The sequence below is a fragment of the Physeter macrocephalus genome, chromosome 19 (genome assembly GCF_002837175.3).
Source record: "Physeter macrocephalus isolate SW-GA chromosome 19, ASM283717v5, whole genome shotgun sequence".
NCBI classification, from domain to species: Eukaryota; Metazoa; Chordata; class Mammalia; order Artiodactyla; family Physeteridae; genus Physeter; species Physeter macrocephalus.
The window spans coordinates 48,151,734-48,223,537 of record NC_041232.1 but is presented as its reverse complement, the minus strand read 5'-3'; the positions used below and the strand labels follow the sequence as shown (position 1 = coordinate 48,223,537).

The window sequence follows — 71,804 nt, the reverse complement described above, 5'->3', positions numbered from 1 at the left end:
TTCCTTTGCACCAGATTTAGGATTTTTTGCTCAGGGCTTGGAGAGGATGCTGACTTCTGGGTGTTTTGTGCCTATTTTCACAAGCTCTCACTGACACTTGTGGGCAGGACAATTTCCTTGGGGTAGGTTTCTGGTTTGCTCCCACCTTCCCTGTGGGGCACCAACAGTCCCACCTGAGCCATTTCCCTACTCAGTATTCACAATTCAGCTCCTGTCAACGCCCCTGCATAAATACAAATTCAACTTGTCCACTCCTCACTAAGTAAGCCAGGTACGCTCCGTGGAGAGAATTGTACTGATGTATTCGGAATTCACTAAGTTGATGACATTATATCTTAAATTATTCAAAATACATCAACATAGTTGATATAAAAGAGATAAGGCTGTTTAAAAACATTTAAAGATGTTGGAGAGCCCGGGGCTAGAGTTTTGCTCAAACACGGCAAGTGGGGAGGAGCAAGATGTAGAATGCAGATTTCTATGAAAAATGTAGGGGAGAAGTGACTGTGCTGAAAAGCCTTGGTAGCCACGGGTTGCCATGGTAACGCCGGAAAACCGGATCTGAATTAGGAGGAAATTCCTATAGGCTGGACTTTAGGAAAGGGAGAGGAGATCTTGTGTGTGAAGGGGGATGGGAGAGGAGGAGGAAGGGAAGGGCTGGGCTGAGAGGAGAGGGAGGGAGGGAAGTGGCTCAGGACAGAGAGCAGGAAAGGAAGGGAGGGGCTGGGGACCACATCCAGGTAGGGAGCCATCTCTCCAGGGTTTTCTCTTCTACTTTTTACAAAATGTCTATAACTGAAAGTAGAAAAGACTGGTGCTGGCCTGGCAGGTGAGGTCGTTTCCTGCCTCTCGGACCCAGTGACTCCCTCACTCAGCCAGCCGTGTCTGCAGGCCTGTTGCTCAGCGCTGGGACTCGCAGAGCCTCCCCAAGTCACTTGCAGCCTGGAGCTGCGCTGGTGTCAGCTAAGCGCTGGCTGACAGTTCTGGAAGGCTCTCATTCAGAAGCTGCCTGGAGGGAACAGGTCAGGCTCTCTTATTTGTTTTGAGCTAAAGCTCAAAGATAAACCAAACTGGAAGTAAAGTGCTGTGTAAGAAGCACTTCCAATCCTCTAAGAGCAAAAACAGCAGAAGGCAAGTTACCACCTATAAATAAGTTCCGGGCTGCAGGGACACTGAAGTTCTAGAGTGGGAGGAAAGGAAAGAAGTCCAGAGAGTCTCCCAACAGTGCTATTAACAGGCCAGGTCTAAAGTGGTGCAAACTTTACGAAAGATAAAAACAAAAACACTCAGGTCAAGCCCCAGCTCTGCTACGTATTAGCTGTGTGACCTTGGGTGAGTTACTTAACTTCTTAGTGCTTCGGTTTTCTCATCTGCAAAAAAAGACATCATAGTAGCTCCTATCTCACGGGGTTGATGAGAGAATTGAAAAGAATAGAGTGTTTAAAACTGTTAGCACTTGAATAATAAGCACTCAATACCCAGTAATCCATGATTGGGTGTGTGATTACTATAACCCATCTGAGGAGCCATGGTCAGGCCCTTGGCCATCAGGCAGGGTGTCACAACCTTTGGAGGACACCAGGCATCACTGCCTTTCATTCTTCCACCGTGGTCTGAGGTCTTGATGTTGAGTATGTGGCACCCAGGACTCAGCTGCACAGAGTTTTGTTACATCTGGAGTTAGATGATTATACCATTAAGGACAATTAATTTTTACTTGTTTCCTTAAGAAAAGTTCAATTTGGTTAAGAAAATATAAACTTAAAGACTTGGAAAATTGTCTATAAATTTCCACAAGTGGAAGAGGTAAAATAGTAAAACGGTCAATTTGTTCAGGAAAACGAGCCCTAGAACAGGAGCTCTCTAACTCACCTCTCTTCTTCTTGAACTTGAGCCAGGAGATGGTCAGACGTGTTCTGACGCCTCAGACTAGAGCCCCTTGAGGACCTGGTGGGATCAGGTTTGCTCATTTCCTTAGTCCCCAGCCCACCACCAGGCACATGGTGGCTGTTCAGTAAACACTCGATAAATGGAAGGAATGATAAAATGGAGAGCTCACCTCCAGAGGCTGCATCTCTCTTCCCAAAGGTAACCACTTCCTGCTACTCCATCAGCAGCATGTGAATGGCCACGTTAGTGCACAGCTAAGTTGTCCTGTGAGAAAAGGGAATTTCATGATAGAAACTCCACAGAGTTAAGGTAGGTTAACATGAACTCTGATATCACCCAGTTGTCTCAGTCCAGGTTTTAAGCATGAAACAGCTTTCCCAGGCACCCTCAGATCTCCATCCTCTCTGAAGGCTAGGCCTGGCCTCCTTCAAACTCCAGCTCTCAACATTATTTTTTTTTTTTTTTTGGCTATGCCTTGCAGCTTGTGGGATCTTAGTTCCTCGATCAGGGATTGAACCTGGGCCCTTGGCAGTGAAAGCATGGAGTCCTAACCACTGGACTGCCAGGAAATTCCTCAACATTCTTTATTCGAGTTGTTATCATCAAAAACAAACATTTATTGAAGACTGACTGTCACGTGCAAGGCTGAATTCCAAGAATTCAGGTAGCTGGGTCATAGCGCAGCACCTGATGGAGTTTATAATGTTGTATTTGTTAGCTTTTGCTGCATAACAAACCATCTCAAAATGTACTGGCATGTAAAAACAAACACGTTTGTTCACAATTCCTTGGGTTGGCTTGAATGCCTTTTCTGTCCAGGATGGCTTAACTGGGGCTGGATGATTTAGGATGGCCTCATTCACACATCTGGCAGGCTGGTTGGTCTAGGATAGCTTGGCTTTGGTTGATCAGCTGGGAAGATCCATCTCTGCTCCTTGTGTTTTCTAATCCTTTGCTGGCTAGCCCAGGCTCCTCACATGGTGGTGAGGATTATCCAATGTTCCAATGGCCAAAACAAGTCATATTTACATTCAAACTCAGACTCAAAAGAGTGAAGACGAAGACTCTGCCTCTTGAAGGTAGAAGTGGCCAGGGCAAGTCATGCTGCAAAAGGACACACATCTAGGCAGGGGAGAAACTATTGTGGTTGTTTTGCAAACTATCTACCATAGGTCTTATTGGGACAACAAGGGTGATACATAAAAACATAAATAAGAGCATAAAATAGCACAGGATACCTGCCAGGAAAACTGCACAGAGGAACACAGATCTGAGTTGGGAAGGAGAGATGGAACTGAGATTGGATGGAGGTCGGGGGATATTCCAGCTGGAGGGAGTAGCATGGATGTGGAAATGCATTTGACATGTTCAGGGGGCAGTGAATGTATGGCTGTGGGCATAGCAGGAAGCTCACTTAGGGGAAAGGGGAAACTAAGCACACCAGAATAGTCGAGACAGGGTCTCAAATCCGGCCTGGGTCTTGATGTAAGGCATTTGGGCTTAATTCTTTAGGCAGCAGGGAGCAGTGCAGGGTTTTGGTCCAGGGAGAAATGATACTTTACTCTGGAAATAGTGTGCAGATGGAAAGGAAGGTCTCTGATTTTGTCTATGTCATCTTGCATAGATGTACATCATGCCATGTGATCAAGCACAAGAGGGACTTTTTAGTGGTGGGTGGAGTGTAGTTCTTTGTTGTCAGGTTTTCTTTGTTGTTGTTATTGTTTTTTACTCTATGTGTACCTGGGTTACCCCACCATCAAAATGAAAACAATACTATACTTACCTTCTAGGCTTGTTTTAAGGGTCGAATTCGTGAATGTATGTAAAGTGTTCAGCACAGTGCTTGGGTTTTGGTAATAATACAGAGTACAAAGATTTTAGAAAGGGAGTCACAATAAGCAGGAGAAAAGCTTGTGTGTATTGCTGCTACTCCCCTCAGAAGGTCCCAGAGACCCTCTGTCTGCATAGGGGAGACCCAGTCATCTGCCTCTCTGGATAAGCTTTCAGCTCTCTTCTGGGTGGAGGGGCAGGCTGGGGCAAGGGAAGGGAGAACTGGGGGAGCAGAAGTGACTGAGAACATGGGGTAGGGGGACACAAATAATCTCACAGAACACCAACATCAGAAAAGGCCACTCTGAGACCATGACAAAGTGAGACAACACAGGGCCACTTCATACCTTTGTCCAGGCAAGGGCAAACCAAAGTCACCGTGCCACCACAAACTTCCAAACAACACCCCCGTCAGCTAAAATGAGTGACTGCGGTGTCTTTACCAAGCATAGCTTTATCCCTGCTCTAGTTAGCCCTCCCCAGAGAGAAGGTATTTGTTGAGATAAACATAGAATTGTCTCACTTTCTGTCCTTACTTTTTTGTGCAATCCACTGCTTTCTTGGATCCTTCTCAATCACCCCTAAAGCCCAAATTCTATAATAGGTTCTTGCTTAACACCCTCTTACAGAGACTCTCCACAGTTCCCCACAGTGTATGTTCTCCCTCAGTGTGATGCTGGTCATCCACAGGTATGTTCCTGCGGGCCGTTGGTTGAAGGGTACTGACATCCTGTTCATCGTTATGGGCACTTTCAATCCTAACTGCACTTTTTCGGGATAGAGGGGGTGCATTAGTTACAGTTCTCCAGAGACAGAACCAATAGGAGATATATATATATGTAAAAATATAAATACATATAAAACAAAGGCTTTTTTAAGATTGATACATAGGTAGGTACGTAGGTAGAAAGACAGATAGTAAAAATTTATTATAAGGAATTAGCTCGTGAGATTATGGAGGCTAAGTCCCACAGTCTGCCGTCAATAGCTGGAGACCCAGGGGAGCCGGTGGTGGAAGCTCCAGTCCCAAAGCAAGCAGTTTCCACACCCAAGAAGAGCCAACGTTTCAGTTTGAGTCCAAAGGCGGGAGGCCGATGTCCCTGCTCAAGGGAATCAGGCAGGGTGTGTTTTTTTTCCTTTAGTCTTGAGAGGGTCAGCCTTTTTGTTCTATTCAGGCCTTCGACTGATTGGACGATGCCCACCCATACTGGGGAGGGCAATCTGCTTCACTTAGCCTGCTGATTCCAATGTGAATCTCATCCAAAAACACCCTCACAGACACACTCAGAATAATGTTTGACCAAATATCTGGGCATCCCGTGGCCCAGTCAAGTTGACACATAAAATTAACCATCACACTGGGGCTTAATGTTGGCTAAAAACCTAAAGAAAGGCCTGGGTGCAGCCAGCATGCTGAAGTGTAGACCAGTGAACAAGTAGATGCTGAAACAGGAAGAACCCGGTGTGACCCCTGCAGCCATGTCTGTTGCCTTTGTCCCCGGGTGCTGTGTTCCTATTTTTGAAAGTTTGTCATAGAGGAAGTTCTGTGCAGGCACAGTGTGAGGTGCAAAGTGCGTGCTGGTTTAGAGACTGTCTGCTTAGCCAAATAGTTGTAGGGCCCTGGAGACAGAGGGCGTCTCTGAGGCCAGGACCCAGAGGTGCCTTTCTTAGGGGCCCTTGGCATGGTCCACACAATGGAGGGAGGCTAAACGAAGGCACCTGGGAAATCTGCACAGGAAATGGGACATGACCCAGGAGGGTCAAGGTTGTCCAGCAGGTAGATGCCACGTTCAGGGCCGGCGTCATGAATGTGTGGCCTGTGCAGTAACACAGTAGAGTCGCTCCGTGCTTGATTTAATGCTCTGTTCCTCTGGGTTAGAACCTGGCAACTGAGGACCTGCTACTTTCCTGTTTTGCAGTTAAAGTATCTTACTAAATTTAAAAGTAGAAATGTCAACCCCTCTGCCCCCTAAATCGTAACACCTTGTGTGTGGCTCTCATCCTTGCTAGAGGAAGATGGGGAGGCGTGTTAAGGGTGGGGTGGAGCCAGGAAGTGGTCAGTGGACACAGACGGTGGAGGAAGCCTAGCTCCGGGAAGTTCTAGAGGAGAAGTGTGTGGGTTGCTCTGACTTGCTAGGAATTCCATCACAATTTTCCACATCCCCTCCTTGTCTGCTTTATGCCCAGCACAAGGCTTCAGGATGCAGGAAACAGCAGCATTCAAGCATTAGTGGAGAATTTTAAAGTACCTGGACTTAAGCTAGTGTACCATTCACTTGGTCAATTTTAATATAATATTTTTCCATTTGGCTTCATTACCGCATTGTAACAGTATTGTTTTCTACTAGCTTGACTGCACATGAATCATAGATTTTGTTTTAGCACAGTTTTCATGTGAAACTGAATTCTGAGAGCCAACTAACCAACCTGCAAATCTACTTTTGGAACACAACTTGTTTGTAAGCTGAGACTATGCATATTTAAAATTAGTAGAATACTGTATTGCAAAATCCCAAAGACAGTTACAAAGCAAGAATGCCCTAAATACATCCCTCGGAGAATTACAGAGGTAACCAGTCTCCATAAGGGCCTCAGTAATTGGCAATGGTGACAACAGGGGATATTTTGGGTTCAGAGTGGCTTTGTGCAGTTTTCAGAGTTCCTCCTTCATGTAAGGCCATGAAATTGTATTTGACTTCATGCCACTTGGTGAGGTCACTGGAACCAGCTTTTGGTGTCTATTTTGACAGTGAGGAAACCCGAGGTCCCTGAGAGAGAGACTCCCTGGCTGGTCCACAGGCCGAGGGTGTGCCTGAGCTGAAGGAGCCGTCAGATCCCCGCCCCTTAAGGATTTCAGGAAGCCAAGGATGCCTCCTTGCTCGAGCAGCCCTCTTGTCCTCCCTGATCTCTGAGTATTTTTTTTGCTTTTGACCGGTGCGTCTGGGCTAAGGTTTTTTGAGAGTAATCGCTACACATTTTTTGCTTCCTATATTTTCCCTCTTCCCAGCTTCTCGTCTGAGCTGGGGCTGGCCCTGTCCTCATTCCCTTTGGGAAGGATGCAGTGGGCAGGCAAGTAGAGTAACCTCTAAGTCAGACTAACTCTGTCTTCCAAAGGTCTATGTTCTCAGGTCAGACCCAGATCGTCTAGAATAAACACAAAATGAGAAGGCTTTTCCCCAGGGTAGACAGTGTCTCCTGGGGCTGGAGGAAGTTGATCTATTTAGTAGCTGAACCTGCTAGGACATAAACAGGAAATGGCTTTACTTTACCTTCTTTCTCTGTCTTTAAACATATTTAGTTGAATTTCCCTTCCTGACTTCTTGACATCTCAAGCTTACTTTTACTTGGAGGGTGATAAACATCTAAGGCCACTTAATTTAAAATGCCAACCCCTCTCCCCCATCTAATCCTTAATCTCTCTGCTCAGGGCCGACATCCCAGCATCACAGGGAGAAAGGAGAGTGGGCCATCTCTTCACTCTCCCCCCTCCACCTCTCAGTCTGCTCCAGAGCAAGCAAAGGCCACTTCCCTCTCTGGTCACTGACAATTCTTCTCTTTCAATAGACTCTCCCATTTGAATGTCTGTCCTTCTCTTTCATCTGGACATGGCGCTGAAGGTGTATGGCCAGTTTACCTCTCTAGGCGGTTCTATGGGGATGCCCTTGAGGATGTGAATGTGTGGAAGGGAAGGCAGGAGAGATACACACACAGCAGCACTCTGTGGAGGCCTGAAACCAGAGGGAGCTGTGCTGAAATGCTTGGCATCCTCTGGAGATGAGGCTGTGCCCTAAATATATCCTTAGGAGAATTACAGAGGGAACTAGTCTGTGTAGGGCTTGAATCTGTCCTCCAGAGGAAAAGCTGGCAACTGGAGGCCACAAGCCAGACTTAGGTGTAGAGAGAGATGTCTTGTTTAGCATGGTGCTGTGAACAACTTGAATGTCACTCCAGTTTGTCACCAACCCCGAGCTCTTTAGAGCTTGGCCCAGTGGGACCTGGCTCACGTCCACTCACAGCCTGGATCCTGGAGGCCTAGAGCACGTGACCCCGCTTGGGAAACAGGACCACAGGCTGCCACGGCCCCGAGGCCCACTCCCCGAGGCACCCCCGGAACAGATGCTGCAAAGGAACCCAGGTCCTGAAGAGGCCATTTGGGGACAGAGGACAAGAACTGGTTCTCCCCCACTACACATACCCTGCTGCTGCGTAACGTGGGACAAGGACATTCAACATGGATAGCTCATGTTCTCCACCAGCCAGGAAGCTCTGGGACCAGGAGCCGGCAACTAATTTATCACTAAAAAAATCAAATGACTTTTCTTTGCAGACTTGAGTCCGTGAGAGAAAAAAATTAGAAGGTAACAATTTATCAGTTTATCTTATTCCTCATACCATCCCTCACCCATCCTTTCAAACATCTATTTTTTGTGGTCATCTTCACCATTAATCACAGTCATTGCTTTTAATGAACGGATGTGTTGATCCATTCGTTCTTTCCTCCATTCATTAAAACCAGGCGCCCACCACCTGCCTGTGATAAGGACTCAGGATAAAAACAAGCGGACCATCAAAAAATAAAAATAAAAAAGTCAGAAAGCATCCCTGCCCTGGATGAGTCCACAGCTGGAAAGAGGAAAAGGTATGATCCTCAGAAACACGCTCGCCTCGGTCACAAGCAGACACATCCTAAATCATGGCCATTCTGCTTCTTAATCTAAAAGTTCCTTATTTAATAGCACCTCAGTGTGATGGGGATGAACTGGTCCAATGGCCACTATTCCCTACCCCGAACTTCCCATCAAAGGGAGATGGTGGGTGGCAAGGACTGAACCAGAACTGGTGCCACTCTGCCTGGGCAACAGAGAGAGCCACTGTTAACGGCTGGTTGTGTAGTTTGTGAGAGTGTATATATATATGTGTGCGTGTATGTGTGTGTGTGTGTGATGTATGTGTAGGTGTGTAAGACGGAATATGTGCACGTTATGTGTAATTGTGTACATAAGTGTGCATGAACCTGTATGTATTATGTGTGTAGAGGTGTATATGTATTTTGTGCATGTATGTGTGTGTGTGTGTCAGGTGTATGTGTGTGTGTGTAAGATACGATGCCAAACCTTGGGATGAGGTGGGCCATGGAGCGTTAAATGCTTCTCAGTGCCACAGCACAAAAATGCAACCTGGGGCGGGGCCGCAGGGTTGGGTCAGGGTTAGGAAGGGCTGGGGTTGGCCAAGACTGGAGCTGCCAATAGGAGCAACTTTTTCCCTCCTCCTGCGGGGTTAGCCCAGTGGCCTCTGAGAACACGATTACTTCTCTCTGTGCAGCTCGTGTCTCTGAGGCTCCGAGGCCTGGCTTGCAGCTCTCCTGGAGGCCTAGCCTAGCCGAGCCTAGTGCTCTGCATTCCAGAGAGCGCTGTTGGGAACCTGGGGTGGGAACCCTGGCTGAGGCGGGCTGCCTGTTCCAGAGGCGACAGAGCAGCTCCTGTGTGTGGGGCCACGAACCCAGGGCAGGAAGGGGTCAGAGGGCAAGGCAGGCCTCAAAAGGCGGCCTCCTGATCGGGCTGCTGGAACCTCCAACTTCCCTCCTCCTTCACTGGGACAGTGAAGTAAATAACACTCACACAAAAACACGTGCCCATAATGCGATGGGGGGAAGGGGGCTCTCCAAAATTCAGGGCTGTGAAACGCAGGGTGAAGTTAAGAGAAAATAACCAGGGAATCAGGGTGGCCTGTGAAGCCACCTGACATCGGTCGACCTGGCTCAGGTCTCTGCAGGTGCGGTCCTGGGCTGGGGAGGGGCCAGGCAGGGGCTGGGGCTGGGGACAGTGTGGCCTGGGAGGGGCAGAGGGCCTCAGCTCTGCACAGCGGCTCCTGTGGCATCGCCGTGATGACAGTGTGGGGGTGACGGGGGGGCCTGGAGCCACCCCAATGCCTCTGTGTAGGAGAGACAGCAAGATCCTACTTCCTGTTTGCTCCCTGAACTATAAAGTCACCCTGTGAGAGGTGAGAAAGAGGAGCGCTCATCTCTCCAGACACCATTTTCCCTCCATGAGACTCAGCAGATGGGGCACTGGGTCTCTGAGGGGCCTGTCACACGCTGGCAGGGAGCGAGTCGCCGGGTATCGTGGGGCAATCCTAGGCTCATAACTTGGTCACCTTGGCAGGTGAGGTAACCTGTGGGAAGGCCCGTGTGAGTTATTAGTGGCGTCTCCTGCGTGTCTCCTTCCAAGTGAGGGGCTGTGTGCTCGCCTTGACAGCCTGCGGGGACACCATGGAACCTGGGAGCCCAAAGCATAGCAGGTCTGGGGGCAGGTGAAGGAGAAAGACCAGCAGCCCCATCACAGGACTGAGCTGAGGATGGATGGGACACTGCACGTGACACGCTGGGCACAGGGCCTGACATGCGGGAGGTCCTCAGGACATAGAACACCAGGGGACTTGCAGGTTGGGTTCTCAGGCTGAACCCCCACCTTCCCTAAACTTCACCAACCGGCTGAGCAGAGGGGAATGGAGTTGCTTATACTGGTGGCATAAAACCACAAGCTGACTTCTCCCTACACGGAGAAGCAGGGAAGAGTTTAAGATTGCCATGATTCCAAATTCCAGGGGTGATTTAAAACACGTTTCGAAACAACTTTTATGGTATTTACTCATTTCCCAGTAATTTTGCAATCAAAGCCATTAATCAGTCCCAACACAGGATTTGCAATAATAGAACACTGAGTTTTATGGTCATTACAGGACGGTTGCATTAAAGAAATGCTGTATTTGAGATGCAACTGCCTTGAGTGAAATCAAAGGGTTTCTCACCCAGGCTCCCATTTGAGTCAGTGGCTCTCCTTTGTTATGAGATGTCTAGGTGTCTGCACCCAAATGTGGTTTGACATTGTCAACGTGCCATTACCTCTGGATGAGGATTTCAAATACTTTTTGAAATCTATCAGCAGGAAATCAATGGCACATGAGTTAGGAAAACTCATGAAGGATTCAATAAAGGAAGAATTTAAAGAGGCACGGTTGGGTGTCAGGAAACCAGAAGGGAGAGTGCAGCTCCGGGGGCTGCTACAGAAGGAGAAAGCTTCACAGAGAAGTCTTCCTTGAGAGGACCTGGGTCCTTCAGTTGAGAGTTGTGACCTTGCCCTGAGGGAGCTAGGGGAATAAATACCCTACGTCCCTCTCCCCCACCCATCTCCTGCTCTGGTTCCCAGTTGGCTAAACCCACCTGGGCAGCAGAGGGCTAGAGAGCCCTTGATCTGTCCTTGATCTGTCCTTGATCTGCCCTTGATCTGGGTCAGCCGCCCAGGGAAGAAAGCAGGAGGAAGAAAAGCAGAAGAGAGACCTGGAAGATCATCTGTCAGAGGAAGGTGTGTTTTTCAATTTTAGATACACATATTGGGGATGTAACACATAAAGGGGTTAACACTTAAAGAAAAACTAAAAAATAACCTGAGTGGCTGGTAAGCTGAAGAGTTGCAAAAATGCAACATGGGACTTTTAAGGCTAAAGTGTTATTTTAACTCAAACTAAATTTCAATCTAATGGGAACAAAAATATAATCACATAAAATTCACATGAACATAATGTCAGTTAATCAACACTGTGATCTGGTACCCACTGGGCCTGGGGGTGTGTGTGAGCTAAGTGGCTCTGACACTCAGGATCCAGGGGTCCGAGGCACCTGCTGTGTGTTACTCAGTCTTAGGCTGACAGCTGGTCTCCAGGGATTAGGTAGGAAGGGAATAACTATGCAGATACGTTGCTGTGCTGAATTTCTCTGAGGCAAGAAGTGAAGATGTGGTGCCTATCCCAACACCCTCACTAGGGCTGGGCTCTGTGGCTAGGAAAGTTTCTGAGAGTCACTGTCATTCTTGACTCCTGATTGCCAAGACCTGCTGTGACCTAATGTCCAGCCAGCCCAAGTTATGACAACAAGAAAAGAATTAGGAAGGCAACAAAGAAAAGGGAAGAGTAAACAAATCCAAAGCCAGGAGCCCTGGGCCAAGGCAGAACCACAAGCAAATACAAAAAGCCACTTGAGACTCTACCCAGGGAGAAACAGGATCAGAAGAATGGGGAACTGGAAAACAGCGAGACCGGACGGCACTTAGAGACTTCCTGGGTTTTGGTAGTAAACGTGTTTATTTTAACAATTGCTAATAGCTTGGGTTTGGGCCATCAGAATCAATGCTCACTGCCCTTGGAAATACTGACAAACTCTCCAATGATGGAAATGACTATCAACCTCACTATTTATTTTTGAAATGAAGGCATATTTTATTAATGAGTTTGATTAATGAGTTCTAAAGGTTTTAAAAAATAGAATGTGATGAAGCAGATAAAAAGGTGGTTTTTAGAAATTTACACTTGAGTAATTAATTCTGCTTGGGGGTGGGAGTGGATAGTATTCACTTGAGGATATATTTGAATTAGACCCCGGTGGATTTCCAGGCCAAGCGCACAACGTGAGGCCTGGGGCACAGAACAGCACATGGGTGTGGGGCTCAGGGAGTGAGTGGTGAGGCCAAGTTCAGAGGAGGCAGGACAGGGCCAGGGCTGGAAAGACAGCCCTCTTAAAATATGAGCGTGAGACTTGCTCTTTCCACCTCATGGGAGAGTGTAATGAAATGTAGGCAGAAATGCTTCCGATATTGAGACACTAACTTGTCATCCATGCTTCTAGAGTTTTCATTAAGAAAAAAACCTCAAGCCCGCCATTTGCCAATAGGAAAACCGAGTAACGTTTAGGAGATATGCAGAACTGACATAGAACATATGCAGTCATTTATGAGACAAAGTTGTATATGAAAAGATGTTCTGCCTCGTATTTGCTTCCTAGCAGAACCACTGCTGAATGAGCAGACATCATGAAGTTAGAAATTCTTATGCCATATGCTAGGATGACTAGCCCTAAATCAGTCAACCTTCCATCAGGTGTTTGAGGCAATATAAGACAAGTAACTTACAATCCAGTTAGAGAGAAACATATAGAAGAATCAACAAGAAAATAACACAAGGCAGAATTTCACAAAGAGCTTAACTGGGTAGTCCTGGCTGTCAGGGTGACAGGAATTCAAAGACAGGCCCGGGTGGGTTGTTGACAGATTCTCAGGGAAGTCAAAAGAGATGCCAGCTAAGCCTGGAAGGATGGAAAGAATCTGAACAGTGCAAAAGAGGTCAGGGTCTGGAAGAGTTAGTACTAATTCTCAGAAGCCATTGGTTTCTGAAATGTTTGGGTCAAATGAGAAAGAAGCTCTTGGTGACTTCAGCCCCATAAAGTACCACTATAGCATCATTCAGATGCCAGCTTCATTCCTCCTGGGACCTGTCAGGGATGATAAACAATAATGATGCCGTTTGCTGCTGGTGAGGATGCCAATGCCAACAATAGCAATGGGGAGTGCCTGATGTTGACATTTTCTGGATTATTATCTTTTTTTAATCACAACCAAAAAGTATCCAAACAGCCACAGATAACTCAACAAAACATTTATGGAATAAATAATACCCAAAGTCTTCTAGAAAATTGAAGAGGAGGGAATACCTCTAAACCCAATCTATGAGGCCAGTGTTACCCTAACACCAAAACCAAACAAAGAAATGACAAGAAAAGAAACTACACACGAATTATGAACACAGAGGCAAAAATTCTTAACAAAATTTTAGCAAATCAAATCCAACGATCTACTAAAAGGATAACACATCCTAACCAAGTGGGATTTAACCCAGGAATTCAAGATTGGTTTAACGTTCAAAAAGTACTCAATCTAATTCTTCATATTAACAGACTAAAAAGAAAAACTATATAATGACCTCAGTAGATGCAGAACAAGCATTTAACAAAATCCTACTTCTGTTCCTGATTAAAAACTCTCAGCGAACTAGGAATGGAAGACAACTCCCTCAACTGACAAATGGCAGCTATGAAAACCCCACAGCTAACATCAAACCTAATGATCAGAGGTGAACGCTTTCCCCCTGTGATCAGGAAAAAGACAAGGGCGTCTGTTCTCATCCCTTCTGTTCAACATTGCACAGGAGATTCTGGCCAGTGCAATAAGCGAGAAAGAAGGATCAAAGCTTTGAGTGGCTCAGACCTGACACTGGAAGAGGGACCGGGTCCTCCAGGAATGCCTCTGATGTCCTCCAGCACACGACCAGACACCTGATAAGTTGTTGACTCAAAGCAGCTTGGCCACTATGTAGCTGTGAGACCTTAAAACAACCCCTCCCTCCCCTCCCTCTGCCTTTGGATATTATTTCATTTTATTTTTAATTGTCTTAGAGCTTCAGGTTCCTAAGTGATGGGATGGGCATAATAGCCACCCACTGCAGATTTGTTGTGAAGACTAAATGGAATAAGCATATGCGTCAACTGCAAAGGGCCATATTCCAGCATCTGGTTTTGCTGCATTCGTGCTGAGTAGCAAAGGGGAACTATGTGATCTGCTAAGAATGCAGGCTGGTAGGTGTGAGGGTTTGGGATTTGAGGAGCAAAGTGTAGAGTAGGAAGGGCTGGGGCTAGAGGTGTGGGCCCAGACAGGAGCAGGCTCTGGGGCAGCCAGCTGGAGCTTTGCCTCTTCTTCTCCTGGGAGGTGTGTGGGGGTGGGGGGCACGGCGGCCAGTGGGAGGAAGGGATGGGGACCCCGGAGCCCTGGATCAGATCTGTTAGCAGGTCTCCTCCTTACTGCTCGGCTCCCTTTGCTGACCTTTAGAAGCTCCCTCCGCCCCTAGAGGCTCCTCCTAATTCGGAGGAAAGTGATCTGATGAAAATAACCCACAGTGGGGCACCAAGGGTGGTGACTCAACCCTTGACCTCTTCTGGGAGCATCTGCTTCTTAAAAGAGCCCCAGAACGAAGGCAGTGCCTAAAGTGACTCACCAGGAGCGTGGGGAGGGCGAGGGCTGGGCTCCTGCCCATGAGATATTTTAGGTCGTATTCTTCTGCACTGAGTCCCCTCCTCTCAGACTGAGTTGACTGTCTGCCTGCCCTGTAGCAGGGGGCAGGGGAAGAGACCTCAGAAGAGGATGAGGCAACTTAGCCAGAGGAAGCACCATGAAGGGCAAAGGTGAGGATGCGGAGAGGAAGGATACATGTGTCTGTTTCACCGTCCATAACTGGTCGGGTGAGAAGGACTCAGTGATACAAAAGCCAGCCGGGCTGCCCAGCCACAGGGGAGTGGCCAGGAGGGCCAGGGGCTAAGGAGGGTGACACTGGCGTGTTTACGGCATGTGTGCATTTGTCAGAGCGCAGCTGCGCATCTGGGCAGGTGGGAGGAAGCAGATTTCCATAGCTCTTAGAATGAGCACCCGATCAGGTCTTTGTGTGAAGGAGACAAACCTTTAATCGAGGAATCATGAACCATTGTGCTCCAGATCTGGGAACAAACACTTGCCCTGTTAGACAGCTGCTTCCAACAGCGGGGAGCCGCAGGGCCTTGATCCGTCCACCATTCAGCTCGGCCAGTCCTCCTGCATACCTTGCATGGTTTTGAGAAGCTGTGTCACTTCTGAACATGTGATAGCTGTGGCGTGGATCTAAGGTGTGGATCCTGGGAGCTTTAACTGTAGAAAACAATGAGGAATAAAAGAGTGTTTTAATCCTCTTCGGTTGTGATCTTTTTTAAAAACCCCCGGAAGGATGACAACTGATAATTGCTTCAGCTCTTGTCATCATCAGTAACCATAGTTCTAGTGGTCCAATATGCAAACCCCTTCCTGAGCTTGGGGGCCCCTACCCTCTACAGAAACTGAAAATGCCAGGTCCTCATTCTCCACGTCTCTCTTGCAGCTCAGGCCTGAGTACAGCCACAGGCTCCATCCACCCAAAGACCGAGCTCAGGCTTTGATGCAGTGGAGCGCCAAAGGCAGGAGGCTGACTGAGGTGATGGCAGCCACCTGCCTTGCCCGGCCATGGAGGAGGTTGGTGTGTGTTGCCAAGCAGTGAGGTGACTCGCCCACAGTGGCCCAAGCATTGCCCCGTCCTTGGCTCATTTTGGACTCGGACCGTTTGTTCTGGTAGCTCAGCCGTGCTGCCTGGAACAAAATAACCACTCTGGGCCCAAGAACTCTTCTTGCAAATGTCTCTTGCTCATTTGCCACCCGCCCTTCCTAAACCCTTCGGCGGTCAGCGTCCTTGCTCCAGTTGAACCTCCGCACTTGAAGCCGGGCGTCGATGGCCCACATGTATACTTCTGTTGTTTAGCGTCCACCCAGAGCTGGTCCTGGGCCTGGCACAGGGAGAGACCAGAAAGTACATGACAAATGAAGCACTTCTTATGAGAATCACAAAATGAGCCAACAGTGTTAAAGATGAAAGTGGTCTTAGAGATCAGCTCTGCTTCAGAAATGAAGACTTCATGGTCCAGAACGATTTCACGCCTCACGTGAGGTTTCCCTTTAGCATGATTTCTGCCACACTCCACTGCTTCCTACTAGGGGCATCTATTTGGCAAACACAGTAACTCATTATAAAGTTCAATGAAAAGTTCCTTGATCATTTGGAGTAACTGGAACTCTTATTTGCTGCTGGTGGGAAGGTAAATTGGTACAATCACTTGCCACAACTATTGGCAGGATTTATTAAGCCACAGCCTATGATCCAGCAATTCCATTCTTGGGATGAACGACAGAAATGTGTACATGAGTGCATCAAAAGATATGTACAATGTTCATAGCAGTGTAATCCAACAGAACCCCCAAATCCTGGAAACCACTTAAATGTCCAGCAGAGGAATGGATACATTGTAGTGTACTCTCACAATGGAAAACTATACAGCAATGAAAATGAAGCATGGCTACATGACTCAAAGATGAATCTTTGAGTAGTGGGGAGTAGAGGGGATGGGCAACGGGCATAGAACAGGCAGCTTTAGAGGCACTGATGATGTTCTATTTCTTGAAGGATTACCAGGTGTTTACTCTGCCAAAATTCATCTCACTGTACACTTATGATTTGTGTACTTTTTTATGTGAGTTATGCTTTAATAAAAATGTTTATTTTCTAAAAATCTCTGATAACCCAGGTAAACAAGATTGGTTAACCCATTTAAGAGATGAAGCCAAAAGAATTTATAAGATTAAAAGAAAGAAAAAAGGTCTTTGATTCACCAAACTAAATCAAAGTCCATACATTGAAGCCCATGGCCCTGGTCCCTGAATGCTCACCCAAGGCCTCACTCACGGGCATCTGTGATGATTTTAGACATACTTCTAACACCTTTGGGGATCTGTCACTTTAGTCCACAGCATAATAAAAACAGAAAATCTGCTAAGTATATGGATGTGCTAGGAGACACGTCTAAAGCCAACACTTTAATGGCAGAAATGAAAATCAGAAGGCAAGAACTCCAAGTGCATATTGGTCAGGGCCATTTAGTAGAGGGAAAATGCCTTATATACCAGCTACAATTCATGGGAAGTTCCTTGTCTTAGAGAAGAGTACAAATGTTCAGATGTTCAATTCATACTGACGATTCCCAATCCTTACAAAAAGCTCAGATCCTTAGTGTAGTAGGTGGAGAACCAAATAGATCGTTTCAGAAATTGCTCCACAACAGGATCAGAGAATTCAGAGGTGAACACGGGCTAAGGCAAGAGGCCAGGAGCCATTCTGCACACAGATCCAGGGATGGGCTCAGAGCAGCCATGGCAGAGCTGGGGGGTGTGGGGTGACGGTGTCCAGGAGCCCTGAGAGAAGCGAGATGGAGGCCAGGGCAGCTGGACTTGGTCAGGATCCATTCAACATTCAAGGGTGCCCCAGTAAGAGTTACAAAGAAAAGATCATAAGACCGGTCACAGGGCATCATAGGTAGTTTGAGATTTTATAGAATGTATAGTTTTCTAAAAAATTGTGAGCGCCATCACACATTCCATTTCTTGCTCTTCTAAACAATGGCAGGTGGAAGCCTCATCAGCAAGCCAGGCTTCCTTGGACAAGGCTGGGGTGGAGGCTTCTGTGCCCTACAGGCCTCTGGGCCTCCCCGGTGTTCCACCCATGAGGAAGGTGGCCGATGCTATTACTTTGCCTGGAGTGAGTTTCCCTCCCTCCGCCGGCCATGCGCTTTTCTGGCCCTGCCCAGGGCTGGACACACTCTGGGACCTGGGCTGATTGGTTCACCTGCCTTGGGGCAGGAGCAGCAATGACTTGTGAAGACGTGGCACAAAAGGCACCTGAGAGGAGGCCTCAGCTCCTCAGTCTTTTGAGGATTTCTTTACAAGCTTAGAAAATGAACATCCCCAAGTCTCCATATCATCACTGTTTTATTCTACAACCAACTGTCCCCAGAGCTTTTGGACTGTCTCCACTACTATCTCAAAGTACAAGTACAGCCGACGGAAAAAAAAAATGTCACGTGTGAATGAAAGCAAACAAAACTCAACAGCGTAGGGGCAGAATTAGGAACAATGATACGGGGGGAAAAATTGAAGCAAGCTGACAGTTTAAGAAGGGAGGTGTTGTCGCAGCCTGGGGATTAGCAAATTTGAGGTTTGCAGAGAGTAAAATAGGGAGGGAACCTCAGAGATGGCAGAATTATAGTAATTCCAATTGTTTTCTTTCTCTATAATATGCACAAAGAGTAAATGCTAAAATAATAATTCATTTTAAGTAATGGGTGGGGCCTCGAGAGACAGGAGAAGGACCAGTGCTCAGAGGGGGTTGACAGGGGCAACAAGGATGAGGAAAACACCATCCCGGGAGCACGATCCTGGCTCTCAGAATTAAAGGGAAGTACCCCACTGTTCGGGGAGAACTTTGTCAGCGTTTGGGGGCCACATTTGTAAAGTTAAATTAGTGTTTATAGAATAGGCATGGCTTTACGGAGTAATTCCAGTAAGCACAGGGGCCCTTAAAACTATTTTCTCTCATTCAGACTCCGCAAAGCAATATTAACCATTGAGGTCAAAATTCAGATCGCGTGAGCCTGGAGCCACCAGGTGTGACTGTGCGGGAGGTGCAATGCCTGACTCTGCCCGACTCGAGGGGTCGCCATCACATTGTCGTCGATGTAAAAGGTGCATCTGGAGTTGAGCTGTGCACATCCCGCCCACGGGTACGTGGCAGCCGCAGCAGGCCCGTGGCGCGGCCAGTTTCTTCTGAAAGTTTCCTTATCTGTCCTTTCTCATGATACTACTGAACGTTGCCTTTTCCAAACTTTCCTATGACCCTTCCCCAAGCCTCCGGCCCCCACCCGCCACCGAGCAGAAGATGTTACCTCCCCCTTCCCGGAGAAACCCTGGCTAAAGGATGGAAATCATGTTAACTTCCTGCCACCTCATCTGAATATGGCTCTCCACCTGGACCCGCCTTTGCCTGTCTTCCCTGCCCCGCCCTCCCCGCCAGCTTCAGGGGCAGCAGCAGCCTGCCCTTCACTCATGTTCCTCATCGAGGCCTTCTCAGGACTCACACCGCAGTAGCAGGCGAGTCCCTGGCCTGCACGAGAGGGCCCTCTCCTGGCCATGCCCTTCTGCTCCCAGTGGAGGGAGAGACACACGTCCACCCGGGTTCTCGCCACCCCACCCCTTCCTGAACGTGCTCTGGATACCGGGGACCCCAGGACCTCCTGCCCAAATGGCCCCAGGTGGCCTCTGTGGGCCTCGTCCCTGGGTTCCACGTGTACACCCCCAGGCCCAGGCGTGGTAAAGAGGAGGCTGTTTGTGAGGGTCGGGGAAAAGATGGGCAGGTTTCCACACATGTGCACACGTGTAGCCTCATGATGCCCAGTGGAGCAAGGGGTGAAAGGGAGGGGGCCCGGTGCTGGCATGGCTGTCCCCATGCCACCACGTCTGCGGCAGAACTCCGCGGAATCTGAGAATTCTAAACTGAGCTCTGGTCTTCTGAGTTGTGAAGGTATGTTTGCTGAGGTAGAAGGGTAGAAGGTATTTTTACAGTTCATTAGCTTGATCTGTGCACGTAAATAACAAGACACATGGTATGTACGCCTCCATTTGTATTCTTGCCCTGGACTCTGCAAATGTTAGCATCAGGCCTATTTTCAATTTCTCTCTCTTTCCCGCCTTTAAATATTTCCATGCAACTGTCAGGTGAAAAATTAGCAAACAACTATGTGAACCAGGCCCCCTCCCCACCCCTCTCTGGCCTGAGTTCTCTCCTAGACAAGGATCGTTTAAACAATAAGGCCCTCCACAATCATCACTAGGGCCTGCAAGGCTCAGGAAAACAGTGATGGAGAAGAAACTGCCTCTGCCCAAGTGAGCCTACAATCCGCATGACATAACGTGTCCTGTGATGGAGGAAACAGACCGCCGGGAGCGCCTCCTTGAGGGACAACGCACTCGGTTGAAAGGTGGGAACGTAGATCAGAGAAGGTTCCTGAGAGGTGACGTCCAAAGAACAAATCCAGACAAGATTGTGATCATCTCTGAGGGGCTCCGTCAGCTTCTGGTTGTGGTGGGGCTAATTCGGCCTGCACATCCCTATGGAACAGGCACTGCACGCTCTGCTCCTCTCATGGCGGCTGTGGGTTGGGGATTTTGAGGGTCTCGACTGCAGCTTCAAGGTTACCTCGCATCATCAAGGAGTCCCATAGCAACTGGAGCAGCCATTGTTCGTACAGTGAGCAACGCCCATCGTACTTCACACAAGTTATCAAGAGAAGGGGGCAGCGTGTCTTCCATCCAATAGCATGGTCCCAATACCCACTACTTTTCCTGAAATTGATGAGGATTGAGTAGATGCTTTACATCATCAGGTGAGATGGGGTAGCTTAACAAGCACATTAGAGTTGACCCTTGAACAACATGAGGGTTGGGGGCCCACCCACATAAAACTGAAAATCTGCATATAACTTTACAGTCAGCCCTCCAGATGCACGGTTCCACATCTGTTGATTCAACCAGCCGAGGACTGTATGGTACTGTAGTATGTATTTATTGAAAAAAAATCCTTGCGTAAGTGGACCCACGCTGTTGATTTATCTCCAGCAATAGCTATGGAAGCATGTGAGCCACACCTGAGGCAGCGCGTGTGGAGTCCCCGCCTGTGTCCACGGTGTGCAGTGATGGCGCCACCAAGGTGGACGTGGAACACGTCTCTCCCCAGCCCAAAGCTTCTCCTCGAGTGGATGAGCTCCCGCATTTCTCTCACCCTCGTCGTCGCTAATCATCTGTTGCTGCTCTGCCACTCAATCCTTGACGCCTCTGGCAACTGCCCACGGGGAGTCTCTGTCCAGCGGAAAAGACAAATCTATTGTCTCTCTTCCCCTGCTAGACGGGGGCTTCCTGAGAGCAGGGACTATTCTGTTTTGTTTGTCCTTGTCTCTATCCTCGGGGCTGGGCATACTACAACTGCTTAATTGACAGCAGATGACTAAGAGTGATGAGAGCACAGAACAGGAGTTTTAACCAAACCAGAGGGATGGGGAAGGCTAAAATAATAGCATGTCAGCCAAGATAGGAAAAGTGGGTGGAAATAAATGAGACCCCAGGAGGGTGGTTTGGGGAGAAAAGCAGCTTCCAGGCAGAAGCAGTAGCAACATGGGTAAAGGCCCTGAGGGAGGAGAGAACACAGCTGGTTGGTGGAACTGACAAAAGTGAAAACTGGACTGGAGTGCAGAGAGCTGGGTGAGAGGCAAAGTTGGAGAGGTGGGCAGCTCTCTGAAGGCCTGTAAATCCATGTTGTGGACATTGGACTTCATTCTAGGGAACACTGGAAGCCACTGATGGGTTTCAAGTACAGGGCATGATCTAAACATTGCACATCTGTATTGTTGAAGAGGTCATATGGAATTGTACGTGGGAACTGGGTTGGAGGGACCAGAGGTGAACCAGAAAGATAAAAAGGCAACGTAGGAGTCCTCAAGGGAGATGATGGTGGCTGGAGTGGGGTTATAGTGCGGAGGTGACCGAAGAGGAGGAGTCAAGGATGACACCCAGGTTTCTAGTTTGAACAACTGGTGAATAATGGTGGCATTTGCTGAGATAGGAAGTGCTGGAGGAGTGTGTTTGGAGGAGCAAGGAGGAGGATGAATTCTGTTTTTGCCAAGCTGAGTGTGAGATGCTGAGTGTGATAAGCATCTGAATTTATATCTAGGCAGGGAATTTTATATCTGGCTATGCATCTTTGGAGAAAGATCCAGAGAAGAGATGCAAATCTGAAAGTGATCTGCATTTATATATATATTTTTTAAATTTTTGGCTGCCTCGGGTCCTCATTGCTGTGCACAGGCTTTCTCTAGTCGTGGCGAGCGGGAGCTACTCTTCGTTGCGGTGCGCGGGCTTCTCATTGTGGTGGCTTCTCTTGTTGCGGAGCGTGGGCTCTTGGCACACGGGCTTCAGAAGTTGCAGCAGGTGGGCTCAGTAGTTGCGGCAGGCAGGCCCTAGAGCGCATGGGCTCAGTAGTTGTGGTGTATGGGCTTAGTTGCTCCACAGCATGTGGGATCTTCCCGGACCAGGGGTTGAACCTGTGTCCCCTGCATTGGCAGGTGTATTCTTAACCACTGCACCACCAGGGAAGTCCCTGATCTGCATTTAGATGGTACCTGAGGCCCCGTGAGTTGGTGAAATGTCTGCGGAAAGTATAAACTGAGGAGGGCAGAGGGCCTTTGACCAAGCAACTCTCGATATGTAAGGACTGAGTAGGAAGAGCTGGTTCCAAGCCTGGCTGATCATTAGAATCACCTGGGAAACTTAAAAAATGTATATCTGCTGGGGAGGATGTCTACATAACCTATATATATATATATATTTTTTTTTTTTAATTTTATTCATTATTATTTCTTTTTTAAAATATTTATTTATTTGGTTGTGCTGGGTCTTCGTTGCGGCATGCAAACTCTTAGTTGCAGCATGCATGTGGGATCTAGTTCCCTGACCAGGCATTGAACCCGGGCCCCCTGCATTGGGAGCATGGAGTCTTAACCTCTGTGCCACCAGGGAAGTCCCACATAACCTAGATTTTGAAAAATCTATAGTATGATAAGAAACCATTTGGTAGAGGAAAAAAACTGTCAAAGACAGGATCAGTGGTTAGGAAAAAGGAAAATAAAAGAATGGTGATGTTCCAGATCCCAAGGGAAGGAGTTCGGGAAGAAAGGGATTAGGCAAAATCAGGACTGAATTTTGCGCTGGGAAGCCAGATGGTGAGACACCCACTTGTCAGATTCCTCCGCAACCCAGGCCCCCTGCATTGGGAGCATGGAGTCTTAACCTCTGTGCCACCAGGGAAGTCCCACATAACCTAGATTTTGAAAAATCTATAGTATGATAAGAAACCATTTGGTAGAGGAAAAAAACTGTCAAAGACAGGATCAGTGGTTAGGAAAAAGGAAAATAAAAGAATGGTGATGTTCCAGATCCCAAGGGAAGGAGTTCGGGAAGAAAGGGATTAGGCAAAATCAGGACTGAATTTTGCGCTGGGAAGCCAGATGGTGAGACACCCACTTGTCAGATTCCTCCGCAGTAAGGGGATTGGTGTTTGAACTCAGAAAAATTTACTAAGGGATAATGGAAAGGTGCCCAGCAGAACACCCTGTGTTCAATGCCCTCATACACGCATGCACAGGGTGGGTGCAGGGGAAGGGGAGGGAAAGGAAGGTGCATCAGGTGGCAGGGAGCTTTTCATTGGAAGTAGCATCTGAACTGCAGCATTCCTAGGAGAGGAAATAATGGAAAAAAAACTATGATGAGTTAAGAGAATGATGTACACTCTAGGCAAGAGTTAGTCCCTGGATGCAGGGACTTAAGTGTTGGGAATGGAGTAAGAAAAGGGGGCAGAGCCCAGTTATTAAGGACCTTATATGCCAAGGTAAAAGAGCTGTGAAGAACATAAGAAAGTAAGTGGCACGATTAGATTTGTGATTTAGTTAGCTCATTCTGGCAGCCAATGTGAAGGATGGCCTGGGGTCAGGGAGGATTAGGAAAAGATGGAGGCTCAAACATCCATCAAGAGGCTGTGACACAATATTGTAAATCAACTATACTCCAATATAAAAGAAAAATTAAAGTAAAAAAAAAGAAATTAAACAAAACAAGAGGCTGCAAGAGGTGTCTTGCAAGGATCCAGATGAGGGGTGATGGATTCACCAGGATAGGAAGAGAAGTGAGTGGGTAGCTGACTGGAATGAGAAGAGAGTGGACCCAAGAAGCCAGGATCAACACCTAGTTTCTGGCTAGGTGAGTAGTTGGTGGGAGATGTCAGTGTTTGAGATAAGGAATAAGGAAGACTAGATTTAGGGGAAGATAGGGGTGGAGACTGGAGTACAGGAGGGAACATTTCAACACTGGTAGGTTATTCCTTTCTCCAAAGGAGAAAAGATGTCAGTAACATTATTACTGGTTTCCTATTCTCTCTCACCTGTTAAGTCATTCTGCAGCCTATTTCCTTCAAGTATCCAGATTCATAAATACTACTTTCCTGTATCATAACACAGAAGCTTCAACCAATTACTGCAAGGGGTTTTCATTTTTTAATTACTTCATTTAAAAAATACTTATAATGTACAAACGACCTGCAAGGTACTCGTGAACCTGGAAAAGAAAAGTAAGCAAAATATAACTGGCCTTCCCCTTTTAGAGCTTACTTCTAGCAGAAACCAAATAAGAAATGAACCAGCCAATTATAAACCATATAATTTATGTCATGAAGATTTGAAGAAGTATAGAGTATCATGTGGCAAATAACAAGAGGGAGGGGTGTTCCACTGAAGTTCATAAATAGGCTTTAGCAGATTTGTGAACTGCTGAAATCTGTATTTAAGATTTTGTCTGTGCCTGTATAATTTGGGGGGGAGGGCAGAAGGGGGAGCTGAGATGCTCAAAGGGGTCCGTGACCCCTTCAAGGTTAAGAACCACTCTACCCTTCAAATCCATCTGGGCACCAGGGTACACAAACTTCTGTGCGACAAGTCAGCGACTAAAGGGAATGCGGGCAGTCTGGCGGTCTGTCTAGTCCACAGAGAATGACCTTACCTTTACACTCAGAGACATCAAAAGCGATCAATCTTCTGACTTAACGTGAGAAGAGACAACGTGGTAATTAACTTTTTAAAAATCCAGTTGTTTTAAAAAGATCATGGGATGTTCTAATCCTCAAATGCCTGGGGACGTCCAAGCACGTGCCTGGGTCCGAGCGCGTGAGCTGCAGCACTCCGCCCGCCAGACGCCCTCCCGCCCGGAAGGAAGAGGCCGCTCCGAGCTCCGCCTTTTAGATTTGGCCGAGAGAAGTCAACGAAAGCTTTCGCAGTCCAGGCCGGGTTTTCAAAAGCATTAAGACGGAAGTAACGGCGGGCCGGAAGTTCCAGGGCCTGCACTGGGGCCAAGGTGGGGGGAGGGGGGTAGGAGGAAGACTCGGGGTAGGAATGGCGGCTCAAATTCCAATTGTGGCCACCACTTCCACCCCGGGGATAGCCCGGAACAGCAAGAAGAGGCCGGCCAGTCCTTTCCACAACGGCAGCAGCGCCGGGGGTTATACCGCCAGTAAGAAGAAAAAGGTGACCGCCTCTGGCTTTGCGCAGGTACGCTGTCACTCCCCTAGTCTGCGCGTTGCCGGGGCGGAGAGCGCGTGCGCCGGGCTGCGGGGCCAGGCACTGGGAGGCGGGGCGCCTCGCGTGGGCGGGGCCCTGCAGTCGTACCTCTTGGGTAAACGCAGGTGTCTGGTGCAAATGAAACATTTTTTCCCCTTAGTTTGCATACGTGGAGTTTGGTTAAAGAATGACCCGCGTTGCATTGTCCATGAGGAGAACTGGGGAGGTGGGGAGGTTGTTATTGCCTTACTAGTAGGGACGCCCCTTCCCGTCGGGGTCGCGATTAGAGCGAGGCTCGGGACTTTTCTTTATGTGAGTTTCAGTCAACCAGAAGTTCTCCTGTCTCACCTTCGTCCATTCTGCAGACATTTACCGAGTGCCTGTGAGGTGCAGAGCGCCCTAATGAACCGTGTGGAGGAACACAAAGATGTATTGATACAGATGATTTCCCTTATCCTCAGAAAAGTGCTTTTTTGACCCTCAGTTTCCCTGTCCCAAAGTGGGTTTGGTCTTACCTCATGTGGTTGTTATGAGGATTCAATGAGATCATGGTCCTAAGCTCTGAGCACAGCAGCGCCTGGCACAGACTTCACAGCATCTGGGCGATCGGGGCTCCGCAATTCCAGCAAGGAATTTTCAGCAGAAGAGTAGCTTGGTTGATGAGTGTTTTTCTTGGCTGCTGCATTTTATTTAAAGCAATGAGACAGCAAAGATGGAGTGTGTTATTTTGTGCTCTCCAACACATGGCGTGGCATCCTCAACCCAGAACGACATTCTAGAGATATTAACTGTCTATGGCTTCCTCCGTCGATAATTGGTAGTGCATTTTTTTCCTTTTAAAATACTTTATTGATGTATGATTTGCATACAGTAAAATGCCCAAATCTTAAGAGTACTGATCAATGACTTTACGTATGTATCCACCGATGTGGCCACCATCCAGATTAAGATAGAGAGCATTTCCAAGAGCCCCAGAATACTTCCTGGTGACCCTTTCCAGTTAGTACTCTCTTCCCTCCCTGCCAGAGGTAACCAGTACTCTGACATCTCTCACCATAGATTGACTTTGCGTTTTTGAGCAGAATATAAATGGAATCATACAGAGCATATTCTCTTGTGTCTGTTTGGATTTCTCTGTGAAAGAATGTTTGTGAGAGTTATTCACTCATTCATGTTATTACCTGTATCAGTACATAGAGTATATTGTGTAGATATACCACAACTAATGGACATTTGAGTTGTTTACAGTTTTTGCTCTTATGCATAAGCTGTTCTCAACATTCCTAAAAATCTGGGTAGATACATGCTTTCATTTCTCTTGGGTAAATGGATAGTAGTGGAATTGCTGGATCATAAGGTAGACACACATTGAACTTAGAAATTGTTAAACAGTATTTCCCAAAGTAGTTGCACTATTGTGCATTCTGAGCAGCAGAGTATGAGAGTTCCAGTTGCTCTACATCCTCAACAATACTTGGCATCAAGTCTTTAATTTTAGCCATTCTGATGGTTGTGTCATGGTATTTCTTTGTTTTAATTTTTGTGTCTCAGATTACTAATGATGTCATCACTATTTAATTTGCTTTTGGCCATTCCGATATCTTCTGTGAAGTGCCTGATTTTTTTCTCATTGTGTTGTTGTTTTTTGTTTTTTTTTTTAAATTGTTAATGTATAGGAGTTCTTTATATATTATTGGTTGGAGTCCTTTGCCAGATATATGCATTGCGAGTACTTTCTCCCAGTATGTGCATGGTGCATGTTGATATCCAGCTGTGCTGAGACCAAGGAATGTAGTCAGTACATACGGGGAGGAATGATTGTTTTGACCCTAAAGGTAGCATTGATCATCAGCTCCTCCACAGCAGGCTTCAGAGAGTGGACGAATGCCTTCAGGATGCTGGGAATTCCCAGTTAACCAGCTTGGTGGAAATCACAACTCTGGTGGTCTTAGAGCTCTCAGTGAGGGGACAGGCTGCCTAGGTACTCCCTGTGGGTCTTCTCCATCTCATCAGCCTCAGCGAGTCCTCAGGCTAGAAAGAGAAGGGCATTCCCTGGAATAGTGAATTCTTTTCTTTGTTCTCCTCTTCCCAGCTGGCATTTAACTGATGAGGTATATAGCCAGTTACCTGACTCCCACCCTCAGCATCTCATGAAGAAGGAAAAAAACTTGACTTCTATCTCCAGAAAGGAGTCTTAGTTGTTGTTTTTTTTTCCTGCTCTAACATAGCATTCCATCCTAGTCCCCTTGTCCACAGCAAATGCAGGCATTTGCGCAATGCTGCCCTGAGGGCTGTCTGGAATCTTCCTGAATTGACCCTTATCTGTGTCCCCTCCTCAGCCTTTCTGTCCCATTTCAGTTGAGCTCAGTCAGCAATAATTTATTTCTGTTATGTCTCCAGCATTATGCTTAAGACATTTCAAGGGATTACAGCTTGTCCCTGCCATCCCAAAATCCTCCCAGGAGGAGAGAATGACCTACACATATTGTATTAGTTTTCTATTGCTGTCATAACAAATGACCACAAATTTAGTAGCTTAAATAACACCTATTTATTAGTTCCTGGTTCTGTAGGTCAGAAGTCCTGGCACAACAAGACTGGTTTGGTTCCCTGCTCAGGGTGTCACCAAGCTGAAATCAAAGAGTTGGCTGGGCTAGTTTGTTGCCTGGATGCTCTGGGGGAAAATCTTTTTTTGAGGCTTATTCAGGTGGTTGGCAGAAATCAGTTCTTTGCAGTGGTAGGGCTGGGGTCCCTGTCTCCTTGCTGTCGATTTGCAACTGTCCACATTCCTAGCCACGTGGCCTCCTCCATCTTTATTTATTTCTTCATTATTATTGGGGTATAGTTGTTTTACAATGTTGTGTTAGTGTCTGCTGTACAATGAAGTGAATCAGCTATATGTATACATATATCCCCTCCCTCTTGGACCTCCCTCCCACCCTCTCCCCTTCCCACGCATCTAGATCACCACAGAGCACCCGGCTGAGCTCCCTGAGCTATACAGTAGGTTCCCAGTAGGTGTCTATTTTACACCTGGTAGTGTATATATGTCAATCCCAATCTCCCAATTCATCCTACCCCTTTCCCCCCACCCCCTGTCCACACTTCCATTCTCTACATCTGCATCTCTATTCCTGCCCCACAAATAGGCTCCTCTGTACCCTTTTTCTAGATTCCACATATATGCCTTAATATACGATCTTTGTTTTTCTCTTTCTGACTTACTTCACTCCGTATGACAGACTCTAGGTCCATCCACATCTCTACAAATGACCCAATTTCATTCCTTTTTATGGCTGAGTAATATTCCATTGTATATATGTACCACATCTTCTTCATTCATGAAGCCAGCTATGGAGAATCTCTTTTGTGTCTAATCTCTCTCACACCTCAAATGTCTCTTTGACTTCTCTTGTCTCTGACTCTGACTCTTTTGAGAGCTTGTGTGATTAGGGCAGGCCCACCAGGATAGTCTCTTGTTTAAGATCAGCTGACTTGAGACCTTAATTATATGTCAAATATAAGATATATATTGCAAATCCCTTAAATATATCTCAGATCCCTTCACAGTGGTACGTACATTAGTGGTGCGTTTGGTTACAAATGGGGAGAAGGTGTGTGTACACCAGAGGCCGGGAATCTTAAGGGCCATCTCTGAATTCTACCTATCACATATCTGAAACAATTAGGAAAATCTCGTCATTTCTAACCATGTCCCAAAGCCGATTATAAGTCTTCTCTGGGATTGGTGCCTTAGTGGTGGGACACAGGAAGATGAGGATTCAGCATAGGTGATGGTCATCAGAGAAGGAGAGGTGGGGAGGGAGAAGAGGTACTAGAGGTGGCCTTTGAGGGGTGGTTGGTTTCGATGGGGAAGGCCTTCCAGAGTCGGCGCTGTGTACATGTATCAGATTGCTCAAGGTTTCATCAGTGAGAAATGAGTGGGTTTTTTTAATATAAATGATTGTAGTTCTTGAGTTAAAAGGGACTTTAGAGATCTTTCAGTATCTAAATTTCAGTAGTTTCTGCTATTTTGTGTCTTACAAAAAAGCAGTGTCTGTAAAACTTTCATGGGATTTAAAAATTTACAAAGGACATTTACATAGACATTAGAGTGCTTTTTGAAATTGGTGAAAATAACTCGATGGATTCTTAAGGTGGGTTTTACTTTCCAGAATGTGCATGCTATTTCTAAAGTAAAATTGAGTGACTAGATGAAATTTAAAGGGCTTTCTGCTTGGAAGTCCTCAGGGGTTGAAGGGAATATTTTTGATCTAAAAGTATTCTGAGCAAAGCATTTATAGATGTCTCCTTTATGTCAGCCCTAGAAAATGGTATTAAATAGTTTAATAGGACTAAAACAAGTTTTATTATTCCATCAAGATGAATCTTTAGTTCAGCAGAAATTATTGGTGTTTATGCTTGCTAAGTTGTACAGATTGTCACAGAATTACAGTTCTGTGTTTGGATTTATATTTTCAGTGTAACTAAATATAGTTATTGATTAATTACATCATAGTCTGGAAAGTGCCATCTCCCATCCATTCTGGTCATGATATTTTGAAAATGATTAGTGTTAACTTGGGTTGGAGAACAGATACACTGTGCTGCGCTAAAGTGAAAGAAGTCATGATAAATAATAATAATATTTATTGGGCATTTAGTGTGTACCAAATGTTGTTCTAGGCACTTTCTAAGTACTATCTCATTTAATTCTCTGTGAATTGTCATTCTACAGGTAAAAAGACAGGAGCATAGAGAGGTTAAGTAACTTTTCCATGGTCACACAGCTAACAAGTCATAGGGTCAGTATTGGGACCCAGACAGACCGTCCAGAGTCCACATTTTTTTTTTCTTGACTGCCTCTCTTAATATCACTCTTACTACTCTCTACCTTAGAAGATGTAATTGGATCTCTAATGTAACCAAATCCAAGGTGCAAAGAAAAGCTTTGGGGGGGAATTTTATTAGCTCAATACAGGGCATTTTAGACTTTCCAAGTGCCTATTCAAGTTAATAAAATCTACAGAGAAACCTAATTGACCTATAGATATTACCTAATAGGCTGATTTGTGATGGTGAAGCAGTTAGCAAAGCATCTAAATAAGTTGAGAGGCAGCAGTTGCTTCTTTCTTCTTCTTTTTTTTTTTTTTGCGGTACGCGGGCCTCCCTCTGTTGTGGCCTCTCCCGTCGCGGAGCACAGGCTCCGGACGCGCAGGCTCAGCGGCCGTGGCTCACGGGCCCAGCCGCTCCGCGGCATGTGGGATCTTCCCCGACCGGGGCGCGAACCCGCGTCCCCTGCATCGGCAGGCGGACTCTCAACCACTGCGCCACCAGGGAAGCCCCTAAAAGTTGCTTCTTTAGAAGGTTAGTGCAGAGTGCAGGTGATGGTAGAATCTTCTGTAATTGGAGGCATCCAGAGAACACTGGACTGATTTGATTTATTCATCTAAAAAATAATCATTCTACCCCACCTTTTAAAAAAATCATGATAATGTTAGTTTTCTTTCTTCTATGTTTAAAGTGGACATAAAACGTCAGCCAGTCTTCTTCCCCCACAATTACTATAATTTGTGTTTTCTACGTGTTGATATAGTTTTTCATAACGTATATTTGGTGTATAACATTGCATGCCCTGCTTGTCCCTTAGCACTGTTTTCTTTTTGTTTGTTTGTTTGTTTGTTTTTGGCTGCACCACACAACATATGGGATGTGGGATCTTAGTTCCACGACCAGGCATCAAACCCGCAGCCCCTGCACTGGAAGCGCAGTCTTAACCACTGGACCGCCAGGGAAGTCCCACTTAGCACTGTTTCTTGACCCTTTCTCTATGTTGATAGTCTTCTCAAGGAATTAAGTGCTCTTATTTAATTGACTTGATTGAATGTTAGGTTGCATCTCAGTTTTTTGGTGTTTCAAGTAACCCTACAGTAACCCTGCAGTTTTAGACTAGGGTCAGGTATTTGAATCTAGACTACTATTAGATAGATGTAACTGGGCATTGGATTCATGAATGATAAGACAGAGGACATTTGTCTCCCTTCTGTGTAACCGCAGGCAGAAGGCCCCCTTTCAGTCTGAGTCAGGGCCCTGCAGGCTGCCAAGGAGACACTAAGTGGTGCATTTGGGCTCTGGTCAGGCGAGCTGAGGCCTTGCTGACTCTGGAGCAGTCCTTTGATGGCGGGCTGTGTTCCTCTTCCTTGGGACTTAATCAGCTCTTTTCATGCTGCAAAGAGGGGACAGCCCGTAGGGCTGGGCGTCATTCCTCTCCTCTGATCTCAGGGCTTTTGTGTCTTGGGGTGGGACAGTTCAGCTCCTAAAGTCTCTTAGTGTTAATAATGGTTTAGTAACGTGGAAACTATACATCATTTCAGATTGTACTTCATTGCAGCCCAGCCTCACAGACTTGATCCTCCCCTTGACGGTACATCTGTCCCTCTCATCCCATCACTAACAGAGCCAGGCGTCCAGCTTGGCTGAAGCCCAGGGGAAGGGAAGAATGAGGGCGCAGTACCATGGAGGGTGGGTTTAAAGAGGAAAGAAAAGCAGAAAACCCCGCTCAGGGCCCAGAGTCGGGTGTTCTTTGGCATCTGGTCAGAGGGAAGCAAGCCTTCACTGTTGCAGAGGCAGCAAGCGGCCCCAGATTGACGTGGCCTAGTTGGTGTCAGGATGGCGTCCTTTCCTGTCCCATCCTCAGCGTGACTCCTCAGCGGGGGTTTGGCCTGCTGACGAGGGAGGAGATGAGGATGGGGTGACCAGACGAACAGGAGGGTTCGGTTCTGGAAGTGAGCACTTGAGCACATCACCCTCACCCGCTTCTTGCTGCTGGAGCGGCTGATGCAGACTCCTGACCCTCTCTTCCCATTGCCTCCTGTCCTCTGTCCGCTGGCATGTCCTCTCCGGGGGGGTGGGGGGGGGTGCCGAGACCTGCCAACCCATGTAGGCTGCAAGGCACCTGCTTTCCTCCGCCGCCTCTGGGGTCACACCCCTGCCCAAGTCCAGCGAGGTGTTCCTGCTGCATCCTCCTGGGTCTCCCGGGGCCTGGGAGCAAACAGCCCACCTCAGAGGATGCCCTTGTTCCCTCCCGGGATTTCACTGTGCACCCGGCGCCTTTGAGCCCCCCACTAGGAGTCAGGGAAGAAGCAGACACAGAGAGGGAGGAACGCAGGCTGTTCTGGCCCACAAGAAAAAGCCGAGGTCCCAGCTGAGGACGGTGGCCTGCAACCCGGGCGTGTCCCATGGGTTGTTCTGGAATCACCATAGGAGGCCTTGGGGCCTGGTTCTTCATTTCCCTCTAGTATCTCCTCTTTGCTTCTGAACAGTTCTGTTTGTTTATTTTCTCCCAGATGGAAACAACGTTATATAAACAGTCATTTTCTTTATGAAATACTCAAATGAAGTTGAAACTTACAGTGGATCTGGCCCCGGGAAACCTCTTTCACCTTCCACCTGTTTTTCCCGAGTTGGCCCTGGCTGGCTTGGCTTTTCTGCTCTGACGTGATGCTCACTGCATAGTTAGGGTTGTTTTTCTCTCCCTTAACTTAGGCCGCCCTGTAGGCCCAGCCTCCTGACAGCCCCCACCTACCGGCCTGCTCCTCTCCGGTGTCTTGCTGTGCCCTTGTGAATTGTCGGATTCCTGGGGAAAACAGCCCCTATCCTTCTTCTGATACTGGCAGGTGGCCTGCTCACCTCACCGGCCTTCCAGCCAGTGGGCCGGGGCTTCCCCCTTCAGCACTGTGCCACCACCTCTTGACAGAGCAGGACCCTGTCACTCTTCTCCATCTGCATGCCAGCCATTGCTTCCTCCCCAGGGCCCGTGGCTCATTCACTGTTAGGTTGGCAGCTGGCTGTGTGCGGGGGAGGGTCTCACATGGCCACTGTATTTTTTTAATCCTCTAAATATTTTACTGTGAATTTCCTAAAACCAAAGGCATTCTCATACATACATAACAGCAGTACAGTGGTCAAATTTAGGGAATGAACATTGAAGCGACACTGATACCTCATATACAGACCTTATTCTCGTCCTTTGTCTGGTCCAGGATCCAGCCTAGGCTCACACTTTGCACTTAGTTGTCATGTCTTTTTAGCCTCCTGTCATGTGGGACAGTTCTTCAGTCTTTATCTTTCATGACCATGACACTTCTGAAGAGCACTGCTCATTGTTTCATAGACTCTTCCTCAGTTCGGGCTTGTCTGATATTTCCTCGTGATTAGATTTGGGTGATACATTTTTGGCAGGAGTAGAGAAGGATGCTGTTCCCTTCTCGGTGCTTCATGTCGTGGAACTTGATGTCGATCCATCCCGTTGGGGATGATGTGCCTGTGAGCACTTAGTAAGTTAGTGTCTGCCAGTTTTCTCCACTATGAAGTTATTATTTTTCTGTTTGTATTAAAGTATCAGTGTCTTGAGACTCTGTATATCCTGTTTCTCTTCACACTTTTTCCAACCACTTTTAGTGTCTGTTGATGGTTCCTGCCTGCAACAGTTGTTATAGTGGTGGTTGCCAAATGGTGATTTTCTAATTCCTTCTTTCCTTCTACGATTATTAGTTAGAATCCTGCTGTGAGCAAGCGCTTTCTCTTCTCTCCCATTTCCTTTGCATTCTTACAATCAGTGTTTGTATTCATCCATTCTCATTTTGTTCTTGGGTTACAATCCATTACTAGCCGTCTTCATTCAGTCTTTCATAAATTTGTTTGTTTATTTGTAACAGCTTTATTGAGATATAATTTGTATACCATAAAATTCACGCCTTTAGAATGTACAGTTCAGTGGTTTATAGTAAATTTACTGAGTTGTGCAACCATCACTACTATCTTATTGTCGAATATTTCCATGACAGCCCAAAGCAACCCCCTACTCATTACCAGTCACTCCCCATTCCCCTGTCCTGCCAGCTCCTGACAACCACTGACCTCTATGAATTTGACTACTTTAGGTACCTCAGATAAGTGGAATCATACAAAATGTGGCTTTTTGTGTCTGGCTTCTTTCAGTTAGCATAATGTATTCAAGGTTTATCCATGTGGTAGCATGTATCAGTACGTCATTCCTTCTTACAGTTGAATAATAATCCATTGTATGGGTAAGCCACAGTTTGTTTATGCATTCATTAGTTGATGGACATTTAGGTTGTTTATGCTTTTGAGCTATTATGAATAATGCTTCTATGACTTTATATATGGTTTTTTGCATAGACATATGTTTTCAATTCTCTTGGGTATATACCTAGGAGTTGAATTTTTGGGTCATATGATAATTCTATGTTTAACATTTTGAGGACCCAGCAGACTGGGTTTTCTTTATTACATCTTTATTGGAGTATAATTGCTCTACAATGTTGTGTTAGTTTCTGCTTTATAACAAAGTGAATCAGCTAAATGTATACATATAGCCCCATATCCCCTTCCTCTTGAGCCTCCCTCCCGCCCTCCCTAACCAACCCCTCTAGGTGGTCACAAAGCACCGAGCTGATCTCCCTGTGCCATGCGGCTGCTTCCCACTATCTATCTATTTTACATTTGGTAGTGTATATATGTCAGTGCTACTCTCTCACTCCGTCCCAGCTTACCCTCTCCCCGCCTGCCCCCCGACCCCCGTGTCCTCAAGTCCGTTCTCTACGTCTGCGTCTTTATTCCTGTCCTGCCCCTAGGTTCATCAGAACCAATTTTTTTTAGATTCCATATATATGTGTTAGCATACGGTATCTGCTTTTCTCTTTCTGACTTACTTCACTCTGTATGACAGACTCTAGGTCCATCCACCTCACTACAAATAACTCAATTTCATTTCTTTTTATGGCTGAGTAATATTCCATTGTCTATATGTGCCACATCTTCTTTATCCATTCATCTCTCGATGGACACTTAGGTTGCTTCCATGCCCTGGCTATTGTAAATAGTGCCAGCAGACTGTTTTTCAAAGTGATTGCACCCTTTTACAATCTCACAAGCAATGTATGAGGGTTCTAGTTTCTCCACATCCTCACCAACACATTATTATGTCCTTGAGTGTAGCCATCCTAGTGGGTGTGAAGTGATATCTCATTGTGGTTTTGATTTCTATTTCCCTACTGACTCATGATGTTGAGCAAACTGTCCAGATTTGGCCAGTGGGAACCTCTTCAAACTGACTCCTATGTCCTTTAATTTACGCCCATCACTTTTTGAGTGCTGTCATGGACTTGAACTGTGTTCCTTCAAGGTTTGTATGTTAAAGTCCCAACCCTCAGTATGCCTCAGAATGTTACTGTATTTAGAAATAATGCCGTTAAAGAGGCAATTAAGGTTAAATGAGGTCATAAGGGTGGAGCCCTAATTCAGTATGCCTGGTGTCCTTATAAGAAGAGGGAGGGCTTCCCTGGTGGCGCAGTGGTTGAGAGTCCGCCTGCCGATGCAGGGGACACGAGTTCGTGCCCCGGCCCGGGAGGATCCCACGTGCCGCGGAGCGGCTGGGCCCCTGAGCCATGGCCGCTGAGCCTGCGCATCCGGAGCCGAAGAGGGAAAGACACAAAAGGGGTGGGGTGGGGTGGGGTGGGGAGGGCGTGTATACAGAGGAAAGGCCATGTGAGGACACAGTGAGAAGATGGCCATCCACAAGCCAAAGAGATAGATCTCATAGAGCACAGACTTGTGGTTGCCGGGGTCGGGGGTGGATGGGTTGGGAGTTTGGGGTTAGCAGGTGCAAACTATTATATATAGAATGGATAAACAAGGTCTTACTGTATAGCACAGAGAACTATACTCAATATCCTGTGATAAACTGTAGTGGAAAAGAATATGAAAAAGAATGTATATATATGTATAATTGAGTCACTTTTCTGTACTGCAGAAATTAACACAACATTGTAAATCAACTATACTTCAATAAAATAAAATTTTAAAAAACAATTTTAAAAAAGAGAGAGAGAGAGACAGGTCTCAGGAAAACCCAACCCTGCTGACACCTTGATCTTGAACTTCTAGTCTCCAGAACTGTAAGAAAATAAGTTTCTGTTATTTAAACCACCCAGTCTGTGGTATTTTGTTAGGCAGCTCTAGCAAACTGATACAAGCGTTTTCTTACTTTCTGGCACCACAAGGCTCATCTTGTACTTTCCTGCCCCAGCCCTGGAATCAGCCATTTCTTCAAAGATTACTAGTTCTTGGAGAACAATATTTAGAAACCAGGATTTATACCTGGTGTCCCTATTGTTTATTGTTCCCAGCCGTCTCCGTGGAAGAGCTAGGAAATGTAGGTGTGTGTGTGTGTAAGCGCCCCCCCATGCTTTGACATCACATAGAATTTAAGAAAATCATGAGGCTAATGATAGTCTATTATATTTACCCCATTTTTTTTTCACTCATTCCATTGTTCCCCTTTTCTTTCTGAAGTTCCCAGTCTTCTGTTATTGTTTTTTTATGTTTTCATAACAGTAGGTGATATCTGGACTTTCCAGTGCCATTGGATATGAGTTTCAGGAAACACTGAGCCTGGATCACTTAATGCCTCTGTATCCATTTCTGTGTTTATCTGTCTGTATATATGTTAGAAACCATGAATTCCTATTGCTAACCTGTGATTTCCATCCAGTAGCACAAGGTTCATTCTAGCCACCCCTCATTCTTTATTTGCCTCATCTTAGAACGTGTGTAGTTTCAGAATTATTAACCGGTACCCTTGTGAGAAACAAACCTACCAATTGTTCCTGTTTCTTTTTGCCTCTAACCTTAGGTTATATGGTCAGAATACTATGTTCACATCACTAACGTTATTTCTCCCTTCCTCCCCTTCAGTGTGGTTGTGTTATTCATTCAAACCTCAGTTAAGTTGGTTTCTTTTTGTTTGTATTCCATTTTCTCTATCTGCTGCCCGATCCTTGTTGGTTGGTTTTATTTATTTGTTTGTTTGTATGTGAAACTTTAACATGGTTCAAAAGGTCAAAACTTTACAAATAACTATACTTGGAGAAGTTTACTCCTCTCTCGTCCTTTCCCATCTCCCCTTCCTCCCACCCTGTTCCCTTGTGCCCTGTAGGTAACCAAGCCCAGTCATTTCTGAATTATCCTTCCTGTGTTTCTTTGGGTTTGGCCACTGCATCCCATCCAGAGACAATTCCTTACAGTGAACTCTGGAGCATACACATCTCAAATACTGATGCTGGCGTGGAGTGACGCTGCATTGTCTTATTCCTTAACTCCAATCAGTTAATCAGTCAGTGATTATTTGGGGCTTACTCTGTGCCAGGCACTGGGTTAGATGCGGGGCACGGAAGACTGGGCCAGATGGTGAAGCAGGTTGTTCTGACCCCCTGTGCCTTCTCACACTTGGAGTCTGTCCCTTCCCTCATCTGCTCACCTCTCTCCTTTGTCTCTCCTTCTTCTGGTCTGTTGTTCCCTGCCTGTTTCACAAAGCTGCTGTTATTTCAGTGACTAACCAAGACTTAAATTCTAACTAAGAATCATGTATCCAATTTATGATATTACTCTTACAAATAGTCAACACTAAATAACATTGACAACTGGCCAGAACTACTCAAGCTAACGTTGGTTACTGATTAAATGTGATGGGAAAAATCAAATCTTCCTCATCAAATTGGGTCTCCCAGGACACGTGTATGTGCAGAAATACTATGACCATGAAGGAAAAATCACAAGGGCAATAAAAAGTTGGTTATGTACAAAATGCTAAATCTAATCTTTGTTGCACAAGTAAAACTGACATGGACTAATCCCAATGGAAATTTTAGTGGAGTATAAATAAAAATGGAAACTCTTTATGCTTACAGAAAATGACTCCATGGATTCTGGACCAGAAAATACAAAATACAGGAGGCGGGGGGAGCAAGAGGGGAGGCTGGAGAGGAGGCCAGGAGGCCAGACTTTGTGCCCAATTCCCAGGGCAGTGGGAAGCACTGATGAGTTGTAAATAGGGGAGTTACGTCAAGTTTACATTTAGAAATGTGTCGCTGAGTGTGCTGTAGAGAACGGAGAGGGCAAGATGTGTGCTTCTGAGGCCCTCCCCTGAACCCCAGAGCTGAGGAAGGGCCAGATAAAGGCGAAGGACTGGGGAGGGAGGGGAGGATAGGAAAAGAGAGAGAGATCTGTGGCTACAGATGGTGGGAAAAGGATGAGAAATTGGAGGCGTCTTAGTTCTTAGAGAGTGGATATCTGAGCTAGGCCTTGGATGGGAGAAAAGTTAGGAAAGACCGTGAAAAGGGGGAGGATAAGGTGAGGGGCAGTCCAGATAGAAGAGGGGTTGTGGGCAGAGGAGAGGAAGTGTGCAGGCCCACAGGAGAGACCCTGGAGAGGAGTCTCGGAAGGTGTGTGAGAAGAAACTGTTCGGGGAACTATTGCAGCAGGGTGGGTGGTTCCTATCTCCCCCACCCCCCAGAACTCTCAAACACTGCTGCTGGGAGTGTAAAAAAGTGCAGCCATTTAGGGAAATGATCTGTCAGTTTCTCATAAAGTTTATTCAGCCTATAACCCATTCCACTAGTAGGTATTTACCCAGGAGAAGTAAAGACACATGTCCACATAAAGACTTGTACAGAATGTTCACAGCAGCTTTATTTATAATAGCTGAAGACTGAAAATGACCCCCATTTCATCAACAATAAAATGGACAGACACATTGTGGCACATCCATACAGCAGAATACCGCTCTGCTGAGTGGTATACAAATTCTGTGAAACAAACTACCAATCTATGCAGTGACATGGACAAACCTCAAAAACTTTATGCTGAGCTAAAGAAGCCGAACACAGCAAACAGTACATGCTGTCTGATTCTGCTCATATAAATTTCTAAAACAGGCCAAAGTAATGTGGTGGAAATCAGAACAGTGGCTGCCTGAGGTTGGAAGGTATTGACTAGGAAGGGGCATGAGGGAACTTTCTGAGATGATGGAAATATTCTGCCTCGTTAGGGACCTGGATTATACAAGTGGAAGCATTTGGCAAAACTCATGAAACCTACACTTAAGATCTGCACATTTCACTGTATATAAATTATATATCAATTAAAAAACAGTTTATTGCGGTCTGGGAAGATTGGAAATAGCATTACAAATCAGAAGTGATTTCTTCCTTTGGCTTGTTTTTTCTTCCTGATTCTTGACTTCAAAGGTTTTTTGTTTTAAAGTGCATTAGCCTGCTTGTCAGGGCACTCTCTGCCGCAGCCAGCTGACCGTGGCCCCCAGCCTGCTCTCCCTTTATTCTCCGTGCTCAGAATGCCCACATCCTGTTGTGCCCTTATGCGTACCAGCTCCATCCTGGGTTCTCCAGCCGATGAGAGCCTTAAAGGGGCTGGACCTTTTTTGTCTTAATGTTTCAAGACACAATTTGACAAGATTGGCAGGAGTAGGGGCCATGTGGTGTCACGGAGATGGTGGGGCCTTTGGAATTGCCTCCACCTGGGTTTGAATCCAGAGGTAATCCCTGTGTGGCCTTGAACCCATATACCTGAGCCTCAGTTTTCTTCCGTGTAAACTGGGGATAATAGCACCCACCTTGTAGTAGTGAGACACCTGTGCTTGGCATGCAGGGGAGCCAGGAAGCCTGGCGGCTGGGGTCCTGGCTGCCTCTGCTGTGTCTTCTGCACAGCGGGTGCTGCTTCCAGGCTCTCCCCCGGTGCAGGCCGCCCGCTGGGACTCTGGGCACACCGTCTCCCCTCGCGTGTCCGGTGCTGTCATCTTACGTCTTGTTGAGAGCTGAGTTAGGAAGCTCAGCTAAAGGACACTGACCTCGTACTATTCTTATTATGTTTTAAGGGTATCAGCGTGGAAGGCGTGAGTGAGAATAAAATGGTGCCCTCTGATTTTAGCACAGGACCTCTTGAAAAAGCTGCCAAACCTTTGCCATTTAAGGATCCCAACTTTGTGGTAAGCATCTAAGGTGTTTTAGAAATAAAAAACCAAACAACTATATCTCGGCCCCTGATCTTGCTGGGCCTGCAGCCCAGGCAGCACTGGTGCCCCGTCTCCATCAGCCCAAGTCACCACCTCCTCCACCGTGGGCTGTTGCAGGAGGGGTAGGGGCAGGTGAAGAAGGCCCTTCCTGTTGACCTCCCAGTGTGCCAATTCCCAAGGATTTTGGTGTCCTTTGTGGAATTCATTAAAGGATACCATTTTGAGAGTGGGTCACTTCCACGATGATTGCTCTCCTTCCTTCTTCAGAAGATTTAGATGAGGCTTGAAATAACGAAAAGAGGAGTGCTTGAGGGGTAGGATAAATTACATGATTCAGATTATACCACTGAAGTTTATTTTTCATTAATTAGCTTTGAAAATACAGCGTTAACAGTGCCTGTAACAGATTTTTGTATTCCTTCCATTTTATTTTGTCATCATCATAAGACAACAAAGAAAAAAACATTTCCAGAAGGCTTGCTGTGCCATGATTGAGGCTTCCTTGGGTTTTTCTGGAGCACCAGTAATTTACAAGGTGGAGACTGGCCCTCAGAAAGGAGTTTGGAGATGTGGTCATGAGTTTAAGTCTAACTTTGTAGTAAATTTATTTTAAAGTAGTGGGAAATTCATGAGTGAATTCCATAAAGTTAGACCCAATAAAGGATGTGATTTTCTATGTGCATATAAAAAAAAAATAACCTTTTGTTTCTTCTCCATCACCAACTAACTCCTATGTTTTGACAATCCAAAAGCTGTGTTTTTTTATAAGTAAGATTAAAGTGTATGGTGTAATACTTTTTTAAAAAGCCTTAGGGTACACTGACTGCTGATTGAATGAGGGGTTTATCACAGTTATGAATATGCATAAATGTCAGATACTGAAATGATCATCTCCACTGATTTCTGTTTCTTCCAATCCATGCTTTCGCCTCGAGCACTCTGGCCATGGTGGTGCAGCGGCTGGCAAGAAGAATAGAACCTGGAAGAACCTGAAACAGATTCTGGCTTCTGAAAGGGCACTGCCATGGCAACTGAACGATCCTAACTGTGAGCTGTCTAGAACCTCCGATGTGTTTATAATGTCAGACTAGGAACTTTCTTATAACAAACCCACATTATTGTGTTTGCATTCATGCAGAAACAATTTTTAGCTTGGGAATTTTACAGTGGCATCCATATTGGGAGATTATGTGTATATTTCCTCATAGCTGTATTCTGTGTTGAATCTGTGTATTTGCGTTGTCATGGATGTGTGGTTTTTAGTGTCACTGTTAACATTTCAATCTGCAGCAGTAGTATGCTGCAGTATTTCCAAATCTGTGTTATATGTTCTGCTCAACTTCCATGGAAAGTACAGGTTCGAACTTCCTTCCATCTCTTGCCCCACTGCACGTCTTTCATAGGGGTGACTCAGACGGGTGACAAGTGAACTAGTCAGTTGCCTGGGTGTGGACATTCCGGTGTCCGGATGCTCAGATCCAATTAGTGGGTTGTTTGGCATCTCATCGCATCAGTCCGTGTAACCGGAGACAGTGAAAGTAGCTTGTGGGCAGATGAGCTTTCCGGTGGTTCTGCTGGAGTGGAGGGTCCCTGGGGACAGGACAGAGCTGGATCTGGAGCCTGCACCTGGTCTATGACATCCTGCATTATCTCCCCAGAGAATTCTCTTGAGTACTGAATCACAAAGTAAAAAGTTCAGGAATATTATCAAGCAGTATTTTAGGAAAAAAAAAAAAGGTGGGGGGGAAGGATCTGAATGTTTTAAAGCCAGTTTAGTTATTTTCTTTTGTTTTTTTTCCCCAGACTTCAGTATTGATGCTCCTCCATCCTTTAAACCAGCTAAGAAGTATTCTGATGTTTCAGGTCTTCTTGTGAGTATAATTACATCTCTATGTCTTACAACATTGAACTGAAAAGGAGATTTCACCGTACTGTCTATTTAGAAAGTGTTGGATATTGACACTGGTCCTGCCAGAGCCCGTGTACTCTGAACAGGTAATGGGTTTGTGCGGAAGCATTCACTCAGTTATTTAAGAGCGGCTGCAACCTGGGGCATCCATGCGGGCAGCCTGGAGCGAGGGTTGCTCCCGAAAGCAGGAGACCTGAGTTAGTTTCCCTTCCTCTGCTTGTTAACTATATGAGAGAACATGAAAGAAACAACAATTTCTCTTTTTTATTGCTGAAGTTTAAAAAAAATCCTGCAATTTAGAGATGATTGTATTGGGTTGGCCAAAAAGTTTGTTTGGGTTTTTCCGTAAGATCTTATGGACAAACCTGAACAAATTTTTTGGCCAACCCAGTACTTAAAAAAAAAAAAAATTTAAACTTCTTTAAAGAGGCACTATGGTAAAGACAGTGATATTCAAATTTATTTTTAAGCATCAGAATCCCTTTTCCATATGAAATCTTTTACAGAATCCCCTGGAACCCACCTGCCCACTGTGACCCCGTGTGGATCTGGTCCTCTGCCCTTCCCCCCACTCCCCACCCCAGGGACCCCTACGGTGCTTCTAGGGAACACAGTTTGAAAACCAGCAGTGCAGTTGGACAAGTGGGACTTGGGTAAGTCCCTGAACCTCAGCGACCCCAGAGAACCTCGTTTCCTTGTTTGCAGAATATGGATGAAGTGTGGAACTTTCCGCTTGCCTTCTTCATCCTTTTTCATTATTATTAAATTTGGAAGATGGGCTTCTTTTCATAACTGTAGAAATAATGAGACACCTCACTTTTTGAAGCTCATATACATCATTTAAATGCTTTACCTTTTTATGAAAATGTGTGACTCCAACTTCTGTAACACACTAAATTAATGATATACAGTTTAGATTGGGAAAGATTTTTTATTATATTTTTGAAAATAATGTTAGTTTTCCTCTCTGAGTTAGTCATATGTTTTAGCTTTTCCTCCAGAGAGCACACTCTTCAGAGTACAACAGACTTGTTAACATAGACCTTAAATATAATGATCCTAAAAAACAGGGAGAGTAGAAGCACTATAAAGTGACGTGTGTGTGTGTCTGTGTGTCTGTGTGTGTCTGTGTTGTGTGTTGGGTTCTTTTTGCGTCCATTCATGGGCATGTATCTTTTTTGAAAGGTCCCCTGAGGGGACTTCCATTTGAGAAAAATATTGTAGTCTTATGCTATCTCTTGTCTACTGCCTGAAAATAGTTGCCTCATATATTTGACCCATTTTAATAGTTGTTTATGGAAGGAGGGCTCATCTGGCACAAGTTATTCTGTTATGGCCCAAAGTGGAAATTTCTCCCTGTACCATTTTGTGCTGAACTTGTAGCAGCCATGGTTTATGGCCAGACTTGGAGGGTGGCCCCTTAGAATGTAGCTTTATCCTCACCACTATCAGGCAGCTCATCTGCTAGTGGAGTGGTTTTCACACATTAGGAGGCATGAAAATCATTTTGAGAAGCATTGTTCCAGGCCCCTTTATGCCATTGGCAAAGGACTTGTCATGTTATACATAACTAACCTCTTGCCCCACTGTGTGTAAGAATTAAGACATTCTGTATAAACAAATAACTCTACCAAATCCTTGAAAGACAATCCCATAGAAGAATCAGCGAAAAGAATATGAATAGACAATTACAAGGAGGAAATACAGATGACCAATGAGCAGATGTTCAATCTCAATGATAATTAGGAAAAAGACTCATCAGGTAGGAAAGAAATGAAGACATTTGGTTATATACTTTGTCACCAACATAGAGAATGGACATCCTCCTACATGGCTGTCTTGAGGTGGGAGTCCCATTGGTACACATTCTCGGGAAAACGATTGGCACTACCTATCGAGACAAAAAGGTAGAGGCCTACGACCTAGCAATTTGCCTTCCAGCCAGCTCCCTAGAGAAATATTGTGTACAAGGAGCTTCATGCAGAAATGCTTATGAGAAAATGTGTTAGCAAAATATTGGAAACAACATAAAGTTCAACCAGTGGGGTAGGGCTGGGGGGTTCATACTATTCTGTGAGCTTGATGTATAGGTAACAACATGGGTAAACTTCCAAGATGTGGTGCAAAGCAAGATAAGTAGCATGGTACCACTTCAGTAAAACTCAATACAGAGTCACAAAAAAATACTGGGCACTTCTCTGGTGTGTTTGTATGTGTGTGTGAGGGTATATATATAAACAAGGTCTGGAAGGGTGCCCACCTAGCAGCACTTTCCTCAGGGGAAGACAAAGGACTTCTGGATGGTAGATGGTAGTAAAAGGAGACTTTAGTCTTATTTGCAATGTTTTCTTTTTTTTAGAGGAGAATATGTTCACCTGTTACTTGTATAAATTAAACTTACATAATTAAAAAATAAAGCCGGGCTCATGTTTACACTGACCCATCTGTTCCAGCCAGTGGCCATTTCCCCTGTGCTGGGGCCTGGCCAGAAGGGATGCAGGGTCACACCTGTGTTTAGCCCTTTTTACAAGGCTGTGGAAAGTACTGCGGCTCTGGGTGAGATGGGCGAGCAGCATATACTGCCTGTCCCCCTGTAACAAGGGAGGCATTAAAGCCGTTTGCTGCCTGCCCTCTGGGCAGGGGGCCTTTGCTTCATTCAGGCTGGAGGGACGGAGCCCAGAGGAGGGCAGACCGCAGGAGTCCAGTTCTTTACTTGTTCTTCTCTGAGGTGTCACCCAACCTCCTTCCCTCTGTTCAGAATACTGGTCCATGCAAGTTTTTGTTTGACCTCTTTGTTGGTGCAACAGTTCTCTGTATTCCGCATTATTTGTTCAGCAGCCTTCTTGGCAGTGAGGCCTGAACTTGGGCGGGCGGGCTTGGCACAGTTTGGTGGTAGGAGTGAGGCAGCCACAGAGATGGAACCAGGCCAGGGCTGGTTCATCCATGGAGGCCCGATGATCAAAGCCAGATGCACATGCCTGCACCCCTGCTCGGAACTGCAGGGCAGCTCCCCTGCCAGTTAGACATCTAACTGCCTCACGGCCAGAAGCCCTCAGAAGGGACCTGCTGCTGTTTTTCTAGTTAAGCCTTCCTTTATATGAGTGGCATGAAAGGAAATGTGGTACAGAAAGGCAATATCTAGATTAAGCCAAAGGATCAAAGTTTTGTTTTATATAGAACTTTAATTAATCTTAGCTTTTTAGGAATAATCTCATTTTCCTGACACACAGACCTCAAATACCTTAGGGAGATCTCCAGTGATGGAACTGAAGACTTTTTAGAGCATGAGAAACCCATGACTAAGTTCCTTTCAGCTTGTTGCTTCTTCACCAAGCCTCCCTCCCTCCTTAGATCACAGCGCGTCTGGGTCCATGCAGAGACGACCAGCACTGGCGCAGACAATCCACACCTGAGCAATTGGCTATTATCTGTCTAGACGTTAATGGCATCTTTTATAATTTCTTAAAGGAGCTCCAAATGACTCATCCTCATGTTTTCTGTTTCAAAATCTGTAGGAGCCATGTGCCTTGAGGTAGACAGTAAGTGAATATTTCCTCCACTCTGCACATGGGGAGAACAGACCAAAAGAGAATTTTGATGTATCAGTGGGAAACAAGTTCTCTTTTCTGTGACTCTCCCCATCGTTCATTTGTTTGTTCATTCACTCATCCCTCATTCATGGTAGCTGAAGGCCCACTGTGCGCTCTGCATCGCACTAGGGGACAGTACAGCCAGGATCCAGTGATAAGCAAGCCACAGGGTTCTCGCCTCGTGGAGACTCACAGCCTAGACTTCAGGCGAAGAGTCACACAGATAATAAACGTAAGAGCAACAGAGATAAGCATTCCACCGGAGATAGGGGTGCTGAGGTGAACGTGAGGATAGGGTCCTGACTGCCTGTGGGGGCAGATAAATCTTCCCCGATGATGCGACTTCGGGGGCTGAGTCCTGAGGGCCGAGCAGGTGGTTACTGGGCAAGGAAAGGGCAAATGGGCAGGACGGGAGGGAGGCGCTTAGAGCCAGGGTGGCTGGAACCGGACGGTGGGGACACGTGGCTGAGGCAGAGGCTCGGAAAGAGGGGCCCAGGCAGGGTCTGAGGAGCTGTGCTGCGGACTTGGGCCATTGAGAGGTTTCATGAGGAAAGACATGATCAGAGCTGCAGGTTGTAAAGATGCCCCTGGCTGCAGGTGTCGGACGGCAGCCCTTTCCAGTGGAGGAGGGTGGGTGGCCAGTCCAGCACTGCAGGGGAGCCCAGGGGAGCCATGGAAGTGACCTGGGGGCGGTAAGGGGGAGCAGGGGAGGAGCACACTGGGAGTAGGTGGCGTGGGGACGGGGTGCCCCCCCCCCCCGCCGCCTTGGGTGACAGATCCGGAGCATTTGTTTGACGCAGGTGGAGTCTGAAGGCCGGGATCAGGGAGGGATGATAGACATAAATTCAGTTTGGACCTGGTAGTTTGCTGGTAGCCCTGAGGCACCAACCAGAAGAGTCCCGGTGTCTGATGTGGTTATTCACCCTTCCTCCTGTCCATACCCTGAAGCCTTTCTCAAGTCTGGGAAGATTAATGTGTCTTTGCCAAAGTGGACGATTTAGCATTCTTGGTGACAGAGTCAGACATGATGAAGACATTTTTCACTTTCAGTAAAGCAGAAAAATAATTTTTATCTTGATCTGAAATCTCAACTCCGACAACAACCTTCTGCCCTTCTCTGTGCCTGTTTCTCACCCAGGCCAGCTACACTGACCCCCAGAGCAAGCTGCGCTTCAGCACCATCGAAGAGTTTTCCTACATTCGGCGGCTGCCGTCCGACGTGGTCACAGGCTATCTGGCCCTGAGGAAGGCCACGAGCATCGTTCCCTGAGCCCGGAGAAACGGAGCATGAAGTGGAAAACTGTTTCAAAGGCAGGCTTTGGACTCAAGATTTTGTTTTATGGAAACAAACTCATTCTGTCAATCTGGAAATGTCAGTGTTGGGCCTTGGAAAGAATGTTTGGCTTTAATTTAAGGAGGTTTTTTTGTTTGCCCTCCAAGTGTGATATTTCCTGTTGAATTAAATTATACTTCAGTTGTTGCCCCAAGTAAAGTTGTTTGACAAGAACATATAAAATCGTGCTTTTAATTTAACCCAAGTAAGTCCTCGAACTTTTGCTTCAAAGCTATGGACTCTTATAACATGTTTAAAGACTCGACAGTGAGTCCTGACAATGAGGCTGAATTAGTCCTGATCCCGGGGACTCCCTCTCTGAGCATGTTCAAATTTGTCCCTGATCAGAATGCTTGGAAGAGGTCCAGAATTAGGGCTGGAGAAGAGAGAACTGAGGAACTCACCCTGTCACACTGGGTCAGTCCTCATTCCGGGCCTTGGCCTCTGAATCAGCCTCTCTTCCCTTCCCAGCCTCCAGAACCAAGAGAGATACGTCTGTTAGTTAAGCCACTGAGTGGTCTGTGGCATTTAGAGCAGCCTGAGCTGACTAAAACAGCAGCCCCGGCCCCTTTCTGGAGGTGTGGGGTATGACCATTGTCACCCCTTCCAAGCAGGATGTCTGTCCTGGTACAGGATGCTGCCTGCTCCAGAACAGGGCCTGCCTCCCATCCTCCGAGAAGAGGAAGCACTCATGGGCCAGGAGAAGGAGACGTACTCCAAGCTTCTCTGAGCCCCATTCCCACAGGTCTCTGGGGGGTGACAGTGGAAGCAGACCCTGGGGCTTCTGGGCCAGAGCTGCCTGTGCTTTGGGTGGGTTAGGCCCCCAGGTGCCTTTGCTTTCTGAGGGAAAGCCCCTTCTGCACCCCTCTGGGCACAGAGAAAGGAAAAACAAAGCCGAGAGTCAGCTGGGGGCCAGCCTGCTGGGCAGGTGGCAGCTGCCGGGAACCTGGCTTTTCCTTTCCTCCGGGTGGGCGCAGCAGCCCCTGTGTCATTCAGCCACTTCCCAGTCGCTGGTGGGGAGAGTGGGAGGGGTGTGGTGTGGCTTCTCCCTCCCCCACGGAAAGGGACTGAGGTGATGGCCAGGAGAGCGAGTACCTTCTCTAAGCCCGTGAGCACTGGAGCCTGCGGCGCGGGGTCCTCAAGCCTCAGTGCTAACAGAGCCACCCGAGGCCCCGCTGTAACACAGACAGGGGCCCATCCCCCAAGGGTCTGATCCAGAGATCGGGGGTGGGGCCTGAGAATTTGCATTTCTAACAAATGATTCTGATGTTGCTGGCCGCAGGAACCGTACTTTGAAACCCACTGCTGACATGGAAGTTCTCTGCAGGACCAGAGGCTGCTTCCTGGGTTCCCACTCTCGCTCCTGCGTCCCCTGCCTGCACTCAGCCTAGGAAACCCCCATGGAGCGAGTGAGTCGAGGGCCCTTCTTGCCTTGCTTCCACCTTCTATGACACAAAGAACACTTGGGGCAGGTGCACTTCTCTTCCGTGAAGACCCCCGTTTGGACCATGCCCCACGATCCTAACCATTTCTAGAAATGGAAATTCTAATCATTTCTAACACTGCTTGCTGGCCGCGACCTCAGTCCTGATTTCAGACTCCGCTGGGCCAGGTGCAGGAGGAAAAAGGATCCCTGCCTGGCACACGGCCACCGGGGGTTCCCACAGACCCCTGCAGGCCTCTCAGGGTTTGAGGGGGGTGGGTGTGCACCACAGCCCTCTGTCAGAGTCGCCTGGGACCTGTTAAAATGCAGATTCCTGGGCCACACCCTACACCTTCTAATCAATGCATGGAGTGGGGCCCAGGCATCTGCATTTGAAAAGTATCCCAGCATGCCTGTGACGCACAGGAGGTTGAGACCGCCGCCTTCCGCAGGCAGAGGGGAAGCACGTGTGCTGGACACCTGGCTCCCTTCTTTCCTTTTCCCCTGCCAGGCCTTCCTTGCCAGCCCTTATTTTGGCCAGAGAGCTGAGTTCTGAAGGTCAGGTCACTTCTCTCACCCCAAGCAACAGGGATCCAGGCTGAGCCAAACTAAGCTTCGAGCTGTGAGCAGCTCCAAGAAGGAGTCCTCCCACAGCTTCTGAACAGGCAGGTAATTTGGTGCTGAAACAGCCCTCGCTGTGCATGCCTGGTCCAGCGTCTCTCAGCCCCGCTGTATGTTGGCATCACCTCTGCAGGGAGATAGAGGGGTGTAGAGGGAGGTGTCAAAATACACAGGGATTCGGATTCAACTGGCCTGAGCTGGGAGGGGGCAGGGGGTGTGCTGCCGGGCATGGTATTTTTTAAATGCCCCAGATGATGCTGATGTGCCGCCGGTGTTGGGACCCGTGCTGCAACTACAAAGAGAATATTTCCGTGGGGTATGGGGTATGTTTTCTAATTCACAGATCAGCTGGCTCTGTACACCCAGGCTCATGGGCAGTTTGGAAGGGGGTTTGTGTGTGTGTGTGTGTGTGTGTCTATTTAGGATTCCGTTTTACACAGCTCCCCAGCACTGGAGCCAGAAACACAAATGTCACTGAAGATCCCTCCCTGCTCCATACACCCACAGGCTCAGGCAGTTTGGAAGGGGGTTTGTGTGTGTGTGTGTGTGTGTGTGTCTATTTAGGATTCCGTTTTACACAGCTCCCCAGCACTGGAGCCAGAAACACAAATGTCACTGAAGATCCCTCCCTGCTCCATACTCATCCGTCATGTTCAATCCGACCCAAGCCTCCTTTTTCTCACACTGATACTTTCTCTTCTTTCAGCTCTGTTCCTGCCTGACCTCACTTCCTGTCTGGATGTTTTCAGTGTCCTCTTAGGTGCTCTTTCCAACAGTCTGACCCCCACCCCTCTGCTGTCAGAGGGCCTTTCCACAACTTTAGATGAACTTGACTTTGCCCATCACGGCACCTCCACTGGTGATTTGTCTGAGATACCTTGTCGTTCCTGGTGCTGACCTGTAGTATCCAAAGGATGAACTCGGTCCTTTAAAAGAGAAGACAGTTGAAAAACCAGATTGTTTTCATAAGACCAAACTGAGGTCCAATCTGCTCTGAGTGGAGTTTGACTCTTTCCCAATATCTGACACTTGTCTTTACTAGGAAGAAAGCAATCTACTATTGGGAACGGTTTAGAACTAACTACCTGTAATGTTGGACAAATGCTTTCGAGAGCTGAGGGCAGTCTGTGTGGATGAGAAGGACCCATTTTGTTCCCATCTCCCAAGTTAAAGCACGCATCCATCTGGATTTTGAATGTGTTTTGTAATTGGGCTAAAAGTATTTTCAATGAGAAATGTCTCACTTCTGAATCCATGGCCATCAGAAAGCAATACCAGATACTTGATGCTGTTTCCAGCGACCTATAACTGCGAGTTGGGAATGCTTAACGTAGCAAAAACAAAAGGTAAGGAAAGAAACTGCTGGAGTACAGAGTAAAGAAACCAGAACAAAGAGGACAGATACCTTGGGAAGAGACTGAAAACGATGTCCTCTTGCAAATGCACGAAATGATTAGTGATATTTAAAATAATGTTCTATCTGGTAGGAATGTGCAAGCCTTATTTGGATCCTGATTCAAACAGAAAGAAATAAAAACATTTTTGAAACAATTGGAAATTTGATATTTGATGATTTTTAGGAACTCTTATGAATACTTTTAGTTGTGATAATGGTCTTGTCATGTTAAAAGAAAGGATTCACATCTTTTAGAAACACATACTGAAATATTTATGGATGGAATGATGTGCTATCTGGGATTTGCTTCAGGATAATATGGGAAAGAGGAAGTTGGTGTGAGTAGTGCTGAAACAAGATTGGCCAGTAACTGTTGAAGCTGAGTGATGGGTACACAGAGGTCCGTTACACATTCTACTTTCATAGGTGTTTGAATTTCTTCATAATAAAAAGGTTTTTTTTAGAATATGATGTTTTTATTACTAAAAACTGTGATGAATTTTTACCTAAAATTGGTGGTCTGCATGAGCATAAAGGGGCTTGTGGAAGCTGAAAGTTTGCGAAATGCTGCTGAATGGTACATGGTCTTAAAGAGAGGGAATACCCAATTCCCAAAGCATTTCACAAAGAATAGGTTGGAAGAAAAGAGCAACACGTGAGGTGAAGTTGTCCTCAAGGCATTGGTTAATAGAGGTCTTCGTTGTGAGTTCCGTTGTCCTGGAGGGCTATAAGGGTATTTCCCATGTAGGGGTAGGCCTGGGAGTAGAGAGACTAAAGACATCAGCTTCTGGTTCCTTCTGAGGAATAAATAAAACGTACTAGAGTGGGTTTGGGATGCATTAAAATGACTGTGGTTTGAGAAAATACCTGTTGATCTACTTCCTGATAGAATCTGCAATGTTTATACATCTATACAGAGAAGAAAATTAGATCTTCAAAGAACTAAGCACCTGGACAAACTGTTTTAGTTGAAGGAACTGCTTTCATAGAATTTTAACTACATTTATGCTTCTGTGCCTATATTTAGGAATTGTATTGAAAGAAGTGAGGAGACACAGTCCTACAGAAATCCCTGTTGCATCTGTTGCAGAAATAGCCCTGAGGGCCCCCCACTGCCCTGCAGGGTTAGCCTCCTAGTTTGGCACCCAGACATGGAGCCTGATAGCCTACGTTTGAATCTCATTTCTACAACTGACTAACTCTCTGGTCTTGGGCATACTGCTAACTTACTCTCAAATTCTCAGTTTACTTATCTGTGAAATGAGTGTCATAATAGCATCCACCTGACATGATTGCCAGGCTCAAATGAGGAAATGTCAGAAGAGCATTTAACTCAGTCCCTGGCCCACATGCAAACTGTGAACTGTGATTCCTCACCTCTCCCTGCTCTCTACATTAAAAAGGCGGATCTTTTTCTGACTTGCCGATATGCACCTTCTGCCTGATTATTCTGTCTCTTTTCTTTGGCTTCCAGGACTCTTAGGTCCAAATTTGCAGCCCACTTGTAGTAACTGAACAGCATCGTCTGACAGACATTCCCGTGTGCTCATCTTATTGCTGCTCTATCAGCTATTTTCCTTGTCTTCTTCCTTACTTATCCTGGTCATTTAGCCCATCCTTTATTCTGTGTATTTTTATAAGCTGTCTCAACTTTTTTATGGAGCAAGGGAAGGGGTAAATTACTAGCTAAGTAAATAAGTGATCCATGGCTGAGGCCAGGGGAGGAGAGGAGTCGCGGCGGGTTTGGGGAGGACTCTGATGAACGAGCTCCTCCAGATGGGGAGGGGGCGATAGAAACCACTCACTGGACCTCTTCCAAACCATTCTTGCTTTATGCCTTCCTTGGTATCCACCATGTCTGCTACCACTGTTTGTTGTAATAATGGGCCGGGAAACCCTCAAGAACAAAAGTAGGCCAAGTTGCCTACTTGTTTTGGTGACAGGATTCGGTGGGAAAATGGGGGCATCTCTCTTCCCACTACAAATACGGAGCCCCTGGATTCAACCTGGTTTTCTTCCATGACTCCGTGGCCTCTGTCCACTGGTGCTTGTGTTCCAACTGCAGACAAAGGCTTTCCCGGGAAGGGGCAGCGTTTTCCTGGCCAACAGGATGCTGAGTGCTGACAGGCGCACAGTACGCACCAAACACGCCGCTCTCCTCTGCTGGGGTCAGGAAGATGAGTCACCTCCACCAGCCGGGGGGACTCAGAGCCTCGGATCTTCCCAGCAATGTCCTGGGCTTTTGCAATGTGGAATACTGCAAGGGCTTTTTTCAGGGATCCAGCTGAGGCCTTGGTGACCGATTTCTCCCCTAATAACAACTGGGGAGGAAACTGCTAACTAGAGATAAAGATAAGAGAGTTTCTGGTCTTTTCAATACCAGACCTTGAAAGTGAGGTGTCCCCAAATCACACACTAGCACAATTCCCCCAAACTCCTTGCTTGCCTGCCTGGAAGGTTTTGTTAAAGAAACAATAACCTAAGCGTGCCCACTCATTACCATTCTCTCTGAAATTCGACGCCGCTATTTCTTTGCTTATGGAGTGGCGGAGGGCCAACCTGTGGCTCAGCCTCAGAGGCAAACACGGCTACAGGGGCGGAGGAGGAAGGCGAGGCAGAACTCCAGGGAGGGAAGGCGTCAGCGGGTATGGGGGCAAAGGCAGCCCTCGCGGTAGCACTGCCTGGCCAGGGCCCTCCGCAGAGAACTCTGTGGGCGCTCTCTCAGAAAGCTGATGTCCTAGGTCTACTGTGAGGTTCATCTTTTATTTTGTAAGAAGCCTTTTTATTTACCTTTTTTTCTTCTTTATCTTTTTTCTCTAATTTAGTGAATAGGGGAAAAAAATCCACTATACAAAAAGTCAGATATAGACATGAGAAAGCACATATGGTATATTGCTAAGTGAATTTTAAAAATCACAAAACCACAGACAAACCCCATTTTTGTAGTGACAAAAGAAATCAGTGAGAAGGGGTGTGAAATGATTCATGCCAAGGAGTTAACAGTTGCCTCCTTTGGAGAAGGGTGTGGATTTGGGGAAGGAGTGATGAAGGAGGGGAAGTTCTTACTCTGAAATTTTGGAATTTTTTGGAAAGAACATATAGTAATTTTAAAAGAGTAAAAAGCTCAATTTAGGAGCTCTGGGTTGGGGGTATTTCCTGCAGGCAGAGCTCAGGCTCTTCCTGAGGGTGGACGCTCCTCCCCATGTTGCCTCGGTCCGTGAGGGAAGTCCCCACCTCCCCACCCCACCCCCATCAGCATGAGGGACCCTCTCTGCCCTGCTCCAAGTCAGGAATGCTGGCTCCTCCTGACAGCGCAATGACTGCACTTAACGGAACGCAAACGGTATTTCCATTTAATGCTCACGTCGCTCCTGCGAGGCGGGTAGAGCAGCACGTCCACTTTACGCCTGCGGAACCTGAAGTCCAAGAGGAGAAACTGCACGGCTACCAGGAGGCAGCGAGGGCAGTGAGCCAGGCCCCTCCATCCAGGCCCAGGGGTCCTTTCAGCCCCTGCTTCCTCTGGCAGAAGGCTGGCCTGGAGCTACCTCAGGAGGGTGACACGAGGCACAGGGACCCTGCCTGGATGTACCACGAGAACGCCGAAATGACCATGCCAGGACTGTTCCGTGGCAGTTAACTCTGTGTGCAACCTGGTGGCCACAGTGCCCAGATATTCAGTCAAACAGCAGTCTAGAAGTCACTGTGAGAGTATTTTTTAGATGAGATTAACATTTAAACCAGTGAACTTTGAGTAATGCACTTTTCTCTCCATAATATGGGTGGGACTCATCCAGTCAGTTGAAGGCCTTCAGAGAAAAAGATGGAGGGCCCTGGAAAAGAAAATTCTGCCTTCTGGCTGCCTTTGGACTCAAGCTGCAACCTTAGCTCTTCCCTGGATCTCCAGCCTGCGGGCCTGCCCTTCACACTGCAGTCTTGCCAGCCCCGCTATCTCATGAGCCAATTCCCTAAAATAAATCTCTCTCTCTCTCTACATGTATACACACATCCAACTGGTTCTGTGTCTCTGGAGAACCCCGACCAATACACTTTCTCTAAAGGAGAAGACTGGGTGGATACATTTCTTCTAAACTACCTTTCACTGGCATCACCACACCCAGCAGTGAGGCTTGCGCGACTTACATGCTTCGCAAGTGATTGAGTGAGAACCAACAACTAGGTGGAAAATGCTTCATGGCTTTGCCAGATATGATATTTATTTAAACTACTGCTTTGTTCCCGTCTAAGTCATTGGATCTAATGGAAAAGAACAGAAATTGGACTAAATCAAGGGTGGGAGGGTGGGAGTGATGAGTGGTGAGGTACCTTCCATTTCTGAAGAGTCTGTAACCCAGGATCATTCCAGAAACTATAGCTTCTGTTTTGTCTTTTAAATCAGAGTAGATGGGGACTGGCGGGGCCAGAAGCAGAGCTCTAAGCCAGGCACTGCTTCCTCTCGCTCCCACCCCATGTGCAGGTCCCTCTGTAAGGAAGGGCCCAACCCCACTCTGTCTACACACACCCTCACCGTGGGCAAACACTTCCTGTTACCTATACACAATGCTGAGACCAGCATGAACTCACTTAGGTGCCTAGCAGTATCTGCATTTTACAAGAGCTGGGAGAAGAACCCAGAGAAACAGCTCCTAACTGGGGAGCATCACTGCTCCAATTTTAACCATGAAGGAGACTGAGGCCCAGGGATATTGGGCTGTCTGCCCAAGGCTGCACAGGAGTCATGGTCCAAGCTGGTCATGAGGCTGCCGGGAAGGAGAAAGGTGTCTGGGAGGATGTGCCCTGGCTTCTCTGGAATCCTCATTCACCAAGCCTCACCACTTCTTGAGGAGCAGATCCTGATGAAGGGATGGAGACTTGGCATCCTGGCTTTACCGCAGAACTATGTCCTGGATATGGAAGAGTGTTTCTTAATTCCCATTTAAATTTCTGGCCTAATGTCTCCTTTCAAATAAGTTGTGTCCAACACAACATTTCATTTCCCACAACGTGGCAAGCTCGTTCCTTGTCTGCTACAGCTTGGAGAGTTCCCTTATCCCTCAGCACTCAGCTTAGCAGTTACCTCCTCCAGAAAGCTTCCCTGTCCCTTCCCTGTCTCACACACACACACACACACACACCACACACACCCGCTAGCTCTGGTGGTCCACAGGCTCCATGCTAGATGCCTTGCATGGTCACCAGGCTGAGCCCTTTAAGGGCAGGGAGCCTGACACTGAGAGCATCTGGCACATGGTAGAGCTTGGTAAACATTTGATGACTAAACCATGGAGAGAGTAGAAGTGAGTACACTAGGGAATGTTTCCTCTTTTAGGGAAAAATGACTAGAAATTACTAATCATCTTGCATGATACATAATGGGCATTCAATGTTTATAGAATAATTCTTAAAAGTAAGAGGGTTGTGCTCAGAATAAATACCCCCTGACTTAAGTTATGCTGTGGGGATACTAGGCAGTCTCACTGTAATTTCTGGGTAAAAATGTCAATGGCCATGAAGAGAATGTTTTCAATTTTAAGTTTTCCTTCCATACCTTTTCCAAAACCACCATAATGTCTTGTTGCTTATCTAGAATCTAGTAATTAGCACAAAATTTAGTCCCAAATTATGTATTAGAGGTATTTTAAACTTGAAATTGAATATGACAGGATTCCAGGGGCCTGCCAATTATCTAGGATAAATAAGATCCACCTGGTGTCAAATTTTCCAGTTAATTCAACAAATTCAAAATCACTTGGTTTAGACATTAGGCAACGTTGTGTTTGTTCCCTTTCATTCATTCATCCATTCATGTGGGGAATGGAAGCCTTCTGCCATAGGAGGGTTAGTAAGGTGCTCTAGGGGATAAGACATCAACAAGCAAGAAGGAGGAGGTCAGAAGTCCACCAGTGGGTGGATGGGAGTGCACGGACTAAACCTAAAAGCATAGCTTAGACTTTTGATCAAATGGTGTTATAACCGTCAAGGAAACCTAAGTTAAAAAATATACAGATAATGCTGTGATTAGGAGTAGGGCCCAGTAAGGATGAGATAGGCTAGATCTTGATGAGAAGGATGCTGAAAAGGAAAGGGAATAACTTAACGTATGGAAAATTTTCTTTGGCTAATAACTGCCGTTCCATATAGGCAATAAAAATAAATCTGTAGCATTCTTGATGAATAAAGGGACAAGCAACAAGATGGGATGGACAGGGGCTGGCCCCTAGGCCAAGCTGGAGGAAAGGCAGCCTGGGGCCTGGGGCGATGACTCAGGCAGGAGGAATGTGGCTCAGGCTGCCTGCAGCTGTGATAAGGAGGACAGGATGGGGCACAGCAGAGGACATCCTGGAGCAGCCCAGCGACTTTCCACATAGGAGCTCATGTAGAAACCCAGGGCCTGAAAGAATTCCAGCCCCCATGCCAGGCAGAGTCCTGGCATGCAAACAAGGGGAAAAGAGGAGAGATGTAACCCTCCATCACCAAGGCCTGGTGGAGAGAGGGAGCGAAGCACAGCTGATGTCCAGTGTGCTGTGCAGACAGCTTCGTTACAGACCCAGCTGGCTCCTGCCTTCCAGCCTTGCAGCCCTGAGCTGTGCTGAACCCTTTTCAGCCTAGCCTGGGATATCCCCATGCTCTGCGCCTTCTAACACTTGGATTCAAACCTCAGGCATGTTTCTCCTACCAGCTGGTTTTGTGCCATGTCTGTATAATGCTTGTGCCTTAATTTACTTAGGATGCTCCCTTCAGGGGGCTCACATTTTAAACATAGCCTCTGCCCGCTAAGCAAATATCCTTGTTCATAAATTACTCTCACCTGAACCCCCATACCCCGCCCCCCCAAACACAGAGGATCCCTGGGCTTCCTTGCAGCACTGTCAAAACCCTTCCTGGGCATCGAAGGGCATCCACTCACCAGGCCCCCGATGGGACCAGGCACAGGGCACGTTTTCCCGCTTTGGAAGCAATCTCATTACTAGGCAGTGTAAACCACCGGGATTTCCCAAGAGGAACAGGTCCCTGCTTCGTCAGGTTTCTCTGCATTTTTCCTTCCGTAATGGAGTCTGGAGCTCAGGCCCCTCCCCCTACAACCTCTCCTACACACGCTTGAGGGCTGGGGTTCTGGCCCATCCTTCAGCGAGCTCCCTGCTTCCCCAGTAAAGTAAAACATCATCCTATTAACATCCTGGTGGTAAGTCATGTTGCTAGCATGTACCTTGATAGGATGTGATGAGAATTACACTTCTCCTCTGTGGTCTTCCTTCCAAAACCCAACAGGCCCACTCTAATTATGAGAAAAACCTCAGACAAATCCCAACTGAGCAACACTCTACAAAATAACTTACCAGTACTCCTCGAAACTGTCAAGGTCATCAAAAACAAGGAAAGTCTGAGAAATCATCATAATCAGGAGGAACTTAAGGAGACATAATGATGAAATGTAATGTGATGTCCTAAATGGGATCCTGCAGCAGAAAATGACATCAAGCAAAAACTAAGGAAATCTGAAATAAGGTATGGAGTTTAGTTAATAACAATGTATCAATATTGGTTCATTAATTCTAGTAAATGTATATAAATGTAACATAAAAAGTTAATTATCAGGGAAACTGGGTGTGGGCTATGTGGGAACTCTGTGTACTATCTTTGCACCTTTTCTGTAAATCTAAAACTCTTCTAAAAGAAAAAGTTTGCTTTAAAAAAAAAAACGGCTTTTTTTGAAAAGTCATTCTACAACCCCCAATAGAGCATCAACTGCTGAATCCCATATCACTGAAGAAAATCTTACTTGTGGATCCTAAATGCTGCCTTTCAAACTATAGGCATGATAAAGTATCATTAGTTACCAAGTGAAAACTCACCCACTTTAGCCTTCTATTTTAAATATCTATTATATATTCTAAATATAATAATTAAGAACCACTATTACTATGTCCTTTAAAAATTCTGGTTTGATTTATTTCTGATTCAGAAAGTAATATGTTACATGGCATGACTTGAAAAGAAGACATTGTTGCCAAAATTATTTCTCCCATAAGAAATAGTATTATTTGCAAACTTCCCATAAAAGCATTTTTGGAAATGACTCACAATGCTGACTCCACTACATTCTACCTTGTAGGAATTGTGATAATGAAGCAGTAATTTCCAGTAATAGCGAGGTGCCATACACCCCAAGCAAGAAGATTCCATATATTATTGTGCGTATGTGAAGTCTGGTCCATTCTTTCTTGGAGTAATTTGTGAAGTTATAAATACTTGTTACTCTGATTTCATCCCTCATTTATTTCTTGTGCTGTTGTTTTATGGGGAATGGGAGGATTTGAGAAGGCGAGAGATGTTATCCAGGGGAAATTTGGGAAGAAGCTTTTCTTGTTCTCTGAAGAAATATCTCAAACATAATACTAGTGCCTTGGCTTACCTATGGTGTGGCACAGAACGCATTATGACACCATCATGGAATCAAGTTATGGCAGACTCAGTTGAATGGAAAATCAACGGGCTGGCAAATGCCTTTGAAAAACTGAAATATGTACCATGAACCCTGTCATGCAGTCCTGCCCACCACTAAAATCCAAACACCTCCCTGTTTTGTTTTGTTTTTTTCGGTACGCGGGCCTCTCACTGTTGTGGCCTCTCCCGTTGCGGAGCACAGGCTCCGGACGCGCAGGCTCAGCGGCCATGGCTCACAGGCCCAGCCGCTCCGCGGCATGTGGGATCTTCCTGGACCGGGGCGCGAACCCGGTTCCCCTGCACCGGCAGGCGGACGCGCAACCACTGCGCCACCAGGGAAGCCCCTTTTCAACATCTTAAAGCTCGTTTCTGAGCACTGCCCACACCCAGAGCCTGCTGAGTTGGTCTCTTTAGGCAGTTTGCTCACTTCCCTTCCACTGGTAACTGGTGATCAAAGGATCCCCAGTTTAAGCAAAATCTGACTGGTCTGCTCATACTTGGAGGTCCTAGCTCTGCTTACTTTCATGAAACAAAGCCTTCAGTTGCCCAGAGCCTTTGGCGTTTCTGCGTTGGCTACTCACAGGGCACAAGCTCATGTTGAGACAGGAAAATTGTCTGGTTGGTTCCATCACCATGCTGTAAATTCTGCCAAATGTTGTTTGCACACAGATTCACCCCCATGCTGACGAAGCAGAGTTAGTGACTGAGACTATTTCTACCATGTCCCAGGGCCAGGCCTGACAAGGAGGTGAGAAGTCTGGATTTGGAGACCAAGGATCTGGGTTTGCATTCCACACCTCTGCTTACTAGACAGGTAAAGGATAGGTTAACAGGAATGCTCAGAAATCTTAATGTGCTCATCTGAAAATGACGGTAATAATCCCTGTGTGTTGTGGAGCTTATGTGAAATTTCATGTAAATGTGCTTTGCAAGGTGCTACAGATATGAAGTGCTTTAGTATTCACGGTATAAAGTTTACAGAGATGCTTCTGAGCAGGCTGAGGTAATATGCAGGCAGTTTCAGAACTGTCAGTTTCATTACGATGTTAAAAATGTGACTCTTGGGCTTCCCTGGTGGCGCAGTGGTTGAGAGTCCACCTGCCGATGCAGGGGACACGGGTTCGTGCCCCGGTCCAGGAAGATCCCACATGCCGCGGAGCGGCTGGGCCCGTGAGCCATGGCCGCTGAGCCCGCGCGTCCAGAGCCTGTGCTCCGCAACGGGAGAGGCCACAACAGTGAGAGGGCCACGTACCGCAAAAAAAAAAAAAAAAAAAATGTGACTCTTAAGGCCTTCCATGCCACTTGGCTACCAATTGAAGAGTAAAAAGAAAGTCGAGAAAACCATGGCCGATTGGTATTTGCAGAAATGTTAGTAGAGGTGTAGGCTTTGTTGTCAGACAAAAAAGCTCTTGAATTGGTCAGGGCCAAATGCAACCTTCACAACCTGTCAATCTATCAGTCTAAGCGAGAGAAAAGATGGGTAGGACTTGATAAGGACTTTGCAAAGCTGCAAGCCTTTGAAGCAGGTGAGTGGGAAGCCAGCAACAGTGCTGAGGCCCTCTGCCACTAATCAGGCTGTGATCATCATCAGTGCTGTTCAGTCTTTTCATTCTCTGAATGGTATCTTTTGATGAACTGAATTTTAGTTTTGCTGCCCTTTTATTGATCACTGTATTTCTTGTACAGTTAGTGGGGTTTTTTTGTGTGTTCTAAGAAATCCTTGCCTACCTCAAGGTCATGAGGATATTCTCCCATGCTCTCTGCTAAAAGCATTTTGGTTCCCTTTTCTATTTAAGTTTGTTATTCATCTTGAATTAATTATTTTGAGTATGATGTCATGGTTTAGATAAATGTATTATGACATGCATCCATCATTATGGTATCATACAGAGTATCTTCATGCCCTAAAAATCCTCTGTGCTCTGCCTATTCATCTCTCCCCTCCCCTCAACCCCTGGCAGCTACTGGTCTTTTTACTGTCTCCATAGTTTTGCCTTTTCTAGAATGTCATACAGTTGGACTCATACACATGAGGTAGCCTTTCCAGACTGGCTTCTTTCACTTACTAATATGCATTTAATTTTCCTCCATGTCTTTTTATAGCTTACTAGCTCATATGACCTTAGCCCTGAATAATATTCCATTGCCTAAATGTGCCACAATTTATCTTCTTACCTACTGAAGGTCATCTTGGTTGCTTCCAAGTCTAGGCAATTATGGACAGAGCTGCTATTATCATCCATATGCAGGTTTTTGTGTAGACATAAGTTTTCAACTCCTTTGGGTAAATACCAAAGAGCGTGATTTCTGGATCGTATGGTAAGAGTACGCTTCGTTTTGTAAGAAATTGTCAAACTGTCTTCGAGAGTGGCTGTACCATTCTGCATTCTCCCCCACGAATGAGAGTTCCTATTGTTCCTCATCCTTGTTAGCTTTTGGTGTTGTCAGTGCTCTGGATTTTGGCCATTCTAATAGGTGTATAGTGACAGTATTCACTTTTTGGTGTATAGTCCTATGTTGCATAGAATTTTTTTGACATATAATTTACATAGAGTAAAAACCTTTTTCATGTGTACAATTCAGTTGTTGTGCAACCATCACCACTATCTAATTTTAGAGCATTTTCATCATCCCCCAGAAGAAACCTGTGTCCATTAACAGTCTCCATTTCTACCTCTCCCAAGCCCCTGGCAACCACTGTCCTGCTATCTGTCTCTACAGATTTACCTATTCTGGATATTGTATATAAATGGAATCATGTAATATGTGATCTTTTGCATCTGGCTTCTTTCACTTAGCATGTTTTTGAGGTTCATCCATGTTGTAGCATGTATCAGTACTTCAATCCTTTTTATGGCTGATATATTCCATTGTGTGGATAAACCACATTTTATTTATCCATTCATCAGTTGGTGGACATTTGGGTTGTTTCACCTTATGGCTAGTGTGAATAGTGCTGCTATGAACACTCATGTACAAGTTTTTGTTAGAATAGTTTTCAGTTCTTTGGGTTATATATCTAGGAGTAGACTTGCTGAATCATTTGGTAATTCTATGTTTAATTTTTTCAGGTACCATAAAAATGTTTTCCACAGTGGCTGTACAATTTATATTCCTACCAGCAATGTATGAGGGTTCCAATATTTCCATATTCTCCCCAACACTTGTTTATTTTCTGGTCTTTTTTTTTTTTTTTAGACATCCTAGTGGGTGTGAAGTAATACCTCATTGTGGTTTTGGTTTGCGTTGCTCTAATGACTAATGATGTTGAGCATCTTTTCGTTGGCCATTTGTATATATTTGTTGGAAAATGTTCAAGTCCTTTGCCCATTTTAAAAATTAGGTTCTTGTCTTTTTGTTGTTGAGTTATAAAGTTCTTTAGATATTCTGATTGCTAGACCCTTATCAGATATATGCATTGCAAATATTTTCTCCCATTCTGTAGGTGGTCTTTTTACTCTCTTGATAGTGTTCTTTGGTGCACAGAACTTATAAAATTTTTATGAAGTCCAATTTATCTATTTTTTGTTGTTGTTGTTGCCTGTGCTTTTGGTGTCATATCCAAGAAATCACTGCCAAATCCAATGTCATGAAACATTTCCTATATGTTTTCTTCTAAGAGTTTTATAGTTTTGGCTCTTACGTTTAGGTCTTTAATCCATTTTGAGTTAATTTTTGTATATGGTGTAAGGTAAAGGCCCAACTTCATTCCTTTGCATATGGATATACAGTTTTTCTATCACTAATTGTTAAAAAGCCTGTCCTTTCCACATTAAAGTGTCTTGACCCTTGTTGGAAATCAACTGACCATATATGTAAGGGTTTATTTCTGGGCTCTCTACTCCATTTCATTGGTGTATATATCTGTTCTCATGCCAGTACAACAATTTTGATTACCATAGGTTTTTAGTAAGTTTTGAAATCAGGAAGTGTGAGTCCAGCAACTTTGTTCTTTTCAAGATTATTTTAGTGATTTGGAATTCCTTAAGATTCCATCTGAATATAAGGCTGCGTTTCTATTTCTGTAAAAAAAAAATGCCATCGGGATTTTGATAAGAATTGCATTGAACCTATATGTTGCTTTCGGGAAGCAGTGTCATCTTAACAATATTAAGTCTTCCAATACATGAAAATGAGATGTCTTTCCACTTATTTAGGTCTTTAATTTCTTTCAACAATGTTTTGTAGTTTTCAGCCTGCAAGTCTTTTGCCTCCTTGGTTAAATTTATTCCTAAGTATGTTATTCTATTTTATGCTACTTATGCTACTGTAATGAAATTGCTTTCTTCATTTTATTTTCAGATCATTCATTACTACCATCATATGCATGATTCCAACATGCCATAAACATAATTCCAACATCCCTCAATCTGACCCATTTTGTCAATGCTATTTTTTAAATTTAATTTTTTAATTTTTGCTGCTAGTGTATAGAAATACAATTTATATTTGTATATTGACCTTGTATTCTGAGACCTTGCTGAATTCACTTATTAGTTCTACACAGTGTTAATTCTTTCTTTCCAATTTATATGCCTATTTTTTTTTGCCCTATTGTCCCAGTGAATAGTGAGCTCCAGTGCAATGTTGAAGAGAAGTGATAGAGTGGACAGCATTGCCATGCTCTCCATATTAAGGTGAAAATTCCAATATTCATCATTATATATGATGTTAGGTATAGGTTTTTTTTTTTAATTACCTCTGTCAGGTTGAGAAAGTTTCCTTTTATTCCTAGCATGCTGAGAGTTTTTTATTATGAATAGGTGCTGACTTTTGTAGACTGCTTTTCCTGTACCTACTGAGATGGTCATATGATTTTTCCATTTTATTTTGATAATATGATGAATTATATTGATTAATATTTTAAAATAAAACAACCTTACATTCCTGAGGGAAAAAACCCTAGTTTTTGGTCATAAAAAAAAAATGCTAGGTTCAGTTTGCTAGCATTTTGTTAAGGATGTTTGTGTCTATGTTCAAAAGGGATATTGGTCTGTGGTTTTCTTTTCTTGTGTCTTTGTCTGGTTTTGGTCTTAGGGTTGGGGCTGGCCAAAAGTTTTAAAAATTGGGAAATGATTTTCTCCTCTATTCTCTGAAACAGTTTGTGTATAGTTGGTATAATTTCTTCCTTGCAGGTTGGATAGAATTTACCAGTGAAACTATCTTTGACAGAAGTTTTCTTTGCAAAAGGTTTTTAATTGCACAGTCAATTTTTAAAATCAACATGAGGATCTTCAGATTCTCTATTTCTTCCTGTGTCAGTTTTGGTAAGTGTGATTTTCAAGGAATTTGTCCTTTTTATCTAACTTTGTATTTTTTAGCATAAAATTGTTCAAAAACCCTTTATTCACCTTTATTACTCCTTTATCTCTGCAGAATTGCTAACAATAACACCCTTTTAATCCTGATGTTTGAAATGTGTGTTTTTTCTCTTGTTAACTTACTCAATCTGATGTTATTTTCTATCAGCCTCAAGGAACTTGTTTAGCATTTCTTGTAGTGTGAATTTGCTAGAGATGACTCTCAGCTTTCGTTTATCAAAAAATGCCTTTATTTTGCCTTAATTTTTATAATATATTTTGATAGTTTATATATTCTAAGTTGCAGACATTTTTTTTCTTTCAGCACTTAAAGATCTTGTTCTATTGTCTCTGGCCTTATTGTTTCCGATGAGATGTCAGCTTAATTTTGTATGTATATAATATATCTTTTTTCTTCTGGCTCCTTTTTAGATTTTTTTTTTTTTAACTTTGCTGTCAGCATTTTGATTACAAAGTGACTGGGTGTGATTTTCTTTATGTTCACTCTGCTTATGACTTGCTCAGCTTCTTGGGTCTGGGGGTTTATATTTGTTTTCTTTTGTTCAACCATGTAAATCTTGGCTGCCTGCTGCCCACACTGTCTTCCTCTGGAGCAGGCCTGCTCTTCTATCTACCTACACCAGACTAGGTGTTTGCCTCAGCTGGGGTTTTGGCTCGACCATGCGGGGCTTAGTCCTACCTGAAATTCAGTTAATCAGGGCTTCCTTGCATCTACAACCTATTCACCAAATAGAAAAGTATGATTCTTCGTTCATGTAGATTTATTTTGTTGTTACCATGGTAGTGAAGGCCTTTTGCATTCTCCTTCATCCTAATCCTGAAGAAGAATTCAGGGTGTTTATTCTTATTCCCTTCATTCTAGATACATGAGAGATTGTACTTCCTGCCTCATAAAAGTTAGGTGTGGCCATGTGACTTGATTAACCAATGAAAAGTGAAGTGTGACTGTTTCTGGGCAGAATATTTAAGCCTGTGTGTGATTGGACACCATCACTTCCCTCTGTGTGGTAAGCTGAATAATGCCCCCCCCACCCCACCCCCACCCCCCCCACCCCGCAAAGACGTCCTCTTAATCCCTGGAACCTGTGAATATGTTACCTCACAGGACAGAAAGGATCTCGCAAATGTGATTAAGGATCTTGAGATAAGGAGATTATCCAGGCTTCTCCAGGTGGGCTCAGTGTAATCACAAGGATCCTCACAAGAGGGAGGCAGGAGAGGCAGAGTGGAAGAAGATGTGACGATGGAGCAGAGGTAACAGAGAGAGAATTGAAAATGCTCCACTGCTGGCTGTGAAGATGGAGGAAGGTGCACAGGCAGCCTCCAGGAGCTGGAAAGGGAGGGAAACAGATTCTCCCCGAGAGCCTCCAGAAGGAAAACAGTCCTGCCGACACCTTGATTTTAGCCCAATGAGACCCATTTCAGACTGTGACCTTCATAACTGGAAGACAATAAGTTTGCATTGTTTTCAGGCACTTAAGTTTGTGGTAACTGGTTACAGCAGCAATAGGAAACGAATACACTCTGTCCCAACAACGGCAATGCTCCAAGTTGGGGAGCCTGTCAGCCTGCATTCCTGAGTGAGTGACACAGAGCAAAGCAGAGTCCCCAGCTGACCATGGCACACCTGGAGTACGAGCAAGAAGTAAAACTTTGTCCTTTTAAGCCACAGAGATTTTGCAGGTATCTGCTTTTACAGCAAAGCTACGTGTCAGTACAAATCCCACACAAAGAATGTAACTCTATACAACTCTGCTGTGGGACTTGAACATTTTTTTCAGTGGGGCCTGAGAGTTCAGGCCCCTAGAAGTGATGAAATATTTGGGCTATTCTGACAGGAACATCAGGAATGGTTTAGAGTTAGTTCAGCAAGTCTGTTGGGGGCCTGGTATGTCATAGCTCCTCAGTGCCATAGAGGGCACACACAGAGATTCAGGATGTTCTGCTCTTTCACAAAAGGAGAGTAATTGCAAGGAGAATCTCTGTAGGCAGGAAGCCCAGAAGACAATACACGGTGTGAATTCAAGTGTACTTCAGAGAGTTTTGGTAACAGTGAAGAAAAGTTACTATGGGGAAGAAAATTTGTTGAGAGAAAACGGCCTCTTTAAATCAGTAATGAGTTTTCCTAGATAACGCTGTTCAGAGGGACAGAGAACTGAGGTCTTCACTCTACTTTTGTGAGAACAAGTCAAATGAGAAGAACAAACACAAAAAAACAAGCTGAACGCACAGGCTTCTGCAAGCAGGTATGTGTCAGGGTCTCTCCTGGGACCACGACACATATAATCCTATAACCCCTTTGCCTGTCTGTAGAAGAGGACAACAAATGTTCCCAAAGAGCAATTCAAAAATGTTAGGATTCTACACTATATAATGTAATTATGACTGCATTTTGCAGAAAGGATAAAATGTGTCTACTACATCAGTTTCTAAGGCAGTAAGGAGTGCATTACACTTTTAGAGATTTCTCTTAGGATTGAGGAGTACTAGCCCATGAAAAGATCTAATGAATCATCTAATCTAATGCCCTGTGAGGGCTGGATGGTCTTGACCCTAACTCTGGGTCCAGGAAGAACCCAGGGGTGGGAGTGTGTTTCCTAGGTTCTGAAGTGCAAGATTCTAGGACTGAGTCTGGAGACCTTTCCTAGGGTGGGGTTGAAGGCAGCCAAGCAGGGTGTAACGAGAGGAAGAGTGTGAACCATGATCCTCAACGGGAGCGAAGGGTAAAGCAGACACAAAGGAAGAGCACCACAGCGACAGAGACAGGAGGAGCCACTGAGAAGCAGAGTGCTCAGGACTGAAATTAGGGAGCTGGAATCCACTCCAGAGACTAAGTGGGATGCCCAGTGTGATAAAGCCTGTCTTCATGAAGTGCTGGCCTCATGGCCTGGGGTAGACCTGGGGCTCGGAGAACCGGGAGGTGACGGGACTTCCTGAAGATGACATGGAGGAGGACCCTGATCCTCGTGGGCATCCATCCTCTCTCCACTCTGCCTATGGGTCCGCGAAAACTTTATCCATGAACTCTCACTTATCTTATCTACCTCAGGGCCTTTGCACTGGCTCTTCTTTCTGGTTGGAAGGCTCTTACCCCACATATCTACTTGGCCCACGCTGCTCTTCTGTCTTTTCTCAATGTCACTTCCCCCATGAGGCCTTCTCTGACCACAGTTCTAACCTGCTCCACCCATCCTGTTACTGCCCATCCCTCTTTTTCTTTTTCTTTCTTTTTTTCTTCTGTGACACCTATCTGACCTCTGGTACACAGTGCAATTTACTGATTTACTCTGTTAGTGGCTCGTGGTCTATTTCCTCCTGCTTAAGTGCAAGCTCCACAGGACAGGACTCTGTCTGGTTTGCTTACTGATGCATCTCTAGTGCTGTACTGGTCCAGCACAGCCCAGGAGTTCTATAGAAACCTGTTACATGGGTGAAACGGACATTTCCAAATATTATCCCGTTGACAACAGCATATTCCATGACCAATTCAGGTAACTGAAGGCCTAGCTATACCTCATATAACATAAATTAGGGCTGCCAGCACTATATGGGAGAATCTTGACACCTATTTGTGGCCTCCAGCTAAGTAATTTTTATCTTCTTTTAAAATATTGTGACCTGGGACTTCCCTGGTGGCGCAGTGGTTAAGAACCCGCCTGCCAACGCAGGGGTCATGGGTTCGATCCCTGGTCCGCGAAGATCCCACAAGCTGCAGAGCAGCTAAGCCTGTTCGCCACAACTACCGAGCCTGCGATCTATAGCCCACCAGTCATAACTACTGAGCCCACGTGCCACAACTACTGAAGCCCACCCGCCTAGAGCCTGTGCTCCGCAACAAGAGAAGCCGCCGCAATGAGAAGCCCACATACCGCAACGAAGCGTAGCCCCTGCTCGCCGCAACTAGAGAAAGCCCGCGCGCAGCAACGAAGACCCAATGCAGCCAAAAATAAAATATAAAACAATATATATATATTGTGACCTTTTCCAAGAGCATGAGTCCTCTTGCCCCTGTCCTGCCAGGGGTGGAAGCAGAGGTCCACTCCCATGGCTGGGAGAGCTGTCTGCAGAGAAGCCGGGCTGCCATCCCCACCCCACGTGAGTGAGGGTCACAAGTCTCTGTTTCAGCTTCTTCTTGGGTTATCCCTTCCCAGGAGGACAGGAGAGAGAGGAGATCAGTGTTACAGCACCAAGCAAACCCTCCTTCTGCCCCACCCTAACACGCACACTCCTATGTGTGTGTACTTCCACGGAGGGCCTTGGTCTCTGGTGACATGCTGCGCAGACACTGCTGCAGTGCATGTCACCCCCACGTGGCTCCCCCAGTCTGTTAGGGGCCTTGTTCTAGACCAGGACTACAGGCTTTGGGGATAGTAGGCCCCAACATGCTGGATCACAGATTCAGCTTGGGCCATGTTTCCAGCCCCTCAGAATCATAGCCAATTGCTAGAAGGACTCATGGCCATGACCCTCATCTACAGTGGGTGCGTGCACACACACACACACAAACACGTGTGTGCACACTTCACACTCTTTTTTGAGGCAGGCGGCTGTCCCTCTGGTCCATGACAGCTGCGAGGTTCACCAAGCTGCCTTGCACTTTCAGGCCACATTCTGGTTTGCTCTTCATTCAACAGCAGCAAGGGCAGAAGGCCTCTAATGTTTGTCACAAGACACATGGTGGCTCTCTCAGAGTCTAGGTTTAGAGACAGATACCAGGGAGGCATAGTACCAGAGAGGGAGATGGCACCTGGGGTGGCCAACCCAGGGGCCGGCTTCCCATGGCTCCATGAAAAGGTGAGGAGGTCAGTCTCCTCCTGCCTCTGCCTCCTGAGATCTCCCCTCTCCACTTCTCAGGGCTCCACCCATGTGACCTGGCTTCTCACATGCAGGCCAGTGGGCTGCCTGTGATGTACCATGGCCTACCCCTCTTCCTGTCCAGCTCTAGAGACTGAGGGCCAGCACATAGCTCCTGCGTTTGCACTTTAGCTTAATTTGGAAGGAACTCATATATCGTAATGTTCTCCATTGTCAGCTGAGCTTCTGCCAGGACAGGGGCACTCAGGGCATGCTGATCCCTTTAGGGTCCCAGCCCCCACCCAGAACAGGAGACATCCTTCATGAGCAAAGCTGAACCAAACTGATGCTGGGGAATCCTGGCCTTCTTCCAGTTAGGGAAGTGGGACACCCGTTCCTAGGGAGCTGCTATGGACGGAATTGTGTCCCCCCAAATTCATATGTTGAAGCCCTAACCCCCCATGTGACTGTATTTAGATATGGGGCCTATCAGAAGGTAATTAAGGTTACATGAGGTCAGAAGGGTGGGGCCCCGATCCCATAGGATTAATGCCCCATTACGAAGACACACTAGAGAGCGCTCTCTGTGTGTATGCACCAAGGAAGGGCTATGTGAGGACACAGCAAGAAAGAGGTTGTCTGCAAGCCAGGAAGAGAAGCCCCCCAGAAACTGGCCCTGTCGGACTTTGATCTTGGACATCTGGCCTCCAGAATTGTGAGAAAATAAATTTCTTTTGTTTAAGCCATCCAGACTATGGGCTTCTGTTACGGCAACCTGAGCAGACTAATACAGGATCCACCATGAGATTGGCCAGTATGGCCTGGTCCGGGGATCCAGGCTCTGGGGCCTCTGATTCTGAGGACAATGGTCCCTACTGTGGTTCCTTGACCTAGAGCTGCAGGCCTGGGCAGGCACCTGCCTGTTCTCCCATCCATGGCTTGCAGTGCTCACTGAGCATTTATAGTTTAGCCTTTGAAGGCTCCCTGGAAATGGGTTTTGCTTTTCTCCCACAAGTTGCTAATTTTCCCTAGAGATCATGTTGAAGCCTGAAATAAAGCCTCCTTCCTCAGGACCCTCTCTTCACCCCAGGACACTGTTAGGAAACCACAGTGATTGTCTCCTGTGGTTCCCATGGTCCCTCTGGGGCCCTGAGGAAGCCCAGGGCGGCCAGGTGGAACTTGCATGGAGTGGGCTTGGGCAGAGGCAGACTGGTCTGCTTGGAGGGGAACACTGAGGACTGCCCCCTGGCCCAAGCCATGCCCCGGGCCCTCGACACCTCCTTCCAGTTGCCCAGGGCAATTGGGAAGTTGCAGTTCCCAGGTGAGGATGGCAGTTTACCCGCAGCTGTATTTCTATTATAGACACTGATGCTTCAGGGCTGAGGCCTAGTTGAGTTAGTTGGTTAACTGAGTTGGTTGAGCCTAGGGTGGGGGGGAGGAAAGGGAAGAAGAGGAAGGATAAAGTGGAGGAGAATAAAGGGTTAGGAAGAAAAGTGGGGACTTTTACTTAGCTGGAGGCCACAAATAGGTGTCAACTTCTACTCCTGTAGAAGTCACAGGATCAAAGCACAGAGACGTCAGATCCCACAGAGCCAGGCTGAGAGGGGACACAGGCAGCACTGATACACAGTGACACCTGAGTCACCTCTCCAGGTGACACTTGGGATGACGAGACATATGAGTTCCCAACACTCAGAGCCACGGCGCTCCCAACAGCCTCACAGGCCAAATCGCACAGGAGGGTATTTACGGAGAAAAAGTCTTTGAGAGCCTTGACTCATTTTGGATTATTTGTGAAGGTTTTTTTCAGCCCTGTGTGTTTTTGAGAAAGCAGCACAATAGTCAGGCTGACATCATCTGGTGTTAATGAGAACACTATAAACATTTCCACTTTGAGTCAGGCCAAAGCATTATTTTACAATATTATTTAATCATTTCTTCCAGCATTCACCTAATCAGTACAAATGTCAAGCAAATGTTCAAAATGAAAGAAACCAATGTATTAAGAATAAATGAATTTATGGTAATGATAATAATAACAACAACCCCCCAGTCAGGCTAAGTACACAAGGTTCTGGATTTCTTCCAGGGGCTTCCACAGGGCAGAGGAATGTTTTTGCTGTTCACTTACACAGCTGAGCTGGCCAGCTGCCATCACAGGCAGCTTTGTTTATTTGGTTTTCACTTTTCAGCATGAAATACAGTCCTGTCTTGCTTCTCCTCCCTCTGGGGCTCTCTGAATGTTTCTAACTAGAATCCTTTCTGCTCATTTGCAAAAAAGACTCCCTCGCCTGGAACTGGTGATGCTGAGAAGCACTGCTGGGGGCACGAGGGTCTGTGTGGACCGCAGCTTTGCTTGGTCAGGTCATAAATCGAGAGAGTTTCTGAGTTCAAACTGTCCTGCTCAGTAAGTTTTATTTCGGGACAGCACTAATTTGTTTTCTGAGCTCAGTGTGATTTGCTTGTAAACCTCGCGGACTGCTTTAGCTGGGGAATTCGTGCACAGTCTGCCTCGTCATCACAGCCACATTGGGAGGTTCGTGGGCACATTGGCGTTTCTGTGCACTCAAGATGTCAGCAAGCTTTCCCCTGTGCAGGGCGCCGGTCAGAGGGCTGACTTCAGGCCTGTGCCTACACAGGGGCTCCTCATGCCCGCCCTGGCCCAGCACGACACTGGGGGGGGATGGGGAAGACAGATCAAATGCAATACACCTAATAAATGAATAAGCCCATTATATACTACATTAGGAAGTGAACTGCTGAGGAAAAGATAAAAGTAAAGCAGGGATAAAAGGTGTTGGATGTTTTTGGGGGTGGGGAGGGACTTTATAGATCAGGATAGGATGGCCAGAGTTTCTTTAAAAATTAAACATGCAACTAGTATGCAACC

At 46.1% G+C, this 71,804-nt stretch overlaps 1 protein-coding gene across 1 annotated transcript; it reads left to right on the top strand.

Moving 5' to 3' along the window:
• The first annotated feature begins 25,028 nt into the window (after positions 1 to 25,028).
• On the top strand, positions 25,029 to 47,088 carry INO80C (INO80 complex subunit C). Its single transcript, XM_007118686.4, has 5 exons — positions 25,029 to 25,186; positions 39,948 to 40,058; positions 41,021 to 41,132; positions 41,889 to 41,956; positions 46,723 to 47,088. Exons 1-5 carry the CDS (start codon positions 25,031 to 25,033, stop codon positions 46,852 to 46,854), a joined length of 579 nt encoding a protein of 192 aa, XP_007118748.1. The 5' UTR covers positions 25,029 to 25,030; the 3' UTR covers positions 46,855 to 47,088.
• The last annotated feature ends 24,716 nt before the right edge of the window (positions 47,089 to 71,804 follow it).

Coding starts and splice junctions, on each gene's coding strand:
- INO80C (XM_007118686.4), top strand. CDS start 25,031: ATGGCGGCTCAAATTCCAATTGTGGCCACCACTTCCACCCCGGGGATA. Junction 40,059..41,020: donor TTAAGGATCCCAACTTTGTG/GTAAGCATCTAA, acceptor TTTCGCCTCGAG/CACTCTGGCCATGGTGGTGC. Junction 41,957..46,722: donor CTGATGTTTCAGGTCTTCTT/GTGAGTATAATT, acceptor TTTCTCACCCAG/GCCAGCTACACTGACCCCCA.